General features: G+C 41.0%; 1 protein-coding gene and 1 long non-coding RNA gene across 3 annotated transcripts; one reads left to right on the top strand and one right to left on the bottom strand.

Annotated features, from left to right (window-relative positions):
* Positions 1 to 30528: 30528 nt before the first annotated feature.
* On the bottom strand, positions 30529 to 63815 carry YWHAZ (tyrosine 3-monooxygenase/tryptophan 5-monooxygenase activation protein zeta). Of its 2 annotated transcripts, none has more exons than XM_047725329.1 (6): positions 63420 to 63815; positions 60290 to 60594; positions 36882 to 37005; positions 36068 to 36231; positions 35893 to 35988; positions 30529 to 32680 (listed from the first exon to the last, which is right to left on the bottom strand). In XM_047725329.1, exons 2-6 carry the CDS (start codon positions 60581 to 60583, stop codon positions 32621 to 32623), a joined length of 738 nt encoding a protein of 245 aa, XP_047581285.1. In that variant the 5' UTR covers positions 60584 to 60594; positions 63420 to 63815; the 3' UTR covers positions 30529 to 32620. The 2 variants fall into 2 exon arrangements, with proteins under 2 accessions (XP_047581285.1, XP_047581286.1); XM_047725330.1 differs by lacking the exon at positions 63420 to 63815 and adding an exon at positions 62794 to 62806.
* LOC125097573 (uncharacterized) lies at positions 34286 to 47897 on the top strand. The gene is made up of 3 exons (XR_007126556.1): positions 34286 to 34406; positions 42808 to 42811; positions 47869 to 47897. It is a non-coding gene; the product is annotated as an uncharacterized LOC125097573 (long non-coding RNA).
* Positions 63816 to 72089: the final 8274 nt, after the last annotated feature.

The following is a 72089-nucleotide window of genomic DNA, read 5'->3' as shown; positions in this document are numbered from 1 at the left end:
CACTCCAGTAGCAATGGGCTTCCCTGGGACCCAGATCTTGGCTTCTAAATACCTTCCCCACTAAAAGGAAAGAGGTTGATTTCAAGGCTGGGGCAGGGGCGGTAAAACACAAGAGCCCCCAAAGGCCAAACCTGGGACAATTTAAGCCATCAGAATAATTCATGATAGTAATAGATTATTGATTCAAACAAGAATTAGTTAAAACCGATTTAAACAAGTAAATGGGGGGGCTCTCTCTTACAGTAGAATATTAATAAATGCAGAAGGAAAGATGAAAATTAGAAAGTCAACATTTGGCAATCATCACAATAATAACTGGTTCATCCACTGAATCATGAAACCATCATGATGGTTTGATGTCCATGGTAGCCATGGACACCAAAGCTAGTGGATCACAGTGTCATGAGAAACAGGATATTCACAAGGTCTCAACACACCCCTCTGTGAGATACTTATTAATGAGAAAGAAAACTATAGTAACTTTATATGGACAAAACCGTCAGACGCCATCATAATCCCGTTCAAATTTAATATCACCTGATCCCTTCTCTCATATCTTTGCCAAGAATGTATAGCCTGAAGGTAATGGGGAAAGGCCACATAAACCCAATTTGAGAGACATTCTACAAACTGGCCAATAAGTATTCTTGGAAAGTGTCAGTGTCATGAAAGACAAAGAAAGGCAGAGGCACTGCCTGCCACACTCCACTTCCCATACCGTCCACACCCACGGACTGGGCAGTAAGAACGCGTTTTGGGAATAAACAGCCTTGAGCACTGCCCCATACGTTTGTCTCTAATAAACTTGTGGATTCATTTCATCAGCCAAGACGGACTCAGATCTTGCCAGGTACCGGGCCTCATAAGAGACTCTGGGGTTACCACACCAAGCAAAACCTGACTCAGACCTTGTCCCCTGGAACCTCCAGGCCAGTTAGCTCATAAACGAGAGCAGAATCTCAGGCTGACATAGGTATGTTAAGGACACGTCAGCCATCAGCGGTTGCATTATTATCTGCACATCTCCTGTAGTAACACAGGGAACAGATACATCTTCTGGAGAACTTTGCTAAATTTAAATCTCACTTACCCAGAGAAGCCAGCTCCTCAGAAGATCTCTGCTCCCAGCCAGCCCCCACCTGGCCCCGCCCCCACCTGGCCCCACCCCCCAGGGCCCCGAGTGGGAGGGGTGGTGCTGAGGCACCAGGTCTGCCCTGCCTCTTGGCCTCACCCTGATTGGCTAGTGTTCCCTCCTCTTCTTAATATTGCTTTCACCTGTTGGGTGTGTTTGGCACGCAGCCTTCCTCCTCCCTCTTCTTACCAAAAGGTAAATACAGGGGCACCTGGGTGGCTCAGTGGGTTAAGTCTCTGCCTTTGGCTCAGGTCATCGTCTCAGGGTCCTGGGATTGAGCCCTACATCGGGCTCTCTGCTCAGCAGGGAGCCTGCTTCCCTCTCTCTGACTGCCTCTCTGCCTTCTTCTGATCTCTCTCTCTCTCTCAAATAAATAAAATCTTTAAAAAAAAAAAGGGGGGGGAGAGAGGAGTCAAGATGGCGGAGAAGTAGCAGGCTGAGACTACTTCAGGTAGTGGGAGATCAGCTAGATAGCTTATCTAAAGATTGCAAAACCCCTACAAATCCAACGGGAGATCGAAGACAAGAAGAACAGCAATTCTAGAAACAGAAAATCAACCACTTTCTGCAAGGTAGGACTGGCGGAGAAGTGAATCCAAAGCGACGGGAAGATAGACCACGGGGGGGGAGGGGCTGGCTCCTGGCAAGCGGCGGAGCAACGGAGCACAAAATCAGGACTTTTAAAAGTCTGTTCCGCTGAGGGACATCGCTCCAGAGGCTTAACCGGGGTGAAGCCAACGCAGGGTCAGTGTGGCCTCAGGTCCCGCAGGGTCACAGAAGGATCGGGGGTGTCTGAGTGTCACAGAGCTTGCAGGTATTAGAACGGGGAAGCCGGCTACAGAGACAGAGCTGAGGAGTGAGCTCTAAACTCGGGGTTACCTTGAACCAGTCACAGGCTCGGTCAGTTCGGAGCGCGGCCAGAGGCCAGGGTGACGGGAGTCATTGGGCGCTGTTCTCTGAGGGTGCACTGAGGAGTGGGGCCCCGGGCTCTCGGCTCCTCCGGGCCGGAGACCGGGAGGCCGCCATCTTCATTCCCGCCCTCTGGAACTCTACAGAAAGCGCTCAGGGAACAAAAGCTCCCGAAAGCAAACCCAAGCAGATTACTCAGCCCGGCCCCTGGTAAGGGCGGTGCAACTCCGCCTGGGGCAAAGACACTTGAGAATCACTACAACAGGCCCCTCCCCCAGAAGAGCAACAAGAAATCCAGCCAGGAACAAGTTCACCTACGAAGGAGTGCAGTTTCAATACCAAGGAGAGCAGCGGAATTCCAGAGGAGGAGAAAGCAAAGCACGGAACTCATGGCTTTCTCCCCATGATTCTTTAGCCTTGCAGTTAATTTTTTTTTTCCTTTTTCAATTTTTTTCCTCTTCTAATGCTAAATTTTTTAAACTTTTACCCTTTTCTTTTTTAACGTTTTTTAACTAGTTTATCTAATATATTTTTTCCTTTTTATATTTTTTCTTTATTCATTTTCTTCTTTTAATTGTTTCATTTTTTTTTCTTTCTAAACCTCTTTTTATCCCCTTTCTCCCCCTCATGATTTGGGATCTTTTCTGATTTGGTTAAAGCATATTTTCCTGGGGTTGTTGCCATCCTTCTAGTATTTTACTCGCTCCTTCATATAATCTTATCTGGACAAAATGACAAGGCGGAAAAATTCACAACAAAAAAAAGAACAAGAGGCAGTACCAAAGGCTAGGGACCTAATCAATACAGACATTGGTAATATGTCAGATCAAGAGTTCAGAATGACAATTCTCAAGGTTCTAGCCGGGCTTGAAAAAGGCATGGAAGATATTAGAGAAACCCTCTCGGGAGATATAAAAGCCCTTTCTGGAGAAATAAAAGAACTAAAATCTAACCAAGTTGAAATCAAAAAAGCTACTAATGAGGTGCAATCAAAAATGGAGGCTCTCACTGCTAGGATAAATGAGGCAGAAGAAAGAATTAGTGATATAGAAGACCAAATGACAGAGAATAAAGAAGCTGAGCAAAAGAGGGACAAACAGCTACTGGACCATGAGGGGAGAATTCGAGAGATAAGTGACTCCATAAGACGAAACAACATTAGAATAATTGGGATTCCAGAAGAAGAGGAAACAGAGGGGAGCAGAAGGTATATTGGAGAGAATTATTGGAGAGAATTTCCCCAATATGGCAAAGGGAACAAGTATCAAAATCCAGGAGGTTCAGAGACCACCCCCCCCAAAAATCAATAAGAATAGGCCCACACCCCGTCACCTAATAGTCAAATTTACAAGTCTTAGTGACAAAGAGAAAATCCTGAAAGCAGCCTGGGAAAAGAAGTCTGTAACGTACAATGGTAAAAATATTAGATTGGCAGCAGACTTATCCACAGAGACCTGGGAGGCCAGAAAGAGCTGGCATGATATATTCAGAGCACTAAACGAGAAAAACATGCAGCCAAGAATACTATATCCAGCTAGGCTATCATTGAAAATAGAAGGAGAGATTAAAAGCTTCCAGGACAAACAAAAACTGAAAGAATTTGCAAACACCAAACCAGCTCTACAGGAAATATTGAAAGGGGTCCTCTAAGCAAAGAGAGACCCTAAAAGAAGTAGATCAGAAAGAAACAGAGACAATATACAATAACAGTCACCTTACAGGCAATACAATGGCACTAAATTCATATCTCTCAATAGTTACCCTGAATGTTAATGGGCTAAATGCCCCAATCACAAGACCACAGGGTATCAGAATGGATAAAAAAACAAAACCCATCTATATGTTGCCTACAAGAAACTCATTTTAAACTCGAAGACACCTCGAGATTTAAAGTGAGGGGGTGGAAAAGAATTTACCATGCTAATGGACATCAGAAGAAAGCAGGAGTGGCAATCCTTATAGCAGATCAATTAGATTTTAAGCCAAAGACTATAATAAGAGATGAGGAAGGACACTATATCAAACTCAAAGGATCTGTCCAACAAGAAGATCTAACAATTTTAAATATCTATGCCCCTAACGTGGGAGCAGCCAACTATATAAACCAATTAATAACAAAATCAAAGAAACATATCAACAGTAATACAATAATAGTAGGGGATTTAACACTCCCCTCACTGAAATGGACAGATCATCCAAGCAAAAGATCAACAAGGAAATCAAGGCCTTAAATGACACACTGGACCAGATGGACATCACAGATATTCAGAACATTTCATCCCAAAGCAACAGAATACACATTCTTCTCTAGTGCTCATGGAACATTCTCCAGAATAGATCACATCCTTGGTCCTAAATCAGGTGTCAACTGGTATCAAAAGATTGGGATCATTCCCTGCATATTTTCAGACCACAATGCTCTGAAGCTAGAACTCAATCACAAGAGGAAATTTGGAAAGAACCCAAATACATGGAGACTAAACAGCATCCTTCTAAAGAATGAATGGGTCAACCAGGAAATTAAAGAAGAATTGAAAAAATTCATGGAAACAAATGATAATGAAAACACAATGGTTCAGAATTTGTGGGACACAACAAAGGCAGTCCTGAGAGGAAAATATATAGCAGTACAAGCCTTTCTCAAGAAACAAAAAAGGTCTCAGGTATACAACCTAACCCTACACCTAAAGGAGCTGGAGAAAGAACAAGAAAGAAACCCTAAACCCAGCAGGAGAAGAGAAATCATAAAGATCAGAGCAGAAATCAATGAAATAGAAACCAAAAAAACAATAGAACAAATCAACGAAACTAGGAGCTGGTTCTTTGAAAGAATTAATAAGATTGATAAACCCCTGGCCAGACTTATCAAAAAGAAAAGAGAAAGGACCCAAATAAATAAAATCATGAATGAAAGAGGAGAGATCACAACGAACACCAAAGAAATACAGACAATTATAAGAACATACTATGAGCAACTCTACGCCAACAAATTTGACAATCTGGAAGAAATGGATGCATTCCTAGAGACATATAAACTACCACAACTGAACCAGGAAGAAATAGAAAGCCTGAACAGACCCATAACCAGTAAGGAGATTGAAACAGTCACAAAAATCTCCAAACAAAAGCCCAGGGCCAGATGGCTTCCCAGGGGAATTCTACCAAACATTTAAAGAAGAACTAATTCCTATTCTCCTGAAACTGTTCCAAAAAATAGAAACAGAAGGAAAACTTCCAAACTCATTTGATGAGGCCAGCATCACCTTGATCCCAAAACCAGACAAGGATCCCATCAAAAAAGAGAATACAGACCAATATCCTTGATGAACACAGATGCAAAAATTCTCACCAAAATACTAGCCAATAGGATTCAACAATACATTAAAAGGATTATTCACCACAACCAAGTGGGATTTATTCCAGGGCTGCAAGACTGGTTCAACATCCGCAAATCAATCAATGTGATACAACACATTAATAAAAGAAAGAACAAGAACCATATGATACTCTCCATAGATGCTGAAAAAGCATTTGACAAAGTACAGCATCCCTTCCTGATCAAAACTCTTCAAAGTGTAGGGATAGAGGGCACATACCTCAATATTATCAAAGCCATCTATGAAAAACCCACCACAAATATCATTCTCAATGGAGAAAAACTGAAAGCTTTTCCACTAAGGTCAGGAACAGGGCAGGGATGTCCATTATCACCACTGCTATTCAACATAGTACTAGAAGTCCTAGCCTCAGCAATCAGACAACAAAAGGAAATTAAAGGCATCCATATAGAAGAAGTCAAACTATCACTCTTCGCAGATGATATGATACTCTATGTGGAAAACCCAAAAGACTCCACTCCAAAACTGCTAGAACTTGTACAGGAATTCAGTAAAGTGTCAGGATATAAAATCAATGCACAGAAATCAGTTGCATTTCTCTACACCAACAACAAGACAGAAGAAAGAGAAATTAAGGAGTCCATCCCATTTACAATTGCACCCAAAACTATAAGATACCTAGGAATAAACCTAACCAAAGAGACTAAGAATCTATACTCAGAAAACTATAAAGTACTCATGAAAGAAATTGAGGAAGACACAAAGAAATGGAAAAATGTTCCATGCTCCTGGATTGGAAGAATAAATATTGTGAAAATGTCTATGCTACCTAAAGCAATCTACACATTTAATGCAATTCCTATCAAAGTACCGTCCATTTTTTTCAAAGAAATGGAACAAATAATCCTAAAATTTATATGGAACCAGAAAAGACCTCGAATAGCCTAAGGAATATTGAAAAAGAAAGCCAAAGTTGGTGGCATCACAATTCCGGACTTCAAGCTCTAGTACAAAGCTGTCATCATCAAGACAGCATGGTACTGGCACAAAAACAGACACATAGATCAATGGAATAGAATAGAGAGCCCAAAAATAGACCCTCAACTCTATGGTCAACTCATCTTCGACAAAGCAGGAAAGAATGTCCAATGGAAAAAAGACAGCCTCTTCAATAAATGGTGTTGGGAAAATTGGACAGCCACATGCAGAAAAATGAAATTGGATCATTTCCTTACACCACACACGAAAATAGACTCAAAATGGATGAAGGATCTCAATGTGAGAAAGGAATCCATCAAAATCCTTGAGGAGAACACAGGCAGCAACCTCTTCGACCTCAGCCGCAGCAACATCTTCCTAGGAACATCGCCAAAGGCAAGGGAAGCAAGGGCAAAAATGAACTTTTGGGATTTTATCAAGATCAAAAGCTTTTGCACAGCAAAGGAAACAGTGAACAAAACCAAAAGACAACTGACAGAATGGGAGAAGATATTTGCAAATGACATATCAGATAAAGGGCTAGTGTCCAAAACCTATAAAGAACTTAGCAAACTCAACACCCAAAGAACAAATAATCCAATCAAGAAATGGGCAGAGGACATGAACAGACATTTCTGCAAAGAAGACATCCAGATGGCCAACAGACACATGAAAAAGTGCTCCATATCACTCGGCATCAGGGAAATACAAATCAAAACCACCATGAGATATCACCTCACACCAGTCAGAATGGCTAAAATTAACAAGTCAGGAAATGACAGATGCTGGCGAGGATGCAGAGAAAGGGGAACCCTCCTACACTGTTGGTGGGAATGCAAGCTGGTGCAACCACTCTGGAAAACAGCATGGAGGTTCCTCAAAATGTTGAAAATAGAACTACCCTATGACCCAGCAATTGTACTGCTGGGTATTTACCCTAAAGATACAAACGTAGTGATCCGAAGGGGCACGTGCACCCGAATGTTTATAGCAGCAATGTCTACAATAGCCAAACTATGAAAGAACCTAGATGTCCATCAACAGATGAATGGATAAAGAAGATGTGGTATATATATACAATGGAATACTATGCAGCCATCAAAAGAAATGAAATCTTGCCATTTGCGACGACGTGGATGGAACTAGAGGGTATCATGCTTAGCGAAATAAGTCAATCGGAGAAAGACAACTATCATATGATCTCCCTGATATGAGGGAGAGGAGATGCAACATGGGGGGTTAAGGGGGTAGGAGAAGAGTAAATGAAACAAGATGGGATTGGGAGGGAGACAAACCATAAGTGAATCTTAATCTCACAAAACAAACTGAGGGTTGATGGGGGGAGGGGGGTTGGGAGAGGGGCGGTGGGGTTATGGACATTGGGGAGGGTATGCGCTATGGTGAGTGCTGTGAAGTGTGTAAACCTGGCAATTCACAGACCTGTACCCCTTGGGATAAAAATATATGTTTTTAAAAAAATAATAAAATTTAAATTAAAAAAAAAGTAAATACAGAGATTAAGAGAAAATAAGTGGTTGCCTAATGATTAAGTAGCCTTTCCCAAGAGCACTGAAGACATTTTTATAATTGTACACAGCTCTGTCCCCATTAGGTCACGCAGGCTTGGCAACTAGTGAGGGGTTTTAAATCTCTCCAAAGGGAGGGAAGAGTGGAAATTGTACAATTTAAGCTGCAACAACCCCTCTTGCGTCCGAAGAACTTGAGGTGGTTGGAACGTGCCTTCCTCCCCACTGACATCCCTCCTAGGGAAAATTGAAGCGAGGCGAGAGTCAGAGCAGAAGCATGGAACACACGGACAATGCTTTTAGGAGCGTTTCTGGCCTTACATATTAGAGAACAGTGATCTGTTTGGGTTATTGCTGTCCTGGGGGATACCGTTGGAAGGGGTGAAAACATAGGGAAGCAAAACAAACATTGGAACACACTCTCTGAGTTGTTTGAAATCATTGCCTATTCATTTCACATGAACAGAATGTTTGCATTTTTTAATTTAATACTTGAGAGTCTCGACTCCTTAAACATAAACATGCACTATGGTCTGAATGTTTGTGTCACTGCAAAGTTCCTGTGTTGAAATGCTAACCCCCAACGTGATGGTGTTAGGAGGAAGTAACTGGTTGGAGAGGGTTCAACCTTCAGGAGTGGGATCCGTGTCCTTAGGAAAGAGACCAGAGAGCTTGCTCGCTCCATCTGCCCTGAGAGACTACAATGAGAAGACCACCATCTCTGAGGAAACCAACCCTCAACAGACACCGAATCTGTTGGTGCCTTAATCTCGGACTTCCCAGCTTCCAGAACAGTGAGAAATAAATTTCCATTGCTAGTTTGCCACCCAGTCTATGGCATTTTGTCATAGTAGCCTGCATGGACCAAGACAACATGGGAACTCCAAAATGTGCCAGAACTGAGAACTCACCAGTTAAAATTGTCTCCCCAAGGCTGGAGGCCAGGAGTTAGTCACTGAGTGTTGAGTGGCAATAACTAGCCTCCTAGAAGTCCCTTCTCAATGTGACTGCATGATTCCCAATGATGACTTGATTTCATTGAGTCCTCACATCACCCTCTGGAGGAACGAAGTGACAGAAGTGACATCCCCACTGTTCCCCAATATGCTGGGTTCGCCTATCTTTCTGGCAGGGAGGATTCTGCCTCATCGCCCCCTTGAAATAAGGTTGGGCACTTAACTTGCTTGGGCTGATAAAAATGTAAGTGAAAGGGACATGTTTCCCTTTTGTCTGGGAACATGCAAACTCTGTCTTCCCTTCTGCGGTTGATGTCTGCCGGTAATGATACAGAGTTGCCTTAAGACCAAAATGCCCTGGAAAAATGAACCAACCCATGGAAAACAGCTGTCCTGGAAGCTGACTGTATCCATAGTAGACTTTTCTGCATGAGTAAGAAACAAACTTGAGGGGTATTAAGCAACTGATTTGGGGGGCCTTGTTTTTGCAGCATAAAATAAACTTGGATCAATATGACAGAGTGGAAATGACCCAAATGCTGGTTCCTGTGACAGCCCTTGAATGGTCTGTCTTGTTCCACCTCCTGCCTCTTGGAAGCTAGTGGCCATGTAAGAAATGCAGTCTCCCTGAGACCACCATGTGGGAATGTCAGCTCCACACACTGGAGGCCTGGAGGACGAGATACTGCCTGGGAAGAGAAAGACGAAGAGACCCTAAATGTCAGACATTCGAGTAAAAAGCTCTTTTGGTAGTGGATCTCCCAGTTGCTCCAGATGACATCATGTAGAACAGAGATAAACCATTCAGCCAAGCCCTCCACAGATTCCTGACCTATAAAATCAGGATCCAAATAAATGGTTGTTTGAAACCATTCAGTGTCTGGACATTTTGTTTCCTAGCCGTAGATCACCAGAATACTGAATAATAAATATTTTACAGTGAGCAACATTTTTTTTTTTAATTGCCCTGTACTGGGTGCCTGGGTGGCTCAGTAAGTGTCTGCCTTCCGCTCAGGTCCTGATCCCAGGGTCCTGGTCCAGCCCCGCATCGGGCTCCCTACTCTGCGGAAAGCCTGCTTCTCCCTCTCACTCTGTGTTTCCGCTCTGGCTGTATCTCTCTCTGTCAAAAAATAAATAAAAATTTTTTAAAAATAAATAAAAATAAAAATAAAGTGCCTTATATTTAGGATATAAGTCATGCTGTAGGCTTCTATAGGCTATGAGTTCCAAGTCAGATTAATATCAATGTCAAAGTACAGTAGCTCTGAGCCCCCCAGCCCCTGGACTACAGCCCCATAGATGATGCCATCCCCCTTCCTCTGTTCAGTTCTCCCAGTTACTTCAAGGAGAGCCCCTCTGTGCCCTCAAACCAGTATCACCATGACGTATTCAAAGTTACTCCAATTGTCCTCCAAATACACTCACTCCTGTCTACTGCCCAACATGCCACCAAAAACTCTCACCATCGCTGCCGCCCACTGGTCTTGTCGCAGGAGCTGTCCCTGGGTGTCGTTTCTCCACCTCATAGCCCCGCCTCCCATTCACTCCTTGCACGCTATCAGCAGCTCAGGGGCAACTAGTGGGTGCAAAGGAGCCGTCAGAAGGAATGCTGTGATCCTTCTCCCAGCTGCCCAGCCGAGACACCCTGTTGGAACAATTTGCAAGCATCTTGGGGAAAAAAAAAAAAAAAGCAACAAACAAACAAAACCTGTATGTGTTCCTACACACAAACCCTTTTTTTTTTTTAACACACGAACCCTTTTTAAGCATGGCAGAGAACTAAAAGAATTCTTAAACACACCTTTCATCTTAGACTTTTGCATCTCAGCCTGTGCTGGACAGCAAGCTAGAGAGGCAGAAACAGTAAAATCTGGAAGGTATCCACACCAGAGGACAGGAAGCAGCCTCAGAGAAAAGAGGAGAAAAAAGAAAATGAACATGGAGGGCAGAGGGACAGGGAGAAGGAGTGAATGGGGAAGGCATCCAGCCTGGAGCAGGGTTCTCCCGGCTCAGGGGCAAGGCTGTAAGTGCCCGCTTAATAATGAATGGAACCAGCCAGCTCCCCAGGGAATCCCTAGGGCCTCTATTTCTGAGATAAGTGAATTATTGATGGAAAATATGTGATGTTCTGGCCTGAGCTGACAGCTGGAAGACAAACCACCAGCAATTTAAATTGATTCTGCCCCCAATAAAGTGGAGGCCGCTTTCTGTCCCCATGGGCAGAGACGGGAGATCCTTTTCCAAGGAACCATGACTCTCCCTCAGGTCTGGAAGCTGCAGCAGACCTTGGCCAGAATTATGGGCTTGTCCAGTGCTGTTTCTTACTTATGTGTGAGTCCCTGGGGACCCCTGATTGTTCCTCCACATGTCTGAGCATTTCTCAACGGCTCCATGCCCCTCTCGGATCTGTGCGGTCTGGCTGACTTTCGATGGGGTCTGGGGCTTCCCTAACCCAGCACCACAACCTGAATGGCTCAGACAACAGAGCTCTATCGTCTCGGTTCTAGAGGCTGGAAATCTGAGATGGAGGAGTTAGTAGGGTTGGTTCTCTCCGAGGGAGGTTCTGTTCCAGGTCTTTCTCCTCGACACTAATGACTTGTTGGCGATCTTTGGTATTTTTTGAAGTGTTCATGCATGGTCCCCATCCATCCCTTCGTGACGCCCCCCCACCCCTGTCTCCATGTCTAAACTTCCCCCTTCTCATAAGAACACAGTCCTATTGGACTAGGGCCCTCTCCAGTGACCTCATCTTAACTTGGTCAAGTGTTCGATGATCCTATTTTCAAGTAATTGTCCAAATAAGGGTCCTAAGGATTTCTATTCATTTTGCAATAGATGTCGAGTCAACACATTGTACCCCTTAACATCACGCAGTGTTTAAGTCAATTATATCTCAATAAAGCTGTGGGGGTGTCAGGAGAAGCAGGAAAAAAAGGACCCTGTTACCAAATAAGGTCACATCTGTGGGTACTGGGGGTTAGGACTTCAACATCTTTTTGGGGGGACACAATTCAGCCTATAACCAAGCCGTTTATACCAGACCTGGCTTTCTTTTCCCTGTACATCCTCCTGACCCCCATCGATAAAGAAGACTGCAGTCTACCTTCCTCTGGAACTTTCTTCCCTCACCTATGAAACACATGCCCTAAACTAGGGATCTCTAAACTCTTCAGCATGAAGAATCAGGGCAGGCAGGCAGAAGCCAGGCAGGAAGTATGTGCGATATAAGGGGACATCTATTTTCCCATAAAGCAGGTTCTTTGGGGTAAACTTAGGGTCCAGCACCCTGCCTGGAGTATGAAGGGTGTTCAACGATATTTGTCGACTAAACAGAAGGATCAATGAATTACTGAACATCCTGGAAATGCAATGTTTTCCTAAGTTCCAGTGGTTTTGCCTGATCTGAGACAAGCTTGAGGAGTAGGATTTCCTACAGTCATGATGACTAGATGGACACGGCTGCAGCAAAGGTTGGGGGTGGGGGAGCCTGAGAGCAGGGGCCGCAGCAAGGAGACCACCGCTAAAGGCTCTTCCCCAACAAGTTTTGTTTTCCTGCTCCTCAGATACTGTTTTCCCAGCTACTGCTCACTTGTTCACATGCAGACACACCCACTCTCTCTGGCATTGACTCAATGGCTAAAGCTCGGGAAACTCTAGCATTTAACCATGGCCCCATCCCAGGAAAATTTCCCAAGAAAGGGGAAAAACGCAGGGAGTCAGGAAAACACCAGGACATGGAGTCACTGTGCTTGTTTGCAGGGGGCAGAATTCAAGAGAACAACAACAAAAAAAACCTCAATGATTTAAAAAAAAAAAGTAAGATTTTCTTTCTCCCTCTACAACTTCTCCTTATTGTCCTCCTCCCACCCTCCAGAAGCGGTCCCACCCCTTTACCCCACCCAGGGACTGGGAAATGAGAAGGTAGAATAAGAACAGGGGAGGTAAAAGAGGAGGGAAAGGAATGGCCTAAAGAATGATTAACAGTTCTGGAGAGTTTTTTCCCTCTTTACCAGAAAAGGGAGGAAATTGTGTTCTACGGGCATTTCTGCAAAAGAGAACTGGAACGCTCTAGCTTCTCCCGGCCCCGCAGAGCCCTTGCACAGCTACCCTTCAGACCCTCTACGTTTCGCAATGGCTTCACCCGGCCCTGGGTCCCAGGACCTCCCTCCTGGTCTGGATAACTGCCTTGGGGGCTGGCCAGGGATAGGGTACAGTGTCACTGGGGGGGCAGGTCAAGGGGCAGTGCCGTGCTGGGTATTAGGGATGCCAAGACGGGAAGGCAGGGTCTCTGCCTGTGGGCTCAGGCTGTAGCAGAGAACCTGAGACTTGGAGGATAAAGAGGTGTTTACAAGTACAAAAACAGGGAGGACCTTCCGCCAAAGGGAACAGCATGTGCGAAGGAGCCCTGAATGTTCTGTCCGCGGGAAGCAGTTAAGTGAGCTGTGTAATCCAGGGAGAGCACTACTCAAGAAGACTGCAACCAGGAAGCTGCAAACCTAGAGTTTGAGTGTTTGTGTCTCCCCACCCTATCCCCCCCCAGAGGCGTCTGTGAATCCTAATGCCCAACGTGATGGTATTAGGGGGTCCTTAGGGCATGAGGGTGGAGCCCTCACTATTACTTCAAAAGAGGCCCCACAGAGCACTCTCATCCCTTCCACCAAGTAACGATTCATGGAGAAATCTACAGCCCGGAAGAGGTCCCTCACCTGATCATGCTGGTTCCCTGATCTAGGACTTCCACCTTCCAGAACCGTGAAAAATAAATTTCTGCTGTTTATAAGTGACCCTGCCTACAGTATTTTATCATAGCAACCCAACTGGACTAAGACAGGAGCCAAGGAGAGAATGCAAATCTAGAAGCAGCCCGGGGAGGTGGAGGTCGGGGGTTGGCAGTCCTGGCCACTGGACAAATTCCTCAATCTCTCTGGGTCTTTCCTGTGAAATGGGCATAAAAGAATCTGCACTTCATGGTGCTGTGATGCTGAGACATGGTGCCGGTGCCTGGCTGAGAGGAGGCCCTCGAACTATCTCTGCACAGCATCCCCCCACCAAGAAAAAAGTGCAAGAGGAAAAAAGGATTTCGTTTTACCTATTGTGGTGTTGTAAGGAGGGCCACCAACTCTCTGACATGCCTCCCATTGGTAGGTGGGTTCCATGTCCCCTCCCGGGAGTTCGGGCAGGCTCTGTAGAACCACACAATGGAACAGCGTTCAGTCTCAAAGGGGTGAAGCATGGACAGATGCTCCCTGTGGATGAACCTTGAAAATCCCATGTGAAGCAAGAGAAGCCAGACATCAGGGGTCTCATGTTCTTTGATTCCAGGGACGTGTCATAACCAGAATAGGAAAATCCACAAAGTCAGAAAGTGGGTTGGTGGCTGCCAGGGGCTGGAGGGAGAGGGAAATGGAGAAAACTGCTTGATGGGTCCAAGATTTCCTTCTGAGGTGATGAAAATGCTGTGGACCTCCACGGAGGTGGTATTTGTACGTCACTGTAAATATACTAAAAGCCACTGTGGTGTTCACCATAAACACGGAGCAGTTCGTTCAAAAATGATTCATTTTATGTTACGTGAATTTCACATCAATGGAAAAAAATATGTAGCTGCTTTTGTGGAGTGTGACAAAGTATTTATCACAATCTGGGGATCTTTTGTTTCCCCCTCCTATAGGGCTTCCGAAAACATTTTGCATCTGTCAAAAATGACACATGACACACGACTGAGTGCAGAATATGAGAATAAGCCATTTTGACAAATTCAATAGCTTTCTAAGTTTTGTCAAAATGCTAAAATGATTTCTATCATATTAATTATTGGGATGTACCCAGAATATTGGGATGTACCCAGTAGTTTTAAATATCTTTTTTTTTTTTTAATATTTATTTGACAGAGAGATACAGCGAGAGAGGGAACACAAGTGGGGGGAGTGAGAGAGGGAGAAGCAGGCCTCCCACCAAGCCGGGAGCCCGATGCGGGGCTCGATCCCAGAACCCCAGGATCATGACCCGAGCTGAAGGCAGACGCTTAACGACTGAGCCACCCAAGTGCCCCTTAAATATCTTATATGTAGAAAAAAATATCCCTTAAAAGTAAACCCTTAGAATTTGGGGATTCCACTGAAAATCCTGCAGAGAACTGATCTCTTATTAGGAGCATATAGATTAAAGGAGAACATTTTGAGGAACAGACATCCCACACGTTAACACTTTCAGGGGGAAAGTGGTGAATGGGAGCAGGGAATGGGAGATGTTTGCTCCTGGAGCTTGTACATTGCATTCAGCCTTCTCAGCGGTGCTGAGAAATGATGCATTGGGAGGCAGTCGCCAGGAATGCTTTGGCAAAGAACTGGGTGAGTTGAGGGGGAATTTGGGGAATGGGGACACCGTGGAGATCTGAGGCCTGAATCTCATGGTTTTGTGAGGGGTTACAGACCCAGGAAAGCACCAAGGAGACAAGTGCTGGTGTAAAGCTTTGAGAGGACAGGGCTGCCCTAATTCCAGAGAGCCAATGTCCTTTAAAACCTTGCCCTAGATTCGCCAATCAGTCCCTAGAGTGAGGCTAGGGCTCTCAGAGGTGGGACTAAAAGATTTCTTTGAGGATTGCCTTGGTATTTTGGGGATCACACAACCTATTTCATAAAGGTGGAGGTAAATGCAAGGATACAGACTATGGGTACAGGAAGCTCCAGTTCAAGGGTCCGGGGTCCTGACTTACAGTCCCAGGTATGTCACCAACTGTGCACTGTCAAGCAAGTCACTGAACTTCTAAGAAACACACAGTTAGGTTTTTTGGGTCATCTGTAAGCTAGAAGCCTGGGAATGAGCATGTTTTATAAGCTATAAAGAGTATGCAAAGATAAGGAATTTTTACTGGAGCTTAAAAACACAGGCACATTTAATTCTCTTGGCCAATAATCATGTATGGGCAAGAGATCTTGAGTCAGCTCCATGCTGCATACTGAGGATACAAAGGAAGGAGGAGACGCCCCTCTTTGGAGGACTCTGGAACTGAGAGAGAGCCAGAGAGAGCGAGAGAGTGAGCGAGCCAAGTGCCATGACAGCTGGCGGCCATGTTGGAGTTGCACGTGTGCAAAGCTAGGGGGCAGAGGGGGACGGTCATCCATTCTGAGTCTCCAAGGAGAATATTCTAGCCAAGTTTCTTTTGGCTTCAAACAATAGCGATCTCTTCACTCTAGTTAAAGTGAAAAAGAAGCTTTTCCAGCAAGGATTGAGGAATGTCACGGAACCCCAAGCTCAGATGAGTTATGGAGCCCTGGGTTACTGAACTGGAACAGGACACTGGAAAGACTAGAGGCCCAGTGGTTCCCCAATCCCCTCTTTCCTCTCCTTCTTCTCCTCTCTCTCTCTCTCTCTCCTCTCTCTCTCATTTCTCATTCCCTCTGTGTCTCTTTGTTATTCTCTGTAGAGGCTTCTTCTGCCTGCTCCTCAGCTTGGAAATGACCCCGAAATGGCGGTCACAGACCTCAAGCCTAGAATCTAGATACACTTCTACATTTTTTTGTTCTGCTTTGTCTTTGTGTGTTTTATCACTACCTGGCCACAACTTACAGAATTAGTTCAAATGCTAGAAAGAAACAGCAATCTGATTGGTCCAGCTGAATTCTTCCATCCAGGACGCTGAAGTCACTAGCCAGCCAGTGGTTAGCTGTTCGGGGCTCTGGTAACCACTTCTAGTCCCATCGGTGGAGCAATACAGTCTTTGGGGTTCCCTTTTCCAAGGGCCATGGACCAGGCAAGTTCCCCAGGAGTAATGGGTTGGTTTGCTGTTTAATCTGGCAGAGGTGGGACAAGAAAAGATGTGGAAAGGGAGGGAGGGCATACCTGGCAAGGAAGTAGCACGTAGGAAAGCCTGGAGGCGGGACAGGTCATGGTGGCTGGAGGCTCCCAGAGAAGCTCAGTTAGGGCCACCTATGTCCCCAGGTGCTCTCTGCACTAACCACATGTGCCACCACTGGTGGGGTGGGGACACCAGTCAGTCAGAACAGGCAATGGGTGTGAACAGCTGGGATGGCAGAAATGCCGGAAGGTCAGACCAGCCTTTACCTGAAACCCTCCCTGTGTGCATTCGGACAGAAGGCTGTGGCCCCCTCTTAGCCTTCCGTGGCCTCACTTCCTCCCTTAGGAGAGGTACTGTCCCAAAACAGGGAAGGACGGTTGGCTCTGTTGGGCTCAGTCAGGGCTGTGGGTTCCCTGTGGAATGGGCAGGGCAGCTGGCCCTTCTGGGTGCCTCCTGGGTCCTAGGGGACTTGGTCTGCCCAAGGAAGTTTAGCAGCTGCTCTTCCCTTTCTAGCCTTTCTGAGAATTAAGAGAAGGAGGAAGCTGAGTGTTGCAGCCCCAATGAAGGCTACGGAGAGTTCTACGTAAGTACTTCAAGCGTGGGAAGTTTCCAGAAAGGCTTCTCAGCCTCTAGCCCGGGCTGGGGCTAGTCACCGCCATTCTGTGTGTCCAGATGACTCATCGAGCTCTTCTCTGCCTCGGTGGGGGAAGCCAGCCTAACTGCAGCTGTGTGAGGAGGGGTGGGGGTGAGGGGAGTGGACCTGATCCAGCATTTCCTAGGTTCCAGATGCTGTGCAAGAGGCCGTCCCAAATTCCCGGTGAGGACTCTGTCCCGACGCTCTGCCTCCACAGCCCGCATTTGGACCCACTGCATGAACGTACCCATCCCGAACATCCCCAGAGCCCATCTAATGCATAGGAAGATCTGGGTCCCGTCAGGAGAACAAACAAACAAAAAAACCACCATCCAATACTTGGAAATCAGGCAGGTGAGGTGGACGGCTGCCTTTCAATCCTTTGAGTATCAGAGCAGGTCAAAGACCATCTGAGGATTGTGTAGGATTGTGCGGTCCAGCACCATGGCCATTTGCCAGGTGTGAGGAGGGAGCTCCTCAAATGTGGCTGGTCTGAGCTGAGATGTGCTATTAGTGAAAAAACTCAACAACAGGTTTCAAAGACCTAGTTGGGAAAAAAAAATTGTAACATATTTGATTGCTAGTTTTATGTTGATTACATGTAGAAGTGATAATATTTTGAAGGTACTAGGTGAAATTAGATACATTATTCCAATTTGTTTCACCTGTTTCTTTTTTAGTTCTTTCTCGAAATGTGGCTACTAGAAAATTTAAAGTTAAATATGGCTTGTATGGGACACCTGGGTGGCTCAGTGGGTTAAAGCCTCTGCCTTTGACTCAGGTCATGATCTCAGGGTCCTGGGATCGAGCCCCACATTGGGCTCTCTGCTCAGCAAGAAGCCTGCTTCCCCACTCTCTCTGCCTGCCTCTCTGCCTACTTGTGATCTCTGTCTGTCAAATAAATAAATAAATAAAATTTTTTTTTAAAAATGTGGTTTGTATTATACCTCTTTTGGAAACATTGGTGCAGTGCAATGTAGTCCAGCTCATTGTTTCCTTCTAATCAGAAGTCCCAGACTTAAGAGTGAGGTCACCTGCTAATTTGTATATTTTTGTCCAGGAGAGATGCAGGTAATTTCTATTGACTAGAACAGAAAATGCCTACCTAAGCTGTATGGCCTGTTGGACATTAACCAGTTTTATATCTAACCAAGTAAATGTATCCTAATATTCTATTGTTAATTTGCCTATAAATAGCTTAGCTTTTCATATGTCCTTTTTGCTGGTCATAGTATCTTATTATAGGTTCCTTCATTAATTAATGAGCCTTCAAAAATTCTTGATACATGTTTATATTATATCTTTTGAGATTTGTGATTTTTTTATCTTTTAGAACAGCACCAATAGAAACAGAATGCAAGTCACACGTGTAATTTAGAATTTCTTAGCAGTCACGTTAAAAAGTAAAACTAATCTTAAAAGTGTATGTTATCTAACTCGATATGCCCCAAAGATTATCATTTCTATCTGTAATCAAGATTAAAACATTATCAATGAAATATTTTATATTCTTTCTCCATCCTTCAAAAATCTAGCCTGTCTCAGTTCAGACCAGCTACATTTCAAGTTCTCTCTCTTTTTTTTTAAATTTTTATTGTGTTACGTTAGTCACCATAAAATGCATCATTAGTTTTTGATGCAGTGTTCCAAGATTCATTGTTTACGTACAACAATCAGTGCTCCATGCAAATATTTGTGCCCTCCTTAATACCCACATTTCAAGTTCTTAATAGTCGCACATGGTGAGTGGCTGCCGCCATACTAAACAGGGCAGGTTGTGACTCTCTCCTTAGAAGTAAAAGAATATGGCCAACCAATGAAGGCAGCTCTGGACATTCAGGGTTCTTGTGTGAGTGGGAAGCAGTTCTCTCTGCGCAGACAACATAGGTCCACTGGGAGTGGGAATGTACCTGGAACTATATTCCTGTCCTCACGAAATCTTTATCTCACCTTTGGTTCCCCAGCTGCATGACCTTGAGCCAGTCACCTCTCTGTTTGTGTTTCCTCATTTGTAAAATGAAGGGGTCGAACTTGAAGATCCCCGAGGTCCCTTCTGGCATCCCCGTGAATATTCTCTGAAAGTGTTTGGGTAGCACATTCTGGGGAGGGAAGCTCTTGGAAGTTGTCAGGTACTTTTGAATCTTCTTCCTGGTCTTGGATTTGCATTCCACGATCTTTACAAAACACGGTGTTAGAGAGGCTGGAAACTGGATCAGGGGCTGCCTGCTCAACCAAGAAGGGGCTGCTCCCTTTGGGCAGGTGGGGAGATCAGAGTTACCATGTGCAGGGCTGGAGGTCTGCAGGCTGCTCGTGATCTTCCTCTGTGGCCTCAAAGTGTATTTTGTGGGGCGGGGGGTGGGGGATCTCTTGCTTCATGGAGTTCTACAGTTAATCTTAAGCAATAGAAGATAAAGGAAGTTAATTCCCTTCTGAGGATCCCCAAGAGAGTGTGCAGGAAATTAGAAGCGAGTGTGTAACAAAGAAGAAAGAAAAACTGCATAGTGATTGCTCCCTTAAGGAGCTGTAACTAAGTCTTGACTTGTGTAGGTGAAAGTCACTGGAGCCCTAGATTAAGACTGTGGATTAGTCTGCAGATGTTCCTTTTAAATAAATCACCGAGGGGAAACCACACTGGATATGCCTTCCCCAGCCTAACAAAGTGTGTGTCCCGTGGGGACTCCACAATGAAATAACGGACAGAGCTTCCCGGGGGTACTGGGAGCCTGGCCCCACACACGGATGCACAGATGGTAGAGAGATGCAGGAGAGGAGGCCGGCGTCCGCAGATGGGGCCATGGCAGGTCTGATAAGCAGCGGAACTTACCTTAGGCTTGTCTTGGGTGGGGGCCGATGAGTAAACCTCTGCACCAGCCGGCCAGATCTTCAACATCGATCTAGAGGACTTATCTGGGTTCACTCAGGGGTATCTGTGGGTGTTCTCACCATCACAGCGCTATCTTTTTTTTTTTTTTTTTTTTTAAAGATTTTATTTATTTATCAGACAGATCACAAGTAGGCAGAGAGGCAGGCAGAGAGAAAGGAAGGGAAGCAGGCTCCCCGCTGAGCAGAGAGCCCGACGCGGGGCTCGATCCCAGGACCCCGGGACCATGACCCGAGCCGAAGGCAGCGGCTTTAACCCACTGAGCCACCCAGGCGCCCCATCACAGCGCTATCTTAAGGCCATGTCCGTGCAGCAGCCTCTGGGAGCAGGACAGGTAGGAGGAGCCCACATTGCAAGGTCATGGGAGGGGGTGAGGAGCCTCTGCTGGTGGGGGTCCCGCTCACGGGTCAACCAGAGGTCGCGTCCTCTCCAGGACCCCTCACAACAGCAAGAGAAGTACAAAGTGAGTGGCGTGATCTGTGAGCTGCTGGGGGATCTCCTCTACCACTGCCTGAGAGCCCACCATTGGGGTTGGGGATGCATTCAGAACCCCTTTGTGTCTGGAAGGAGAGTCTCATTTTAGGAGTTCTCTATCACAGACATAAATCTGGGGGCACGGGCCCCCTTGGGCTTCTCAGCTTGTGCGTGGAGGCGGAGGGCAGTGGAAGCAGCTCACGAAGCCCGAAATAAACAACTGTCTTTCTGCCCTGAAAGTTCCAGAAAATGCTCCCTGGAGCTTAAGGGATATTTGTGACTCCCCATTGGAAAGTCCAATGCCCTACACATCTTCTGGGGTCCCAGCCTGCCTCTCCATGCCCATTGCCTGCCCTCTGCTTCCATGTAGGAACCCTGGTTTCTCCAGAGATGCCTCCCACATTCCCCTCTCTGACTGTCCCATCATCTGTTCCCCTTCACCTGCTCTCCCCCTTCAAACGCAGGCTCCAGCTCTGCTCAGCCAGCAGGGATATCTGGTTTGGAACAAGCCAGTTAATTATCTAAACAGTTTTTTTCAGTGTCAAGATGGGGAAACTATTATCAGCCCCATTAGGCTCATAAGGTGGTAGTGAGAAGTTCCCGACTGTCAAAATGGTTTCAAATTTCAAAGCCCCTCACAAGTGTAAAGGACCAGCAAGCACAGGCCCATCCGGTAATCCTGAATTTTTAAAGTCTGTTGTGAGGGCTTAGAAGGAATTTGATTTGTGGGATTGCTAATTCTGTGCTGGTGTAAGAGGCATCTGGTCGCTTTCTCACAAGGCAGGTGTGTTAAATGTGAGAAGGTGTGAAGGGCCTTTGGTACTTTTTCCCTGTTCCATTTTTATCGTGTAAATCTAATACTAGTTCCTCTGGATTTTGGAGGATAAATCCACAGTGGGTTGTTTTTCTCTTTCTTCCAGCCTAAGAGTCTTTGATGTGGAAAACATCACACTCTGCAGTTCTAGAGAGATGACGTGAATAAGCAATGACTTTTTTTTCTCTTTTTATTTATGTCTTTAGCTCCTACACCTGAAGGACAACAGAGGCTCCAAACAGCTGTTCTGGAAGCCATCAGCTGCCTGAGCCCCCCAGCCATGTCTGTGTGATCCCAGCTTCTTACAAATCCCCTTCCTCTTCTGGGATTTTAACAGATGAGGAGACTGAGCTCAGAAGCGAGGAAGTTGTCACGCACAGGCAAGCAGTGGGAGGTGGGCTGAGGCCTGATCTCCCCAGTGGCCCAGGATGAATGTTCAAAATCAGATAGCAGATTCTTTCCAAAGGCTGTTTGATACACATGGGAGCTTAAAAGAATGATACCTAGGTCCTACCCCAGATACTGATAAGTAGTAGGTCTTGGGTGCTACTGGGATGATTCTAATGGGCAGCCAAGTTTAGGAACCACCGTTCTAGAGTGTTTATTCCTTAAGACTCTAAGACTTATTGCCAGTGTGGGAACAGTTGGATATTGCTTTTCTCCACACATGAAACTGCTTTTTCCAAATCAGAGCTGGCAAACTTCTGCTGGGTCTAGCTTCTCCTTCCCTCTGTCTGTCTCTGTCTCACATACACATACACACGCACGCGCACACACACACACACACACACACACACACGGGCCCTAGAAGTTTCATTTGTATTTCTGCATGTCACCAGGTAAATGTGGCTCTGGTCCCAGCCTGACTCGGTCTTATCTAGAGATGAGCTCTACATTCTCAAAGAGGACTAAGTCCCAACAGAATCCTGCGACCACAAATGAGAGTCAGAACTACTGCAAGCATGTGAAGGTAGATATAACACGCTGGTTGTAGGTTAAAAAGAGCAAAACAGATGCTGGTGGAGGACAGGGAGCAGAAAAGGCCACAATTCCATGACTCCATGTGAACAAGAGCGGCGGCCCCCCACCAATCCCGAGGATGGACATGTATAGTAAAACTGACCTTGGACTAGAAGCCAAGTGCATTTATCTCTGAAGTCCTCTTCAAATTAACCAATAACTCAAAGGGATGCTACCATTATCAATATCCTTGTGACATTTTTTTTAAATATTAAAAACGAAGTAGCTGTTAGAATACAAAGCAAACTTGATTCTGGAAATAAGGTTTTGGGAACAGATTACCACACATGAGATTCCTTCTCTCTAATCCAACATTTTTTTTTTTTTTTTTTTTTAGCACCTATTCTGAGTAAGTCACTATGTGAGCTATTTACAAATTCAGAAAGGGAAATCTTTGTTAGCACAGGTGTTAGAAGGGAGTCAGGGCTTAGGTATACACGTTTGCTAGCTTATCTGTTCTGGGCCAGGTTGTATGCGGAGAGCTGACAGCAGAATGATCAGAAGGGCACAGTGGCTGCTCTCTAGAAGCTTTGACGGCTGTCTGTAGTACGTATAGGATTTGGCTGGAGGGTCTCCAGAATGCCTCCCCGCAGTAGGCACAGCGTACTTCATCCCCGTGTCCTCTTGTGTGTGCAGGTTCTGGCTGAGGACGGTTTTTGCCATCAGGAGTTCCTGCTGGAGATCAGGATAGTTGCTGCTGGTGGAAGAGGTCTGTTAACAAGGGGAGTGTGGTGGTTTAGCAGTGTGTGTTACCTGTATAATTTTAAACCAATGAAAATGTTGCATAATATGTCCTCCATTTTTTTTTAAGATTTTATTTATTTATTTGAGAGAGAGAGAAGACGAGAGGGGAGAGGTCAGAGGGAGAAGCAGACTCCCTGCAGAGCAGGGAGCCTAATGTGGGACTCGATCCCAGGACTCCAGGATCATGACCTGAGCCGAAGGCAGTTGCTCAACCAACTGAGCCACCCAGGTGCCCCAGTGTCCTCCATTTTCTTGAGAAGCTATTTTTTTTTTTTAGTAACATCAGTTACAGGACAAAGAGATGTCATGTGCCTCCTTTTGCAAGGGCCTAAGGACGTGACGTCACGTCAGGAGGATTCCTGGAAGAAGGGTACAACCCGAAACTAATGGGAAGACATCAGGATAAAACAAAACAAAACAAAACAAAAGAGAGGGGCATTCTACAGAGTCTACAAATTAATGAAAGTCAAAACTGAGAAATTGTTCCAGATTAATGGAGACTGAGGAGACATTACAACTATATGCAGCCAAAGATCCCGGACTAGACCTTAGACCCATGAGAAGTTTTCTTTCTTCTGCCACAAACGGCACTAGTAGGACAATCCCCGGGTTGAATAAGGTCTGTAGATTAGATACTAGAATCCCATCAGTGTAAATTTTCTGGTTTTGAAAATTATATAGTTTTATATGAAACTATCTTTTTAAGAAACACCGAAATACACACAGGTAAAGAGGACTCATAGCTGCAATTTACTCTCAAATGATTCTGGAAAAGATACTTGTATATAAACAGTAATAGGGGGTGTATATATTAGGAAATCTGGATAAATTTGGGAATTTATCCAGATTTGGATATCTGGATAAATTTGGAAAATCTGAGTAAAATGGTATATATAATTCTTTGTACTATTTCTGCAACTTCTCTGTAGGTCTAAAAAAATTTTTTTTTAAAGATTTTACTTATTTATTTATTTGACAGAGAGAGAGATCACAAGTAGGCAGAGAGACAGGGAAGCAGGCTCCCTGCTGAGCAGAGAGCCCGATGTGGGGCTCTGTTCCAGGACCTGGGATCATGACCTGAGCCCAAGGCAGAGGCTTTAGCCCACTGAGCCACCCAGGCGCCCCAGGCCTAAAATTTTTTAAAATAAAAAAGCTTACTGTTTGCTGCCATAGTTTAGAATATGCAACCAAAGAAGACCTTTAACTGCAAATCACCTGAAATTCCATGACGTTGAACAGCCTTCTTTTGAAAAGAAGCCGTTCTCAAGTATTTGCTATATGATCCAATCAAGTTATTTAAAATAAGACACACAGGGGCGCGTGGGTGGCTCAGTGGGTTAAGCCACTGCCTTCAGCTCAGGTCATGATCCCAGGGTCCTGGGATCGAGTCCTGCGTCGGGCTCTCTGCTTGGCGGGGAGCCTGCTTCCCTCTCTCTCCCTCTGCCTGCCTCTCTGCCTACTTGTGATCTCTGTCAAATAAATAAATGGAATCTTTAAAAAAAAAAATAAGACACACAGATTATATTAGATCTTAAAATATGAATTTTTATTTCTTAATTAGAGAATGATGAGGCTGTATTCTCAGGATAAAGCTGTTTTGTATCATGTCCCTGGGACAGGTAGACTTCCGCATGGTTAGGGCTTTGCCATAGAGCGCCTTGAAAGAAAAACCAACCAACCAAAAAGTAGGGAGTAGGAATAGGTTTTCTTAGTTTACAGAACTGGGTTTCAGTTCTAAATTGGATTACCTGCCGGATTATTCAATTACCTCGTGTCACCTTGTTTTTGTTTTTGTTTTTCAGTGTCTTATTTTTTTCATTTTGGCTTCCATTCTTTCTTTCAGGCTCTTCATCCTATCAGACATCTCTGTGTTACGGTTTCTCTGAGTGGCTCTTTCACTCGAGTTCGCAGTGTGTTACTCCTTCGGTTTATCACCTCCGGACCAGCTGCGGTCACTTTCCACTGGGAGCTGAGATTGTTGACAAGTGAGCAGGGCTTCCTGTGACCACCTCTCCTTTCCGTGGTCCAGGGGCTGGGTGCCTGTGGTCAGCCTCCTTCTCCACTGCCTCACCTTCTTCAGTGGCTGACGGCATGGTTCCGCCCGAGTTGCATTCTGTGGGGGCTGGAAAGGTCTAACTTGACTGGAAGGGAACTGGGCCATTGTTCTCTCTGCCCCGGACAGATGTTAAAACCAACTTTCTTAGTCACTCACTGATCCTTGGAGGCCAGTCACCAATTCTGTCTCTGCCAGCTGCTGCTTGACTGCCCCGTAGACTCCAGTGTCCAGGCAGCCCTTTGAAGCCAAGTTTCTGGTCTTGCCCCTTGCTGGCTAGAAACATGTCTACATTCTTTGCCTCCACAAACCTTGAGAGGGCAGGCCATTTCTAATGGAGTTACTTCTCCCTGCTCTGCTGTCAGCAAAGTCAGCTAGACAACAGCTTTTGACTGGAGAATGTCCAATGAGCCTAACTAGTGTCCCTCTGGGCCACATAGGTTAGATTCTGGAATAATCTGTGAAGTGTCCCCATTGGAACACTGTCCCCTCCTTCCCTGAGCAGTCAGGTGATGGTGCAGAGGAACCCCAAAGCCCAGCACTCCAAAGCTTTCTCCAAATTCTTCCACTTCTAAATTTTGGGGCTCACTTTGACCCTTTATTAAGTTCTCTAAGAATGGACTAAGGTCTCTAAAAATGACTTTCTGAACAGCTCCCTTGCAAATCCTGGGAAAGGAAAAAAAAAAAAAGAACTAACAACCATCTTTATATTTTATCTAGTACTATTTAAGGATTATGAATAGATTCTGTACTTTCAACTCTCATCGTCAGTAGACTTTTCCTACAGAAACCAGTTAAACTCTTGAAGAATCCCAGAGGAATGGGAGAAAAAATAGTGAGAATCTTGACTTGGTTATTCAGGAGGTGGGATAGTTATCTCAGTGATTCAGGACTGAATGCAGTGCATTTCCTCTAAAGGTTTTCCTCCAAAAGTTGAGAAGCACGGAAATCTTCAGTCTGAATTCGCTGACGTGTTTTGGCTGCTGGACATAAATTCTTTAGGCCCTACAAAGATAGGCTATGTGCTACCCGAAGTTCTTACAGACTCTCTGCTCCTTCACTTTGGAGACCTGTACTTTTTTCACTTGTTTCAGTGTTTCCTGATAAAGCCTTCCCGGCTGTCCTCCTCTGACCAAATCTCCAGTTCTTGCTCCCTGCTTCTCCAGAGTCAAATGGAAGGGACAGTAGGACAATTTTAGGGTGTAATGAATAGGACAGCAATTAACCATCTTGTGTGCTCTTTTACCAAACTTGGTGACTACTTTTCATATTTTCTCTCCTGATCTTATTACCATCAAGCAAGCCTTTGACTACTGAACTTATTGGCCCACTGTACTGTTCCCCTTTAGTTCTTTTCCTTTCTTTGTGACCTCTAGTGCCCAGAGCTGGATTAAACATAATCCTTGTATTATCCCTGTGCTTGAAAGGATTGCTTTCTAGTATTTGTGAACTCACCATCCCATTCCCACAATGGTCACATTACCTAAAAACTACATTTACTGATGTCATCCTGCCCTAGCTTGTCTCCCTGCTTCTCCATAGGTAACCTCTGTTCTAAATTTTCTCAGAAATATCCATGGGAAAGAGAAAATTTTATCATGTATATGTATGCCTAAGCTTCTTGTTCATTTTTTAACCTAGTAAGGATATCATACTGTATTTTCACTAAATATTGATTCATTTTCACTAATGAAGATTATGTCATTGGGTAAGTAACTATCTGTTCTTTCAGTGGACATTTGGATTGTTTCCTTTTTTGCTTATTTAAATAAAACAGCTGTAAATTTCCTGGAGTACAGCGGCAAGTGTTCCAGGAGATACATCCAGGAGAGAATTGCTCAACTATAGGGATGTGAATGTCAACTTTATGAGATAATGCCAAATTATTTCCCAAAGGGATGTAGTAATTAAACTCCCATCAGTACTGGGGGTCTCAAACCACATCTCCCAACATTTGGGTAAGACCAGACTTTCAAACAAGATTATGTGGGGGTAAAATGGTGATATCTAACTGTGGTCCTGGTTTGCATTTCCCTGGTTAGACCTCTCTTCACATATCTACTGGCCATATATTTCCTCCTCCCCAAAAATGCCTGTTCAAAACCTTTGCCCACTTTCCTATTTTTTGTTTACGTATGTATACCAATTTTTTAAGTTATGTACTTTTCCACTCCCAGTTATCTAAGTTTTTATGTAGTTGAATTTATATTGAGGTTCATATATGGAGTCTGAGTTTACATATAATTTTCCTAGTTAGGCTATGTCCATTTTGAGAGATGTTTTCTCACATCTCACATCACATAGGAGAGATCCTATCACCTACATCTTCTGAACATTCTGAAGTTTTATCTCATTCTTCTGGATTTGATTTTTGTGCATGGCACGATTTAGAAGTGCAAATAGCATTTTCTTAAAGCACACAAAAACTTGTTGCTTTCTCCTCTTGACACAGGTGAAGTTATATGGTACCTGCTTCCAAACTAAATCAGTCATTAACATGAAGAACCTGTTAGGACAGGTAAACTTTATCCTTAATTTCCTCGCTTTGGGAATCATCTGCTGAGCAGAACCACGAACTTGTCTTGCAGACCAACAGTTTTAGAAATAGCCTTTTTTGACTCAAAATGTAATGTTACACTACTTCGTTTTGCCAAATATTGCCCCCCCCCCCCAGATTTTGGCAGCAAGGACACTCAATCTTATAGCACATGGGAGCCTATTTCTTCTTTCTAGAGTCCCTCACTTGTGAGTGCAAGTTGTCAAGTTCTCATAACTTGATGCCTTTGCACATGCTGGAACCTCTGTCTGGATCCCATTCAGTCTTGACTCAAAACATAAATCTGAGAAGCCCTTCTTAAACATTGAGAAAAGCGGCTGGCCCAAACCAACATTCATTAACAAAAAATGTCAAGCACCTACTTAAAATACTGATGGCTCTAAGGTCTGGAAATTCATACTTAAGTCTTTTAAGAACATTTGACAGGTTAAGCTTGGGCTTTCAGAAATTTCATAGAATGAGCTCAAATATGGAAAAAAGGTATTATCTGGAAATTCATACTTAAGTCTTAAGTAAGGTTAACCTGTCAAATGTTCGTTCACCTTGGGCTTTCAGAAATTTCATAGAATGAGCTCAAATACAGAAAAAAGGTATTATTAACTGAATCTCTGGCATTACCTAGGGTTGGTAATAGCTGTGCCTAAATATACCCACTTTCAATTTGGTTTCTATATCCAAAAGACACATACGCTTGCTTGTCCAGGATGACAGTTAGACATCCTTATAAGCTGAGTAATTATGGTAATGATACAGAGCAGGTGCAGATGTCTTCCAGAAAGTTAGCATATCAAGTCTTGCTATTTCAGGGACTTTCAAGTTCTGAAACACTTGGGGGTGGACAATCATATATAAAGAAGACTTAAAAGAATCCAGGTTGAGCAGCATGATTAGAGTTTGATGTACTCAGCAACATTTTTATTTTTCAAGTTTTCGAAGTCGATCTATTGTGGTGAGATCTTGAATACCATTTTGTCAAGAGTACCGTTTTCCTAGAGGCCTGTTAAGTTTCTTAAAAGTACCTACGCAGGGACACCTGGGTGGCTCAGTTGGTTGGGCGGCTGCCTTCGGCTCAGGTCATGATCCCAGCGTCTTGGGATCGAGTCCCGCATCGGGCTCCTTGCTCTGCAAGGATCCTGCTTCTCCCTCTGACACTCTGTCTGCCTGTGCTCTCTCTCTCTCTGACAAATAAATAAATTAAATCTTTAAAAAAAAAAAAAAGTACCTACGCAGACCCAACAATATCTTTGTTTTTAGGCCTTTAGTCTAAAAGAAGAGCTACAATTAACCAGTAAGACTGTGACTGCTGTTAAGCCACACTACAGAGAATGGAAGAGTTTATTGACATTAATTTCACATTCAGAAAAAGACCCAAGTCTAGCCATCTTCCAAGTGCTGTTTCAGTGACCACCTTAAAACTATAGATGTTTCAATTCCACCGCTTATTTTCCCACAGACAAGAAAATAAAGCCATTTGTGGTTCCTTGATCTTTCTCTGTAGGAATGGGTAAGATTCTGAGCACACAGCACCAGTTAGGAAGTTCCTAACACACTGTAGGCTCTCATGCAGTGATGATATACTTGCATCCAAATGAAGTGCCATTCTCCCCTAATGTAGACCTGAAACTGTTTCAATGATACTGCCACTGCTGGGAAGTCTCCAAAATTCTTGGATTTGCACCCCATGGCTTTTCATTGTTGGTCAGAGATCCTCAATTACCCAATCAAGGTTTCACTCTCAAACTGAGGTTTAACCACAAATAATCCAAGACTACAGATTCCAAATAGGCCATTATTAGTTCCAAATATGTTTTGGGCCATGGCAGGATTACTATTTTGTAGGGAAGACAGGAAAGAAGAAAAATTAAGCTACTTGACATTCTTTTTAATTTTCTTATACTCCCCCATCACCTCCACCCGTATCTATGATCTTTATGGCGTGAAGTAGTAGCAAAATAATGAAATGGAAAAGCTAGGACCGTAAGTCAGAGCTGCAGCCAAGTCCATACTTTCAACTGACCTCAACGGCGGCTCCTCTCTCAAAGGACAACTGTGAAGTGGACTTTTTTTTTTTTTTTTAAACAATCCCAATACTCCACACACAGAAAATACATTATTATATTCTCCAAATTCCTGGAAATACCGTTATATTGACAAAAACATACATGAAGCCTGGATTTGGGACAATTAAAGAAATGTTATAAAAATTTATTATTCAAATCCCAAGGCAAGAATCTTCCTTCAGTCTATTGGGCACTAGTATGTAGAAACATTAACAGCTAATATTAATGAAGTATTGTCACAATTTATTTCAGAATCAAACTATTAGACTAATGCACATAAACAGGCAAATATGACAAGCTTTAGATTTTATTTATAATTTATACTTGAATGAGATCCATCTCCTCAAGTTTAGCTTAATGCGCCTAAGCAATAAATGATTACTTCATGTCCTTGGCCTGGGGGTCAGGAGAAATGAGTAAAAAAAGAGCCAAGAAGAGGATTATTTTGCCCTAATGCATTTAAGAGATTTTTTTCCTCCTTGAAAGAAAGACCCCAAGGCCTCCATTGCACTTCTATTTGAATCTAGTTATCTGGGGGACAACTGTGCCAAAGGCCTGATATTTCCCAATTTAATCTGAGGTCATAATAAAATAAGCAACAAAAGAGTTATTTGGGATTTCCGTTTCTCACCCTTATCATCAAGACTCACTGCCTCCCATCATCAATATTTATTGAGCATTTACAGTGTACTAGGCACAATAGAACATACAGAAAACATTGTCCCTGCTCTTGAGGAGCTTACATTCTAAAAGAAAAAAAAAAAATACACCTCTTTTAAAATGGTATTTTTGTTTGGTGTTTTCTGCAAGGTACTGAGGAAATAGTTTGGGGGTGAGCTTTGGGTGTAACTTAGCCCCATCATTATTTAAAGAGAGGAAGAGGAAGGATTTTAAAGGCAGACAATGACAGACCATTCAGGTAGGTAGGGTTTACAAGGAGATAAACACAATCTCATCAACTAAGGAGAGATTTGCTGCAGTAAATAGGATGAGGGAAATAGTTTGTGGGATGCAAGCAAAGGAAGCAAGGTATCCTTAGACATTGAGTGGAGCCAGAAAGATCATGCGGCCCTTTTTCCAAGTACACACGGCCACCAAGTAGGAATGGTTGGTGACAAGACAGAAGGCTAAAAAAGGTAATCCTGTGCACCTGACAAATAGAATAAAGGATCAAAATTGAAGGCAGGCTATAACAATATCAAGAAATTCTTTAAAAACAAAAGTGATTTGGAAGCACAAAACTTAGTTAATGCTACCCAATATCATGATGGGTCAAGAACATTGTGGCTTCCTAAGTTAGAAAATGCCATATACCAAAACTTTAAATGGAACATATTACTTTTTCCCAATCAATCCCGTCTCTGAAAAAAACAAACAAACAAAGACAAAAACAAAACAAAACTATTTTTTTTTTTAGAGGAGAGGAAGAATATGGGACATGGTTGGGAACAGTAGTAGTTCTATTAGTAGCATTTTGTTATGATAAACTTTGTATTTAAACTTGGTAAAAGCCCATTAGCTGCCAAGAGGGAATAAGGAATAAATTTCCCAAAATGTACAATTTCCTTTAGAGAAGTTTCAGAACCAAAAGACTAATTTACATGAAAAGCTGTAGAGAAAGTAGTTGAAAAGTCCATTCATAAAACTTTTATTCCACTTACATGAACTTAATACATGTGTTCTTAACAATTATGCTTGGATTGTTCATGAAAATTTCATAAGACATTAAACAAAGCTAGCCATCATCTGAAGTTATTTCCCTGTTAACTATTTTTTACAGCACATGCATGTTATTAGGCAAGTATCAAAAAAACAAAAAAAATCACAAAAGCAAAACCAAAAAATACCCCAAAACAAAAAAACAAAAACCACCCAAACAAAAAAATCCCAAACCAAACCAAAAAACCCTAAAAAAAAAAAAAAAAAAAAAAAAAAAAAAGAAAGAAAGAAAAAGAAAAGTTAAATACATGGGATTTTTATTTTGCTGCTGTGCTTGATACACATAAAGTAATGGATATCAAGCAATTCATTTTTACTGCATCTTTACTTGTACATTTGTTCTTAGGTTGCCTAAAACATTTAAATACAAATAAAAGGAGTGTAGCAAAAATAATGAAAGCAAACAGCAGGTAACTTTACAAATAATGGAATGTGAACCGTTTCTGCCCTTATCCAGAGTAAATTGGGTCACAACTAAAGGAACACTTCTGCAACTGTAATCAAAGGTGTGCACACTGAGAGTTGAGTATTCCACGGATTCTCATGGTTCCATACACGGTATCTACAGAATACCCATTTCTACTACAGCCTTGTAAGTGCTCCAAACCTTAAAGTACCCACAAAAACTACACCTGTATCTGGAACCAAGTATCCCTTTTATTCCCCACCAGGACAAACCAATATGTAGGCAGTTTTCTTTGCTTAGACATGGAAGCAGTTTTAACACTGGCCCTTGTGAAGCCACAATGTACCAAAAGTACTATGCCAAACATTTATAACTAGTATAAAAATTCCACATCCCCATATTGGCCACCTCAAGATGAAAACAGATAATTCCCTAAATGTTAACTGGCTCTACTCCCCTAATATTCAACATAAAAACCACATGGGAAATATAGAAATTCAAATAGAAGTAACATAAACCTGTCATAAATCGTAAACAAAAAACTATTTGTGGGACAGCATGGATGACAAATGGTCTACTGTGTAAATTTTAGAATGAGGCAGACAAAAGTTGGAAGGCCGGTTAATTTTCCCCTCCTTCTCCTGCTTCAGCTTCGTCTCCTTGGGTGTCCGATGTCCACAACTGGTAAAAGAAGGAAAGATTTTTCAGCATGTTTCAGTTTGAAAAAAATCTTAATAAATTTGTCATGGTACCAGACTGTAAACACAGCTTTTGCTGAAAGCTTTCTTTAAAAGATTACAGCAATGAAGACAGCTTCAAGATACAGAACACCCTCATTTTTCTCCCTAACCTTTGTATGGTAAACACTGTTAAGTACTAAACAAGTTGTTTTCAACCAAGTCGGATACAAGAAACTTGGTTACCATAGAAAAGAAAACAAAATAAAAAATACGGAAGTGCTACAAAATACTAAGTATTAATAAGCTATGGGAATATCAAATTGCTCTGAATAGCCCCAACACGAGAGATGGATGTGTATGTTTAGTGTACCCAAACTAGAATCTTAATTCAACCCAAGTTCAAGCTCAAGATGACTATTTTCCTTTCATAAAACATTAAGACTCCTCCAAAGACAATCTCATTCCATGAAATTTGGGAGTGAGGATATCAATCCTGAATTAAATTACAAACTTAGCTTTTCTAATGTTTTTAGCTTAGGAAAACATATCTTTGTGAAACTGTAGGACAGATGGAACAGAAAACAGTATGGTCAGAACCCAATCTTATAAGAGGTAAAAACTGAACTGTCCAACAGTGGTAAGACTACGGATTCTATTAATTTTTTTCACTAATGTTAATTTATTGGCAGTAAAAAAACCCCAAAAAAACAAAAACAACCTCAAAATTATTTCAGCTTCTTATTTTTTACAAGTCTTTTAACATAGTCCATTAATGACTTTCAGATGTAATTATAAAAGGACTACTGCTTATATAATGAAAAAGGAAGGGGAAAAAAAAAAAAACGCAGTAATATTTTTCTAACTCCCAAATCACCCATTAGCTTTATTAACCAAAGAGATCTCTGCCCTGGAAGCGAGACTTCATCCAAGGTCATACATTTAAGCTAAATGACCTTTGCAAGTCTGTGTGTTCCTGTTAAACAGGGGTTTTGTAAGATGAAACTGTCTTTTAACATTTCTTCCCAATTTTAACCTTCAAGGATTCTTGAATTTTTCATAAATACCTGAAAATACTTGACACATTTTTCTACTAGAGTTGTATGTTGGCAATATTAGTCAACCAGATTCAATCTCAAATACTAGGTAGTTATGACAAAATTTCTTAACAGATAAATGATCCGGGGCACCTGAGTGACTCAGTGGGTTAAGCCTCTGCCTTCCGCTCAGGTCATGGTCTCAGGGTTCTGGGATCGAACCCCGCATTGGGCTCTATGCTCAACGGGGAGCCTGCTTCTCCTTCTCTCTCTGCCTACTTGTGATCTCTGTCAAATAAATAAATAAAATCTTTTTAAAAAAAACCCAGATAAATGATCCAATCCACCTATATTGATAACAGGTGATATTACCAAGGCTTAGAGAAGACACACAGTAACTAGTGATAGAATCAGAATGCAATCCTTGGTTTTCTTTTCACCCAGTTGTTGGGAGTATGCTTTTTCATGCTATACTAACCAAAATCAGCTCTAAGTATTTATTTCAGGTCAGGCCCTCTCAAAAAGTGATGACAATGTTAACAGTAAGCAGGCCTCAACTTCTACCTTTTAGGAATGACAACTATCTCATCACTTCAAACCAGAAAATATGAAAATTCTTTATATTAAAAACAGCTAACAAAGTGAAGTGCTTCTTTCATTCGACATAAAAATTCATTCTTTAAGAAACTACAAGTTACTACTCTCTTGACTAAAATAAAAATCCCCCAAGGTTGTAAGTAGCCTCCAGTTACACGTCCTAAAATAATTTTAGGTGTTTAATAATAACCAAGTACACAATGTGGTTCAGAAAACTCTTTGATGATAACTCAACACTAGAATACAGACCTGGTTCAGAAAATTGGCAGTGAACTAGAATAAATCTGGAAGCGAAATGTATAAAATGATTTACAGTTCTCCAGCTTTACACCACAAGTCTTCACTCCTAGCTCATTACCTGGCATAGCAGGCACTTGATAATTTTTACACCTAAGACTCAAAACTTCAATTATTTATCTGAAGGAGAATGGGAAAACCTATGGGATTAAAGAGACACAACAACCACTTTGCAAGGTGTAGACTTTATTTGGATCCCAATTCATATAAAAAAACTTTAAAAAAAATTTTTGAAGATTTTAATTTTTGACAGAGAGAGAGATCACAAGTAGGCAGAGAGGCAGGCAGAGACAGAGGGGGAAGCAGGCTCCCCGCTGAGTAGAGAGCCTGATGTGGGGTTCAATCCCAGGACTCTGGGATCATGACCTGAGCCGAAGGCAGAGGCTTTAACCCACTGAGCCACCCAGGCGCCCCAAATAAAAAAAAAAACTTTAAAAAAAAATAGACAATTAAAAAAAAACTGGGGTTTGAGTACTATTTAGATATTAAACATTATTAAAAATTACTGCCAATTTTTTCCATGTGTTAATGGCATTGTGGTTCTTTTTCTTGGTCTGGAGAATGTTAAGGATAAGCATGAGATTCCATAACAAGCCTTTTTTTTACTAACTAACTAGGCAAAACGTTTCCATTTGAATTCCATAGAGTATCTGAAATCTTGTAACTGAAGTTACTGATGGGAGTACTACAGCTGTCTAAATATGGAAGCAACTTTATGATCAAGAAAATCACTTTTTAAAAAAGGCTTTTATTTATTTGAGACAGAAAATGAGCAAGAGACAGCATGAGCTGGGAGGAATGGGAGGAGAAGTAGGCTATCCGCTGAGAAGGAACGTGACATGGACTTGACCCAGGATCACCACCTGAGTGAGCCAAAGGCAGATGCTTAACTGACTGAGCCACCCACGTGCCCCAAGAAAACCATTTTTAATGGAAATTAAACATGAAGAGAACTTGCATAGTTTTGATAGTAAAAACTATTCTGTGACTAAAATGGAACAAGCGGAAAAACCAAATTGAAATGGGAAATGAAACAGCCTATGTGATTGGAAGTCCAAAACCATAGCTTACAAAATTATTTTAAGAACTAAAACTCTAACAACAGATATGCAACTAATTAAAGTACAGATTTTTGGTCCTTTCTATAAGGCGTTTTTTCTTCATAGTTTTAATAGCAAATACGATTTCATATTCAACACAGAGTCCAGAAATATTCTTAGTAATAATTTATAAAAGAACGTAATTTCAACCACACTGGCCATTCATGATGCTGTTATGTACTTACTGTCAAGTTATCTCTCAGTAATTGCATTATTAGCGTGCTGTCTTTGTATGACTCTTCACTTAATGTATCAAGTTCAGCAATGGCTTCATCAAAAGCCTATGATACAAAAAAAGGACATGTCAGTGCTCAAATAATAAGGATTACTAAATTTCCAGAAAACAGGTAAAATACGTACTGTCTTTGCAAGAGAGCAAGCTTTCTCCGGGGAGTTCAGAATTTCGTAATAGAACACAGAGAAGTTAAGGGCCAGACCCAATCTGATAGGATGTGTCGGTTGCATTTCCTTTTTGCTGATTTCAAAAGCTTCTTGGTATGCTTGTTGTGACTGATCTACAATCCCTGGAAAATAAAATGTGCCAAAACGTATTGACAATCTGCACTTCATCTTCACTCCTCAAGCCAGACCTTTAATATCCAATGCATGCTGTGAAATATTAAGCTGTAGCCACCTTGACTGAATGAAGATCTTAAAGATAAAAAACCTTCTCAAAGGAACACCACACTAACCATTAGTCAATGTCAATACAAAAACAACTCTTACGATCATCTCAGAATTATATTTTTAATAACTAGTTCACACTGCTCTACAGTTATGCTGTGATCATGATCTCTTAAAATTGTGAGGAAACATTCCTATGCCCAAAATTGGTTTTTCAGCAAGCAAGCTTTTTAGAATACCAGTATTAGGCAGCAGATATACATTCGCAGGACTTAATTACTGGAGCATGTGGGTGACTCTGGCTCAGGTCATGATCTCAGAGTTGTTAAGATCAAGCCCAGAATGGAGCCTGCTTAGGATTCTCTCTCCCTTGCCTTCTGCCCCTACCTTTATAGTAAAGAGAAAAGTTAATTACTGCCCTTCTTAGAACTAGTGTTCTAAGCAATTAAACAACAAAAAAAAACCCTACAACTGTTTACATTTCAGAGAGACTACTTCCATACTATGTTATTTTATAGAAGTTCAACAAACATGTTGAAAACCAGGTTACCTTTCTTGTCATCACCAGCAGCAACCTCTGCCAAGTAACGGTAGTAGTCTCCTTTCATTTTCAAATAGAAGACTTTGCTCTCTGCTTGTGAAGCATTGGGGATCAAAAACTTTTCCAAAAGAGACTTTGGAAAGAAAAGAAACAGTCACAGTAAGAAGAAAATACTTACAAGACTGAAAAAAAAAAAAAAAATCCTCATTTCTTAACAGCATATTATAATATAGCCTAAGTTATAAAATTCTAATACCCAATTATTGCCAGTACTACAATAGTTGACTGCAGTAGGCTCATGAATTTGTGGTTTAAAAGCAGAATGCTTTGGATAGCAATACTTAAAAAGTGAAGCTAAGGTTGAGTTCACTACTTAAGGACACATTTTGAGTATGTGACTACCCTGCACAGTGCTATCGATCTACATCCTGATAACGACCATATGCTTCAGTGAATGTGAAACAATGACAGCTCCTAACAAGCTTTTTCTAACAAGATGACAAACTTTCCATTTTCAAGGTAGTCATTAGAATGGAAAGCACACAAGAGATGAAACTTCTGGGACTCTGGAGGATTATGCCTCAAGCAAAAACCAATAATGTAAGAGATACTACCAGAGCCCCAAACCGAGAAAGCAGAATAAAATTAACTTTATTTAGAAGAACACAATTTAAGCAAAACCTCAAGAGGTAAAAAGTTGTTTGAAGTTCCAGTGTTCCTATTTAAAGTAAGACGGTGGTATGGGGCACCTGGGTGACTCAGCTGGTTAAGCACTGCACTCCTGGTTTTGGCTTAGGTCCTGATCTCAGGATTGTGAGATTCAGCCTTACACCAGGCTCCCCACTTAGCAGGGGGCCTGCTGGAGATTTTCTCCCTCACCCTATCCCTGCTCGCTCTCTCCCTCTCTCTCAAATAAGTAAATCGGGGGGGGGGGGGGGGGGGGGGGAGGAAAGACAGTGGTAGATAGGTTTATGAGAATTACAGATCTGAAGAGTGAACCCTTAATTTCCTTAAAGTGATTTTTAGCTAATAAAATGCATATTTACAGATCACACCAGCTAAAATTTCATCCTGTATAATTTTCTTTGAAACTATTAACAATCTAAACTAATTTAAATCCTAACATGCTAGTTAATAATAATTACATTCTACAATTGATTTAAAGCAAAAAAATCAGATCATTGTATTAAGGGGAGAAAGTACAATAAACTAGTGGTTTTTTTTTTTTAAGAGGGAAAAAGAATTCCAGTAGTACAATTAGGCAAATGTTAATAAAAATACTCAAATAACAAAACCATTCTCACCACCCCAAGTTTTCCTCCTAGCTAAATACACCCCAGGAATCAAGGTGAAAATCAGTTTTCAACTGGGCTTAGTCCCAAACTAGTCCATTTTTACAAGAAGAGTTTTCGAATTCTTGGTTTCTATCCTTCTGGCAGTTATGCAGCAGTTTTAGTCTACTTTTATGCAGAACAGTGTGAAGCTACAGATACCACATGAAATGGGTAGGGGCCAACATGGCAGTAAGGCCAAGCTGCACTGCATTACTGGAAGGGGTTCAAGGTAAGAAGTCAAAGTACTATGTTTCCTGTGGTTACTAACCAATATCTGAAACTAGTAGCCTAAAATCAGATGAACACTTTGGTTAGGATAACAAAAACTTCGTATTACACCACACCCATACCTTCTTATTCAAAGACCTATCAGCTGCAAGTGTTTTGTCCTTTGAACACCACGCTCTTTAGGACATAAGCACTTTGAACACTGACTATGGCGGCTCTTTTGGGATCTGCCTCAAAAACAAAACACAGTGGGGCACCTGGGTGGCTCAGTCGTTAAGCACCTGCTTTTAGCTCAAGTCATGATCCTAGGGTCCTTGGATTGAGCCCCACATCGGGATCCCTGCTCAGCAGGAAGTCTGATTCTCCCTCTCCCACTCCCCCTGCTCTTGTTCCCTCTTGCTGTCTCTCTGTCAAATAAATAATTAAAAGTCTTAAAAAATAGTAATAATAAAAAAGAGAACATAGTTCCATTTAATATAATAAGTGGATTTTTCACTTGAGTATCAATTTTTCACTTAAGAAACAAATGAGTAGGCCTTTTCAAGTTTTATATCCTAATACAAATACATTATTCATTCAACTATGGAAAAATAGTATAGCCTAATGGCTTTGGAGTCAGTCTAGGTTTAAATGGTGGCATTCCATAAGTAAAAGGGTAAATTCTATTTCTGACTAGCTAAGGTAAAGGTTAGACTACAAAGTCTAACTAAAGAAAAAGTATATGTGATTAACCAGAATTCACAAATAACTTCAAACAGCAAGAGAATAATACATAAACTTAAAGAAGGCTCCATATACAAGTCTCTGGCTCATTCACATATGTAAGATTATATACTAAAATATCTTCAAATAAAACAACTAACAATAACTAAGCCCAACCATGAAAGTTATTTTTCACTTATCATTTCTATTTCATATTTTACTACTTCAATGTATTTTTCACATTCACTTAATTCTCTAAATACTTAAATGCCTATGCCAGACACTGAGAATATAATGGTGGATAAGATCATCTCTAACTTTGTCCCTAAGTGGTCTAGCAAGAAGAAAAATGAGACTGAGAGTAACATTGCCTACTCACGTCCTTCACTTTTCAATGACTAACCCATTTTATGTCAAGAGGAAGACCACAAACATGTGCAGTCAAGAGTGAATCACTTAAGATGTAAAACTTTACAGTACATCAACTTGTAGAAGTTACTAAGGCAAGGTGACAAGAAATGTTACAACCCATCCTTTGTAACCCATCTTTTTTTTTTTTTTAGTAACCCATCTTTTATGAGAACTAATTCTGTATCCCCAGTAACACTGTTTTACACTACAGTAACTCACAAGGAAAATTTTTTAAACAGTAGTTAAGCACCTCACCCCCCTAAAGTGAACACTGCGCAAGCCATAACACCGAAAACAAGAACAAAAACAACTTTAAAAAATATTAACCAGAAACTACAATAGGAAGGCAAGACAACAGTAACCAAGCAGCTTACTGCCCCAACAATAGACCAAAAGGACCAAGAATTAAGTATCAACAGTGGCAAACAAATGTTTCTAGTGAATGCTGACTACAAGATGAGAAAGCAAGCTCATTAAACTGTAACACAAAATATACCTCAAAAATATACCTCAAAATAAAGCTGTTCAAGTAAAGAGCTGAGAACAGGATAAATGGCATACTTTTGTCTATCACCTCTTCTGATGACATACTACTAAGAACCATTAAAACTTAAACACAAGAAGACAAACTAGATATTAAAAATTAAATAAAGGGTTAACACTTGGTTCAATAGGCTAAGAAAAAAACAGTCTCAAAGATAGGCTTCACTAATTCCCTGGCCATCCCTGTCCACGTATGCCATTCCTCCTCCTGTCAAGATATGGAATTTACTTCCTTTCTCCTGAGTTGGGGCTAACTTTGATGACTTCCTTTGACCAAGAGAATGCAGTGGAAGGGACCGAGTTCCATTTCTGAGCCTAAACCTTAAGAGGACAGGCAGCCTCGCCTTTTGCCTTTGGAACTCTAGGCCAGCATATCAAAAGTCAAACTACCCTGCGGAGAGAAAGGCCAAGCCAGCCCAGGAATGTGACAAGCCAGGCAACACCATTAGGATATTTCAGCCCCCGCCAAATGCAGCCACTAGTGACTCCAGCCAGTACCATGTGTAGAGCTGCAGTTGAGGCAAACCACAGGATCATAAAAAAGAATCAATCATTGTTTTAAGTTACTATGTTTTGAATGGTCATGCAGCAACAGACAAAAGCTATTTCAATAATAAAGATGACACTTCCAATTTTTAAATTATTTAATTTGATCCTTTCATAATCCCACCCATGAGATAAACTAAATTATGCTACAGAAGAAAATGGGGACCAGCTACATTATGCAATGCGCTCAAAACCGCAACTAATGTGTGAAGGGACAACTTCAACTAGGCAATTTAACCTGTACTACTATAATTATGCAGCATTTTTTCCTGCCCCAATAGGGTACTATGCCTACTAAAAAGGATAATGTGATTCTAAGACATTACTAATACAATTAAGAATCAAAATTAAGGAAAATGATTCAGTTCTATAATGTACTAATGAGACCAAATCTACAGTATATTGCTTCTTTAAAAAAAATGTACCAAGACAGGCATCACAAATTGGAAAAGATCCAGGAAAGCAAGCAAGAATGGTAGAGAAACTAGAAACCTGTCATGATGATTTAAAGGATGGCTCTAGACAAGACTAGTTAAGTTTACCAAAAGGCAGATTTCTGCTCAATAAGAAGAGATTTGTATGAGTGGTCCAAACTTGGAATAAGCCACCTAGTCAAATAGTTCCATCTACTCTTACAGAGATTTTAAGGAAAAATAAGGTGATCACTTGGGGTATTTTATAGATTCACACATCAGATGCCATTTCATTCAACTCTAACATAAGATATGGAAGAGATAGAGTTTATTCAATTTAGTTAGTTTTAGTACTAAAGAGGTGATTAAGTATGTTAATTTGTCAAACTGACCAAAGAGGATTAAAAGCTACATTTTCCAGATTTAGAAGCCACAGGAAAGACCCAAATGTAGGGAAAAGACCAAGATGGAAAGAATAAGAACAAAATGAAAAAAGGAAGCAGTACTTACCAGAAAGCAGCAGTGACAAGGAAAAAAGTGGAGGTGAACAAACTTAAGTCAAATGGAAGACAGGACCAGTAGTAGCTATTTTCAAAACATACAGAAGCTTAAGAGAATATCCTTCTAAATACATAATGCAACCTTCTAATAAGTTTCATTCATCTATTATAGTATAATGAAAGTGATGATTACTCTGGGCAACATAGCATTATGTAAGTGATAGATGAGACATTACAACTTCCAACCATGAAAGAAAGGGTAAGCTCACCACTGATGTACTTCCACTTACAAAATTCTTCATATAACACAGTACATTAACTTTCTAATACAAATTTAATTAAAATGGAAAAGGATATTTAAGTCAAACACAAAATTAAAGAACATCTTACACTCAAACACGGAGGCTACATAATCTGTATGAATCTTGCTAAAATATAATTTGATTTAAAAATTCAGTATTGCCTCAGCAATTTAAAAAATCTGCTTTTGATGACAACCACTGTATTTTAAAGATGCCAGGGCCAACATCTGCAAAAATATCTATGATTAATTTGCAGAATTAGAGTTAACATATATTCTGACTTTATATAGTAGTCAACCTAATAAGGTAAAGTGGGACAGGAAGCAGAAAGATGCTACTAGAAGCCCACATCCAACATCTTTCTGTAAATGGTTCATAATCCAATGCTAAATGATACGTTCTTGAGAAGGCACTGAAATTTAATCTAATCAACGAATAAATTATGTGACCCTTGAGATCTTAAGAGATAAGAGTTTTCTCTTTACAGATACAATTAACCTCTTAGGTTGTAAAAACACTTAAGATATATGGGGTCAAGTAATGATCCCCCCTCAACCTGTCAATTTACCAAAGCAGAATATATAAGCAAGTTTCTAACACATGCTTTCATCAAAGGATGAGCTACATACCATCAATGCTTTGACTGTGGAATAGGACTGCCCTTCCTGGGGTAGGTTTAACCTGCCTTCATTAACAAGAACTTAAATACTCAATCCTGACTGTGGTCAGATATTTCTAATAAAAGGTTTATAAACTGAAAAACCTATCTCTATTCTACTGATACACCATTATTACTGGTCCTTTAGTATGATTACAATCTGAAATTAAGAGGAAGAGTAAAACATCAAAACTTCAGGCAACAATTGGCCTAGAAGCCACCCAGATCATCAAAACTACTACCTAAACTGGTACAAGACCCTAACCTCTGGGTATCCAAGCACTTCCTAGAACATCAGTTTGGTGTAATAAAGCATAAACTCTAAAATCAGACAGATTCTGAATGCCTTGCTCATCATTAATTTTGAGATACTGGGCAAATTTATATCTCAGAGCTAATCTATAAAACTAAATGAAAATTTATATAAAATGATCTACATGAAAATCTACTTCAAAAGGCTGCTATGAGGTTTAAATGACAGTGTAAACAGAAAAGCACCAATCACAGTTCCTGAGAGCAGGCACTCTATTCAGATATAACATGAGATTTTGACATTCAAATAATCTCATTTTTAACACTCTGAGTTCAATAATCTAAATTTGTGTAACTATTAAGGGGGTGAAATAACATGCAAAAAGCTTTCAGTTTAAAACAGTACTATCATATCAAATGAAAGGTATGGGGAGCCTGGGTGGCTCAATGAGTTAAAGCCTCTGCGTTCAGTTTGGGTAATGGTCCTGGGGTCCTGGGATCGTGCCCGGCATCAGGCTCTCTGCTCAGCGGGGAGTCTGCTTCCCTTTCTGTCTCTGCCTGCCTCTTTACCTATTTGTGGTCTCTATCAACTAAATAAATAAAATCTTTTTTTTTTAAAGGAAAGGGATCATTTTCCTTAATTATTCTTTTTATAAAAGCAGACTTGTAAACTATGGAGACAGACTGCCTACTGCCTAAAGTCAAATCCCAGTTCACTGCTATTATACTAGCTGCATCACCTTGACAAAGTTCTGAAATGTCCCTGGGCCTCAGATTTCTCAACTGTAAAACTATTAGTAGATATAATATACAAATGTGTTGAGAGGATTAAATGAATTAATATATAGAAAGCATTTAGAACAGAGCAAGAAGGGATACCCTTTGGAGGACAGAACAGTATAATCTGATCCAGCATTCTCCAACCAAATATTTTCTTTTACGTACTGTCTAAACTAATCAAGTATAAGTTATCAAAGGAAATACTTGGACTATAGATAATTAACTTTAAAATGACACCTTAGTGCTCGCTTCGGCAGCACATATATTAAAATGACACCTTAACCAGCCAACCCACCAACATCCCAGAAACCCACCTTAGTTCCAGACTGCCCTCCTCTCAGGTGCTCTAATTTCCTTATGTTTCAAAAATGCTAACTTATTCCACCCAACCACAGTACTTATTACTGCGCTCTAAACTTACACGTTCGGGGTACCTGGGTAGCTCAGTCGGTTAAGCATCTGCCTTCAGCTCAAGTCACGATCCCAGGCTCCTGGGACTGAGTTCTGCATTGGGCTCTCCGCTCCTCCCTCTCCCTCTGCCTGCTGCTCCCCCTGCTTGGGCTTTCTCTCTCGAAATAAATAAAATCTTTTTTTTTTTTTTTAAAGATTTTATTTATTTATTTGACAGAGAGAAATCACAAGTAGGCAGAGAGGCAGACAGAGAGAGAGGAGGAAGCAGGCTCCCTGCTGAGCAGAAAGCCCGATGTGGGGCTCGAACCCAGGACCTGGGATCATGACCTGAGCTGAAGGCAGCGGCTTAACCCACTGAGCCACCCAGGTGCCCCGAAATAAATAAAATCTTTAAAAAATTTTTAAAAATAGATACATGTTCTAGGAAAAAAACTAAGTAATAACAATAAATGCCCCCTAATTTAAGGTTTAAAGACTTTTGGTTTTAGGACTGCTTTATACTCATTAAGAAAATTTGGAAAGCTGTCAAGATCATGAAAGTGGAGAGGAGTTTTTCAAAATTCTTATTTATGCTTCAAACCTTAACTTTTATCACTGGTCACAAATACCATTTGTTTTCATTAAAGTGACAAGCTCACTCCTTCATTTTCAAGATGTCTGCCAAATACTCAAGTATGAATAACCAGCTTGCCTGTCTGTCGTTCTTTGAAGAGTGTTCTGTGGGGGAAAATAAGGGAGCAGCTAGTTTAGCTCATGATTCAAATAATCACAAAAACTTTTCCTTGCGGCACCTGGGTGGCTCGGTGGGTTGAGGCCTCTGCCTTCAGCTCAGGTCATGATCCTGGGGTCCTGGGGTCCAGCCCCACATTGGGTTCTCTGCTCAGCAGGGAGCCTGCTTCCCCCCTCTCTCTCTGCCTGCCTCTCTGCCTACTTGTGATCTCTGTCAAATAAATAAATAAAATCTTAAAAAAAAAAAAAAATCCAACTTTTCCTGGAAATTACTGCTAGACTTCCCATTATGCCTCAGAATATTAAAAAGATATCTACATAAGGGCTAGCAATGATTTTATAGCTTCAAGAACAGTAAGTAAAGCCAGTATCTACCCCCCCCAAACTAGATGGGTGGTGGTGAGGGATATATAAATTATTAATACAGTATGGTGCCACTATCTTTATTAGTATTGGGACTGGCAGTTTTTCCATCAGTCCTAATGTCCACACAGTGGAATCAATGGTGACTCAGTATTATCATGAAGATGATTGTGACCTCACAGACCCCCTCTACAAGGAGCCTACGCATCACTCTTAAGAACTATTGATTTAAAGTTATCTGTGTTAAAATACCATCCACCTTTCAATATCCAGCTCTAATTCAATGTTCTCCCTAAAGCTAATTCTCAAAACTATCCAGTTAAGGCCTATGTTTTCTATACCTCTAGTGTTTAGTGAATTTTTTTTTTAAAGATTTTATTTAAAGATAGAGCAAGCAAGCAAATGAGCAAGTGAGTACAAGCAGAGAGACTGGAGCAGAGGGAGAGGGACAAGGAGAGACTGCACTGAGCAGAGCCCCACATGGAGCTTAATCCCACAACCCTAAGATCATGATCTGAGCTGAAATTCAGAGTTTGATGCTTAACCAAATGAGCCACCTAGGCTCATTTGGTTAACCCAAGAGCTTTTAATTAAGGAAAAAAAAGGAAATATCCTACTTCTGTCAATAATAGACTAGTTAAATAAATTATATGACACCCACATATAACACTATAAAACATTAAAAAACGAGGTGTGTGTCAGTATGGAATGAAGCATAAGACACACACCGAAGTGCATGTATGTGTGCAAGTCTGTGTATGCACAACTTACAGAATTATTTTTTTTTGGGGGGGGGGGATTCCTTGGTTTTGCTTGTTTCTTATTTTTAAGCAATCCCTACACCCAACGTGGGGCTTGAGTTTACAACTCTAAAATCAAGAGTCCTATACTCCACTGAGTTAGCCAGGTGCCCTCAGAATACTTTGTATATAAATACTAACTCATGAGTCTTCTTCAAGGATAGACTGTTTGCATAGGAACGATAAATTCCCAGAAAGATAAAAATAGGACTAGGACTAATATAGATTACCTCTGAGCAGGCAGGACAAAAATCAGAAAATCTTTATTTTTTAACTTCGTATCCTATGTGCTCTTTAACACCTAAATTATTATCCAGAGTAATTATAATTTAAAATAAAAAAAATTTAACTTTATACCTTCAACTTTTCACATACGTATCTATTCTTAACCTACTTATAGGCTCTTTAAAGACTCAAGTTTTATACATATTAGGCATTTAAATATTAAATCCCCAGGCTGAATTACATATGCATAGTTCAAACAGCTTCACTTGGATAAAACAGAAGAAACCTAGAATAATCTTGAGTAAAAGAGGAAATAAACTTAGTTTAGCAACCTGAAAACTATCAAGAGTTCATCATCTTACTGAACTTCTAGTTAAAATATGAAAGATATATTTTGTATGTCTATCATTGGTATAATATGAATTCTTAAGGTTGGTATTATACATTAGATAATGATTACTCTGAAAAAAAAAAACTATATTGTTCTCTCTAAAGACTTAAGACATTGCTCAAAAATGACGTTTCTGGGGCTACTGGATGGCTCAGTGGGTTAAGCCCCTGCCTTCAGCACACGTCATGATCTTAGGGTCCTGGGAGTGAGCCCCACACTGGGTTTTCTGCTCAGCAGGAAGCCTGCTCCCCCTGCCCCCCGCTGCTCTGCCTACTTGTGATCTCTCTGCCAAATAAATAAAATCTTTTAAAAAAAAATGACGTTTCTCTTTCTTATGATTTTCTTAATAACACTGTATTTTCTCTAGTTTAAGAATACATTGTACGGGGGCGCTTGGGTGGCTCAGTGGGTTAAGCCGCTGCCTTCGGCTCAGGTCATGATCTCAGAGTCCTGGGATCGAGCCCCGCATCGGGCTCTCTGCTCAGCAGGGAGCCTGCTTCCTCCTCTCTGCCTGCCTCTCTGCCTGCTTGTGATCTCTCTGTCAAATAAATAAATAAAATCTTAAAAAAAAAAAAAAAAAAAAGAATACATTGTACAAAACATATAGCATACTAAATATGTGTTAAAAGACTGTTTATGTTACTGGTAAAGCTTCCAATCAACAGCAGGCTGTTAAGTTTTGGGGGAGTCAATAGTTACACAATTTTCAACTGCACTGGGGGGTGGTCTGCACCTCAACCCCCACATCATTCAAGCAAGGGCCAACTATATTCAGAAACAGCAGCCAAGGGGCAGGCTAGGTACATATATATCCTAATATGCTTGCAGGACCCCTGGACCCCTTCCAGGGTTCTATGTAATAACCCTGAAGGACACTAAGGGGGACAAAAATCCAGAGAGAAAGTCTTCCTGCTTTTCATTCCAACATTAATTTCAAAACCAATTTTATTCCAGGGAAACTTCTCTAATGCACTTCCTATCCCACCGCTATTCCTTAGTTTTTCTTTAAATTCAAGTTTACTTTTTCTTCCTTTCTTTCCTAAATGAGAATCAGAATTTATAGACAAAGGGTCCTTAGACTAAACTCTAAAATCAACGAACGGGGGCGCCTGGGTGGCTCAGTGGGTTAAGCCTCTGCCTTCGACTCAGGTCGTGGTCTCAGGGTCCTGGGATCGAGCCCCGCATCCGGCTCTCTGCTCGGCGGTGAGCCTGCTTCCTCCTCTCTCTGCCTACCTCTCTGCCTACTTGTGATCTCTCTCTCTCTCTGTCAAATAAATAAATAAAATTAAAAAAAATAATAAAATAAAAAATAAAAATAAAATCAACGAACGTCCGTTATCAAGTATTTATACGTTTATTCAGCCCTAAAGAACACTGACTATGCACTTCAATTAAATCACTGGCCTAGGGGCACCTGGGTGGCTCAGTGGGTTAAAGCCTCTGCCTTCGGCTCAGGTCATGATCTCAGGGTCCTGGGATCGAGCCCCACATCGGGCTCTCTGCTCAGTGGAGAGCCTGCTTCCTCCTCTCTCTCTCTCTCTGCCTGCCTCTCTGCCTACATGTGATCTCTGTCAAATAAATAAATAAAATCCTTAAAAAAAATAAAAAATAAATCACTGGCCTATGTGCTGTGATCTGGGCTTGCCAATTAGAATACATGAAGCCAGCTAGCTAATGAACTATGTATTTCAAAGTAAAATTACAAGTTATAGAACAGAGATATCTTCCCCTCTTCAAAGAGGAATCCATCAGAAAATGACATAATCCATTCAGAAAGTACTTTGTCAAAATACATTGTTCATAACCTTTGACAGAACAATCATACAACAGGGCATATATCTTTAAAAAACTCAACTGATTTCTACAAGTCCTCAGTGGTTTAAATTAGTATCCTATCTAGATACACTGGTTAACTAACAGGAGAGTATCATATGTCTCCTAGAGGGCACAATATCACTTCTAGGAAATGGAATTCTTCCTCAAATGCACAATCTGAATTATAAGAACTCACCAGAGAAATCCAAATTTAGGGGCAGTCAACAAAATTAAGACCAGTACAGTGAATTAGGAGGTTATAAGTGGTTTTATCTGTGAGTAAATTGTATAGGTTGCAGTTTATTTCATCAGTTATTTTACAAAATGCTAATTTTGACAATTATACTGTGGTTATATAGGACATGCTAATATTTAGGGAGTCAGGTAAAGGGTATTATTTTTTTTTCCCTAAGTTTGAAATTATTTCAAAATCGAAAGTTCAAAATAGGGTAACTGGTTACAAAGAATTTAACTACCACAGGTTTAAAAAAAGTTATTTTTCCTTTTGGTTATTTAATAGTATATAAAAATAAGTTTAAAAAAATTCTTTTTAAGAGTGACTACTTTTAAAACATTGACAATACCAGTGAGTTTGCTCTCTACTTTTATATCCTTTTCTGCTAAATCGTATTTTTCAAACTTCCTTATTGGATTGGTAAAAAGTTGTATTTAGGAGAGAAAAAGCTCGAAAACAAGTGCTGATACATTTGTAAACAAAAATATGAGCGATAGAAAGCAGGCTCCCACTTTTTCTTAAAAAGTATTCCCCTAATAATCCTAAATTTAATTTCTACTAAAATAAAAATACATAAAATGTCTTTAGCAAATAGTAAGTAGCCCCTGAATATCAAAGCAAAAGAACCCCTAGTGAGACATTTATAGACTGCAATTTGAAAATATACGTAGAGCATGTCTTCTTTGACTTAACCTCACCAAATATGTGAATGGGAAACATCAAGCTTCCATAACCCATTCCTGTTTTAGACTGTACTACCATGGCCCTCTTCCATGAAAACAAAGAGAAGTTAGGATATAGATATTCTACTTCATACAAATCATGCATGAAAAATGCCAGTGGTTAGAAGAAAAAAAAGGGGGCAGGAAGCTGAGGCACAAAGGCTTTCACAAATGAGATTCTCATTACTCTCATTTAGGTACAAAATCCTAAAATACAGCCTAAAACTGAAGTCATTGTTTTTAATGAAACTGAAGTTGTTAATTTTATCCAGTTATTCGCACAATCCTCAATCCCTCCTAAAAACTTACACATTTACCCAGAGTAAACATCATGTTTCAATCTGCAACTAAGGGGATACAGGAAAAGACAAAATACTATGTTTATGGTATGACCTAATGTAAGTCACTGAACCTCTGAGCTTCAGTTTCTTACCTGTGAAAATAAAAAATCTAGAATGGATGCAGCATCAAGCCTAAAATTCAGTGATTCTATAAAGCTCAACTTCCAATTTATTTTATTAATTACAAAACTTGTAACACCCTAAAGTCATTTTTAATAACACCCTCAGTAAGAAATTTAATTCCAATTTTAAGCACATCGTGTAAGTTCAAATTTCTAGTCTTGCACAATTTCCTTGTGCAGAGAATTTTACCAGAATTTTCACTTTATTGTGCAGAGCCACTGAGCCTTTTATCATTCCTACATCTAAAATTCTAAAAAGCAGGGGCGCTTGGGTGGCTCAGTGGGTTAAAGCCTCTGCCTTCAGCTCAGGTCATGGTCCCAGGGTCCGGGGATCGAGCCCCACATGGGGCTCTCTGCTCGGCAGGGAGCCTGCTTCCTCCTCTCTCTCTGCCTGCCTCTCTGCCTACTTGTGATCTCTATCTGTCAAATAAATAAATAAAATCTTTAAAAAAATAAAATAAAATAAAATAAAATTCTAAAAAGCAAGCAGGCTTTTTGTTGCATTTGGGGCCCGCCAACTTGGAAATTAGTCTCTTGCTCCCCCTCGTGGCTGGAATGGCCTTTTTCGACTGCAGTTGCTTCCAAACAACCAATGAGAAAAATGCTCCACCAGAAATGCTAATGAATCAGGCCACTGCCAAAAATTAATTTGCATACATTTTGACTTAAACTCATCCTTCTAGGCAATGTTGGCCTACAAGAGTAAAATTTTAGGTGTCCTATGAATACGGGTCATCTAGAATGAGAAGACAGAGCCACTTAACTTCAAGGATGGGATCACAGAGGAGTGTAACCACTTAGCTGAATGCATTTTCCATTAATAAATAAATGGCAATCTTCACCATTTAGTCTCTAAAAAAAAAATCAACACCGAATTTGAGAAAACCAAGATATATTAACCCTGGTGTTAAGGAATGTTAAAGCAAGCCTAAAATATTCATCCTAATTCCTGTTGAAAGCTAGAGCAGCTGCTCCTTAAATTTTCCCTAAAATGAATCAAAAGGTATCTGCAGAAAACTTAAAGCTGATAAAAAGCCTGCTGTTCTAAAACATTTTGTATGTATGTCTCTAAAAAAAAACAACTGGGTGAAAGGACTCACAGTAAGTGGGATGAAAAACTGCTAAATTAAATCAGGTTCTGAGAACTGTCTACCTTTGGATCCTTAATACTAGGCAAAATAATCCCAGGGTAATCTATATTTTACCTCACATTCAAAATGCAGCTCCTAATGATAAAATGGTAAATTGTAGAAAGTACCAAAAAGAATTTAGAGCACCAAAGGATAACTGTTCAAACTGTTCTACCATTCTCGGGGGCTTTCCTCCTCCTTCCCTGACACAGAACCCTTTTTATAGTTGGCATCAACCTTGATCTGGGCTGACCACCAACCAAGGCCCCATTTCTCAGTATTTCCACCACAGAACTTTTGTTTAAAACACATAATTTTTACTGTTTTTTAATGTGCATATGCACACTATTATTATAAACTTTCTAGTGGGACTAGATTTTATCAGTTGCTTTTTTTTTTTTAAGATTTTATTTATTTATTTGACAGAGAGAGATCATAAGTAGGCAGAGAGGCAGGCAGAGAGATAGGGGGAAGCAGGCTCCCTGCTGAGCAGAGAGCCCAATGTGGGGCTCGATCCCAGGACTCTGGGATCATGACCCGAGCCGAAAGCAGAGGCTTTAACCCACTGAGCCACCCAGGCGCCCCTATCAGTTGCTTTTTAAAAAAAGGTGAAGACCAGCTCTTTCATAGTCAACCAAACATGAAGTCTTTCTGTTACATTATTTGTGTATGTGCCCATTTCCCTAAGTTATCAAGATTTTTTTTAAGAGCAGGGGCTTTTATTAAAATTTTACTAAATATGTATTTCTTTTATTTCTATATATGTATATTACATATCACATATATTTCTTTTTCAAAAGCACAGGGAGCTTATGAAATAAATATTAATATAAGGAATTTAAGCAGTTAATTTAAAGTCTTATGTTTAACCTCAAAATTAATAAATCAAACAATGAAACAATTACAAAAAAAGGTAAGCCGTGTATTTGCTATTTAATATCACCATGGGTGTGTGTTAACTCAATAATTTCCAAAACGTCCTTGAGGTAGGGACACCTGGGTAGCTCAGTGGGTTAAGCCTCTGCCTTTGGCTGGGGTCATGATCTTGTGGTCCTGGGATCAAGCCCCACATTGGGCTCTCTGCTCAGTGGGGAGCCTGCCTTCCCCCCACCCCCCCGCCTGCCTCTCTGCCTACTTGTGATCTCTGTCAAAGAAATAAAATCTTAAAACAAAAACAAAAACAAAAAAACATCCTTGAGGTAGATACTATCATCATTCCCATTTTGAAGATGTGGGAACAGTCACAGAGATGGAATAACTTGCCCCAAGTCATAAAATGAATAAAAATTTCAAACCCCGAAAGTTTGCATAGCCTGTGCTAGATTTAGATTCTATCATCCCTTTAAAGGTAGTACACACTTTAGGTTCCTTTATTTTTAGAAAAATTACACAAGATTATTCTTTAAGTCTTATCCCTGTGATCTTATAAGTTTGTCCGATGAAAAGCCCCTCTATCAGATGAAAACAACCAAAGGGGAAACTGGAGGGAAAATTCATTACTCATAAGAACAGGATCACTTTAGGAAGTCCTATTTCTGAACATTTTTCCAAACACAGTAGTAAAATACTGCTGTCAAAAACAGTAGTAAAACAGTAGTAAAATACTGCTGTCAATTTCACAGAGTCACATTTTACAAATAAATCATTTGGGGTAGGATTTCATCAAATGTTCCTGGGTTAAATATTAAAATGTGGTCCAATTTTATGTCTATGTCCTCCCTAAACTCTGGGCAATGGTGTTTATTATATGTTTAAAGCAGCAAAAAAGTTATAAGCAGACAGTTCATGAGTATTGGATCAACAAGTAGGTTTTTCTCCGAAAAGCATTTGTAATTAATCCATTAAGATGAGACCCACTCAACTCAGACTAGGTTCCTTGGTAATACTGCTAATTAAAAACAAACAAAATCCTCTTAGATCCCAAAACTTGTTTTCTAAGATAGGAATTAACCTCCACTAAAAAACATTTTTAACTATTTATATTAAACAATTCAAGTAAATGAAATCCCAATAAAACAAAATTGAGTACTCCTTGCAAATTAAATGCAATAGGGTCTTTCCTACATTTAAAAGAAATGAACAGGCATACAGGTCAACCCACTGAACAAAGTCTTATTTTTGGTTTATTCAACTCTACATATTAACATCTGACAGACTGTCCTTACAGTCCTACCTTGCCATCCTACCTGTGGCTAACACCACTGTAAGCATATTTTTATTTGGGGGAGAAGGGAAAAATGCTCATAACAATTTCTATCAAAAGAAAGTTGCACGGGGCGCCTGGGTGGCTCAGTGGGTTGGGCCGCTGCCTTCGGCTCAGGTCATGATCTCAGGGTCCTGGGATCGAGTCCCGCATTGGGCTCTCTGCTCAGCAGGGAGCCTGCTTCCTCCTCTCTCTCTCTGCCTGCCTCTATGTCTACTTGTGATCTCTCTCTGTCAAATAAATAAATAAAATCTTTAAAAAAAAAAAAAAGAAAGTTGCAGAAGTTTATATGCTGAAACCTTTTAGTATAATCTATTCAAGTGTAAACAAATGTGCATGTCCATATCATAGGATCATACTGATACCAAATCAGCTATATATCCATGCTTTGTTGACTCAGGAGCCAAACTGTAGCAATAAATAAATAAGCCAACAGAAAACAAAAGTGAACTGTGGCAAGATATAAGACTATTCTATAGAACGCCTGAGTGGTTCAGTTGGTTAACAACTGCATCTGGCTCAGGTCATGATCCCAGGGTCCTGGGAATGAGCCCCTGAGCAGGGAGCCTGTTTCTCCCTCTCCCTCTGTCTGCAGCTCCCCTTGCTTGTATTCTGTCAAATACATAAATAAAATATTTTCTTAAAAAGACTATTCTATAACATGTTACTACTTATGTCACATCAAATGCAAAACTAAATCAATGACAAATGACAACTGGTACTACATTTTTGCAGATACACGTTTCTGATTCAGAAAGAACAAATTAAGAATGACCTGTTGCACAGAAATGTGCTAATACCATGGAAATTGCTGTGATACAGTGGCTAAACACTCCATTCCTCCCAAGCCAAATTAAAATCTGTGCTACCTAAAAAATACGAGTATGCTTAATATCAAATTAAATACCACAAACATCAAAGTTCCCTTCTGTTTTCAAGGAGGATGAAGAGATGGAGTCAATCCCCTGAAGCTGGGGGCCGGGGGATGAACAAGATTAAAGTAAATTCTAAATCAGAGTAATGAAGCAGAAACCCTTAGGCCATAAAGACGGGAATTAGCAGTTGCTAGTCTCGGACAGCGGTAAGACCAAACTACAGTGAAAGGCTCTATATATGGGATTCTGGCAAAGATCGAACAGAAGGACAAGGGAATCCATGCTTTACAGAAATAATTAAGAGCTGTAAGCAGCACAGAACTGCCAAAATTAAGTCGACAGAAAGAAGAGGTAACTTCAAAAGAAAGATGAACTCTGGCTTTTGGCATACTGAAACCTACAGCAATTCTAAATCCCCTAAAGTGCACTGTTTATTCTCAATGTGAAACTATCATACTAAAGAAAGTACAAGAACCAGGATGAAATCACAACAGGGACCTTAGTAATTCTAGGAGGAAAAAATTCTAATATCTATTGTAATTTCAATAGACAAGTTTTTTTAATGTGGCTGACATTAGAACATCTATAATTTTAACTTTTAGAAGAGAATTTCTCATATCCATATGCATTCTTCACTATGAATGTGCCAAAGATTACTTACTTTAGGATCAAAAATGTATAGTCAAATGAATCTCAATAGCCCAATAACATTTAACTCAATATTGTAATGGCAAAACTATGTCATATACTGGGCTCCCTTTATATGCTAGAACCCCTCACCAGATATGAAAAGATACTATATATTCATGGGGGGGAACCCTAAGTCTTTCAAGGGTTAAACCCCAAGTAAAAAAAACAAGATTAGTATATAAATGATTAATATATATATCTATTATACAGGCACTGAGAATCTATTCTGATATTAGTAAAAGACATGAGTCCAAAGAACCAGATCAAATCTTTAAAAAATTTGTAAAATTCTAAAAGCAGATTTTCCTTATAAAAACAACTCTCTTTGCATGTCTACCAATCACCTTCTAAGAGGCAAAATTTGGTGTCACCTTCCAGGGCCTGAAGTTTTTCCATGGCCTCTAGACCACCACTCCTTAGTTGCTATACCATTATACAAGGTATGTAGAACAGTATAGTATAATCTAGCCAGTACCCAGCTCTCCTAGTCCCATCTCTTGCGAAAATTATTGAGAAAAAGCTACGGGAAGCAATACCCTCCCCCCCCCCACCAATGATCACACAGAATGATCTGGAATGCCACAACTCTTCTACAAAACCCTTAATATGCTAGATTAACCAAATTTCACTTAATTGATAACCTGGATTACATTATATTCTTCACTCCTAGGTAAGCAAACCCAACAATACCCATGACTTAGACTAAATGCTTGAGGATATACTTTTCAGCTACTCTCTGGAATCCCCCTCAGCTTCTAACAGCAGTTACTGATTATTTATTAAGATACCCGATTAAGAGTCGATATTTATTTCCCAAACCATGCCACTATATTGGCTATAATTACTTAAAGTGTTATGTTAAATGTTAGAATATACAAGGGTGAAAAGATATGTTACTATGAAAACTAAATGGAGTGCTTTGGAAAAACTAGGGTTTTCTGGGGGGGGGGCAGCTAGTTTTTAAAGGGAGTTACATACAGAAAAACAGCTTGGGTTGAACAAAGAAAAAAATTACACATTTCTAGAAGGATTCTGAAGCAAATGCTTACCACACATTTAAGTTCTCACTCTACTATGCAGACTCAAACTGTATTTTGTAAAGGATACGTTGATAAGGGTAGTTAAGCAAATTATTTGAAAAGGCTTGGTCTCACATTAGAAATGGACAAATGAACATATACATGAATTTTTTTTTAATTTAAAGCAAACATTTAAAACAAGTATGATCATATAAACTACTTTTCAATTAGCCAATTAGGATGCTTCTATTATACCACTACTGAGGTGTTACCACTAGGATTTCTTTACTAGTAAACTTGAGTGTTCTTAAAAGAAAAAAATGAAAAGCAAAATTATTCTTGGTGAGCTACTATAACTCAACAATAGCTTATTTTCCACCTTTCTAATTCAAAATGCCTCTGTGGGGGCCACATACAATTTCTTCCTTTTTCTCCAGTAGATTAGGAGTTGAATCATTATTTTCTATGTGTGTCTGTACTTCCTATTCTTGAGATTTTAATTCGGGTTTTTCACTCTAATTCTAATTTCAAATCCTTTCAACTTTTCCTTAGTTCACTTTTAACACATTAATCCCATTTTCATCATCATCACCATCACAGCTCATCACTAAAACTAAACATCTCCTATCATCTGTATCTCTTACTCTAACAGGCAGAAAGAGATTCTTAGTGAAGTACTGCTATACTGAAAAGGGATAGGGTAGCCTGTTGCTCTTCAGTTGTTGGTTATTCTTCCCCTTCACACCAAAGAGCAAACACCTACCTTTCTATTTTCAATCCTCTATTTCCTTTCATTTCCACATCATAGACCTTAGACTTTCTAACTGTATAAAACTGCTCACCAGGTGCAATATTTATTGCTTATCATGACAACTCCTCAAAAATAATGAATTTTATTATCAAAAAGACTCTGTCCAATGTATTCCTCCCTGGAAGGCTGGAGGTATCTACTATGCAACAAAAGGACTTTGTATTTTCAAACATACCAAAATCCATTTGACAAAAACATGTAAATATATTAAGTAGTAAAGATGAGTATAACACTGTAGAATTCTTTTTGAGAAACCCAATTCCAATAAATAAACTGTCTAGTGACTGTCAGCTTACAATTCCATACAGCGGTTTTTAAAGCCCAAGGCACGTAATATACCCAGGCCAGCAAAGCCCCCAAAGCTACCTGGTTTCCTAGCTTGTTCCTGCTTAACAGCAGTTCTGTAGGCTACAGATAAAGTGAGTGCCCAGCAACCACACCTTAAAACTGCCTTGGGCAAATAAAAATGTAGAGAAGCATATAAAATGGGACTCAGGTTAACTAAGTAAGTATTACTATTATTACTCAACTACTGCTGCCAACTGTTAGATGCTAGATACAAGATTTTACTGCTTCACCTCTTGTAAGCTGTTTTTTTGCCTTATACCAGTGGCTTTCAAATTTTTTAATGACACTCTGGAAAATTCACTGGTCAGTATGGACCCTCTGCCCCACAAAAATAGTATTTAAGGCTTCCTAGATCTTTTAAATCCCATTCCTGGACTCGAGTTAAGAGACTCCTCATTTTCATTCTCTGGTAACAATCCTATGGGGTAGACATTACTGTCATTTAATTGAACTCAAGTTTTCTCAGAGAACTGAGTAATTTCCTTAGGCCTTGCAATTAATTATTAGATGGTAAAAGCTGGTCTGATTTAGAACGTGGTGTTCTTTTTACACCACTACATTCTTCTTTGAGCTGGAATTGGGTTTTCTAGTATGTATTTTGTCATTTCACATTCAAGACAAAACTATCCAGTTTTTGGCTGCTTCTTGTCTATTTATGCAGAGGAAGTAGTAGAGATCACTACTATTTAGTCCTACCCCACTACCAGGAGAGGTTTTGGTTCACATATGGCAAACTTCAAATTAACAACATAAGGAAGAACCAAGTTCTCTTGCAAAAAGAGAAGTCCATGTTGTGAATGCCTATGACCATTTCCCACAGTAATGTTCTACTACTCTTGCACAAAGTAACATGATCACCCTTTCTGTTTAGTAAATGATATTAATTAAACACTTGATAAATGCTTATAACTAGAATGGCAGTAACCACTTAATAAAAGACGAAAGAGCTCTTCAGAAAAACTGAGCTCCTTTTAATGGAAATAGGTCTTTGGCCAGTATGATACAGATACTCAAAAACTCAACAGAATAATTAAGTCTGGTTCATCACTGATGCAACTGATCAATAACTTTAATTCCGAAAAGGGACTACCTCCTTATTTTTCTCAAATGGCCAGTGGGGGGATATCAAAGCTTAGGAAAAAACTATACTAAAAATTGTATTTTTCTTTTTTTTTTTTTTAAACCATGTAAGACCTTAAAATATTAAGGCAGACTTTCACTAATCATCAAGTACATCAAAAAGATTTTTCTCTAGGAGAAATATCAGTTCTGCTGTATTTTATTCTTTCATTTTCCTCAAAGGGGGAAAAGGGATTTTACATGGTATTTTTCCAGAGCCAACATGACCTGTTTGAAAAAAGATGATAGGTCTACTTGAAAAACCACAGTATCTGTAAATACCGAATTTTCCCAAGATGAAACAGAAAAGGCCTTAGAAAATTAGCAGTGCTGCTAGACCAGTTCTATTATCCTCTTTTCCAAAAGAAGACTTTTTGTTCATTTACTCAGCAAATACTTGAGTAGATACTTTATGTCAGGAAGCATGAACTAGGCAAAGATCACTAACAGGGCAGAACTAAAAGATTAGCTTTTAGATCACTAAAAGACCAAAGCTGGAAGCAAAAATCTGTTTAACTTTGGTATGGCAAAGGAATTAAACTTTCATTTATCGATATGCTCAAGGTGGAAATTTCATTTAGACTTAGCAAGAGGCCAGTACTATTCTGAAGAACATGGGAAGTCACCAATATCAAATCCCCTTAATAATCATATCAACAAAGAAGCTATTTAGAGATTATCTAGTTATTACCATCCACTCATTTTATGCAGTAATTTTTTTTTTTTTTTTTTTTTTTTTGGATAAGGAAATCAAATGGAAGCAAAGTAAAAACTGCTACAGTCTTTGTATTTTGTGTAGGAAAAACATGCAAATACCTACCTGGAATAGCAAAGAAGCTTGTTAGTAAAGAATAAATGTTACTCATCCCCTTTTATTCCTAAGGTTGGCTTTTGTCTTAAATTGTAACTCAAAACAAACTCTTTAAACCAAAATAAAAATTATCTGACCTATCAGGTGTAATAACTGGAGGAAAAACACCAGAGTGAACAAAATTCAGTAACATGTACACAGGTATTACTCCGTAAAGAGAGCAAAAGAGAAAAATCCAACACATTTTATTATAGAAAGACATTATTTTTGAATTTTAAATATTCTTATTACCTTAGCAAATCACAAGATAAACATTTGTTATTTAGCTTTAATAAAGACACAGAAAATCCTTTCCCACCTTCGAAATGACTCCTATTCATGTAAAAAAAAAAACAAAAAAACAAAAACCAAAACAAAAAAAAACAAAAAAAAAAAAAACCACAAACAGACCCCACCCAAGACAGAAACTACAAGAGATTTTGTAAGCCCATGTAAAGATAAAAAATATTTTTCTTTAAAATACAGCTTAAAGAAATTATCATTTAAGGATAATTCAGGACTTAAAGCTATCCCATTAGTAATTAAAAACTTGTGTAAAGGAATCTTATTACCAGCATAACTTAAACAAAAGCCCTAAACCTAAAACCACATCAGAAATAATCCTGTATTGCTCATTAGAGTAGCCCTTCCATGAACAAGTTTCAAGTAAATGTGCACCTGGACTTCTATTCTGAAGCCCAGAATCAGTAACCTGTCCAGAGAAAATAAGATACTCAATACTGCCATACTGAGACCCAATGTATAACTTGGAAGTCCTACCGGTAATCATTTAGTAAAATCATTCCTGCATCATTAAAAAGGAAAAGTATTAACGTATCTATGTTATATCTAAATGATTGGATCTCCTACCAACTTATCCTAAGATTTAAACTTTTCCGAATAAGAAAGCTATCATTTAAAGAAGGTTGATTACAATTAGCTAAAATGCAATGTTGTTCTTTTAAGCTTTTTAGAAAAGCAGGGCTTCAATGCAGTAGGTACTAACTTCTTAAAATACTGCTTGATTGAACCTAGAAAAATCAAGTTTGGTATTTTCATAATCTTTGTGTACAAAGTTAACTTCTAACATTTAATGCAGTAAGAGGCAAAAAGCAACTCTGAAGCCATAGTCTTCTGCATAGCTAAGTGGCTAAACCAGGGAGGATATTATGTCTATAATGAGTCTCCTATTACATCTTTCTTACATAAAACAAGGTACCTGTATCCACAAATGTACGCTTAAGAAAATGAGCTCTATAACTACTATAAATACCTTAACCACAACTGAAACTGTAATAGTTTTTTAATTAGTACAAAATACACTACCAGTCTTTCTTAGTCTACCTGAACTGATAATCAGTACTGCAGTTATTTTATACCAATTTAACTACAACTGTTTAATACCTTTTAGGAATGACACCCTGAAGACTTCAAAATTTAGAACATTCAATTTTTTAAAGGGAAAAAAAACCAAAGTAGTTGAAAGTAACACTTGATATTCATTATAGGAGCCTTATTTTATAATAAAGCTAGACTGAATGATTCTCACCAGTACATCATTGCAGATATCTCTTAGCTCGGTCTCAATTTTCTCTCTGTATTCTCGAGCCATCTGCTGTTTTTTCTCAGCACCTTCCGTCTTTTGCTCAATACTCGAGACGACCCTCCAAGATGACCTACGGGCTCCTACAACATTTTTATAAGCAACTGAGAGAAGATTCCTCTCCTCATTGGATAATTCAGCTCCTTGCTCAGTTACAGACTTCATGCAGGCTGCCATGTCATCATATCGCTCAGCCTGCTCGGCCAGTTTGGCCTTCTGCACCAGCTCATTTTTATCCATGACTGGATGTTCTGCAGGGAAAAAAAGCAGCATTTAGATTTTTCCATCGAAATAAATAGACTCAAAATTATACCTTTTGTAAGTAAGTGATATTAACACCTCAAACTTAAACGCCCAAGGAAGCATCTTCACATGAGAACTGACTGCAGCCTCACAAAAGGATGGCCAGAATGTGGGGGGAAAAGGGGGGCGGGGGGAGGGCATACTCAGCATTCAGGGGACAAATTTAAATACATTAATATAAAACAAATGAGAAGCAAAACTAAAATTGCACTGCACCATCTTTGTTCAGACGATCCTAGTTTCACATAAAGCGAAAGCACATTTGGTAACGAGGCTACCTTAAAATCCAACCCTTACCTTACTTGGCCAAAATCTCAATTCCAGTATCATATCAAAATTTTCCAGTATCAAAATTAAGCAGTTTTTTTTTTGGTTTTGTTTTACTGAGAAAGCACTGTCGGCGAACAACATTACAACCTCTACCATACTTCCAGAATTATGATTCAGGTCAGTTTAATGTGATTCAGGTCAGTTTAATGTAATTTATGTATTTTTACTTTAATAATACCTGCTATTCTTGTCAGAAGTGTTTTAAGTTTAAATTTTATTGGTATTACCCCCACCCCAAACACTCATACATGCTTAATACATACCTGAGTCCTATGATTTACCATCATAAACACTAAAATGTATAATATATGAAGTGCACCTCGTGTGATCAGTGTTTTCTGTCACTGCTCCAATTTAAATATAGAATTACACTGTTTTTAGCAGTCAAAATTTAATTATCACTCAAGCTGCCTTTACCGTTAACTTCTCACCTAATCCTTTCTCTCATTTTTAAGCTCCCTAGACCTTTCTAATTTAAACGTTATACTTTTCCTTAAAGATACGCTTTTGGATGGTGCTAAAACAGCACAGAAAGATACTAAGCCATACACTGATCCAACAGAATAAGTGATTTTAAAGGTAAATATACAGTTTGAAGTGCTCTAATAAAAGGTTAACAGAAGAGCCACTGCCACTGTCTAAGAATTGACTCCCCAGTATCACATCCTTTACCTTCCTAGGGAAATCCCACAACACTTTTTTTAAAAGCCAAATCGAACAGGGTAAAGACGTAATCAGCTAGCTTATTTGTGAGGTAGACCGTGTCAATGCAAAACTATTTAAAATTTATGATCTCATATCCTCCCCCCACACACCCCTGAAATGACTGATCTTTCCCTTAGGAACTCAAAACGCTCTCAGGTTAATGCTGCTTCTAATGAAAAATTATCAAACCCCAGTATAAAGGTTTCTCTCCCCAACCCTTCGGGTACAAAGGGAAGTGCATTTCTCACAGAGTAGTACTCCAAGGCCTCGCCTCTGTATTGCGGAGAGGACTCGCCGCACCCATTTTAACCCTTAACGGACGAGAGACGTAGACTGAGGTGAAACCAACAAGAACAGACCTTGACTTTTAAAGTGCAAATCCTAGCATGCGCGCTATCCGCAACCACCCCTCCTTGGCTCCGCCCAAGTCCCCGATTCTCCCTCTTTGTCATGGCGGATCTGTGTCAAGGAGCCCAACCTACTGCCGAGTGTTAATTCCCCCCACCAGAGCAAGAGGGAGGAGCAGCGCGCCCCCGCCCGAGCCGGGGGAAGCGGGGGGGAGCCGCTCGCCCGCCCCGGGGGCAGAGACGCCAGCGCCGCCCGCAGAAGCGGAACCACGACCCGCGGGGCGGCGGACACACCCCACTCTCCCACCCGCGTCTCCTCCGCCACCGGACACCACTGGTGCTCATTTAGGCTGTAAGGACCCGACAGCTGCAGCAGGTGGGGGAGGGGACAAGAGCCACACCCAGGCGAGCTGGGCCACCGCCGGCTGTTACGCTCAGCCTCACCCGCCCCGTGAGGGGGACACCGTCTAAAAAGCCAGCACGGCGACCCTCCCGTTCAAGCCCACCGGGCAGGCGAGCCAGACGCCGGTCCACCGCCTTCCCCCATTCTCTTCTCTATCCCGACCAGGACTCGGAGCCCCCCACTCACCATGAGGTGAGGGGGAAAAAAAAAAAAAAAAAGAAAGAAAGAAAGAAAGAAAAAAACCTGAGCCCCATCCCCCACCCCGCCAAGGAACCCAGGAAATTCGGCCCCAGGTCCCAGGCCAGCCCCACCCCAGAGCCGGCTCCCCCTCGTGCCAGAAACGAGGCCTCGCCCTAGAGTACCTGGCGGGCGCCTCCGGGCCGGCCTCGGCTCGCGGCCCGGTCCCCAGGCCCGGCCCTGCTAACGCGCCGCCGCCCGGGTGGGGGAGGGCTGGGTGCCGTCGCCGCAGCGCGGGGCGCGGAGGCTGCGCGGAGCAGCGAGCGGGAGAGGCAGGGGGAGGGGAGGGCCGCGAGGGGAGGGGGCGGCCTCACCTGCGCCACTGCAATGCCCGCAGTCGCCAAGTCATTATCTCGGGCGGGAGCGGGGCGGCGACGAGGAGGGGGCGCGGGTGGGAACCGAACGCGCCCAGAGGAGCCTCGGTCACCCCCGGGAGCCGGCGACCGGGCGGGTCCCCGGGGATCTCGCGTGTGGGCGCCCTTTCCAGCCGGGGTCCGGGAACCGGCGCTTATCGGGGCCAAGACATCGGTCCGGAAGCAAGTAGCCCTAGGCAGCCGCGAGCCGCCCGCCCGAACCCAGCGGAAAAGCCGCCGCCCGTCTCCGCCTGAGGAGACTCCGCCTCAGCCCAGCGCCGCTACCGCCGGGCGAGCGGGGCTGAGGGGCTGTGGAGCGGGGACGGCCCTCAGGCTTTTGGAAGGTTGGTCTGGGAAAGGAAGGAATGGGACTAGGTGGCGGCGGCCGGGTCCCTTACCTGTGTCCCGAGAGGGTGGCGGCGGACGGACGGGGGCTCAGCAGTCTCTGGGCGGCAGCGGCGAGGCTGAGACTCTGTCCGTAGATCTCGCTGCTCACAGGCTACAGCGGCTCCGCAGACACGGGGTTTCCTCCAATCACCAGCCCCGACAGCAGGGGCACCACACGCACGATGACGTCAAACGCTGCTATGGCAACCGTTGATTGGTGCCCACAGCTCTGGGGGCCCAGTGCAACCGCCGCTCCCTAGCGCGCGCGTCCTGCCCGCCCGCGCTAGAGGGCGAGCGGAGGAGCGTACCACTTCTCCCGCTACCAACGCTACTCCCCACCCCGCTCAGCTCCCAACTTCTCTGCTCTTGGGAGAATGAGCCTGGGCAGGAAGCGCCTTCCCTTTTTTTTTTTTTCTCCTTCCTACCAGTGCCTTCCTACCTCGCCTTCTCGAATCCCCCGCAACCTCTACAGGCTCACTCTTCCTCTAAACCAGCAAGGAAATTCCTCCCCACCCCCACCTTAGCTTTCCGTGCGGCCCTCCTGCGCCTGCGCCAGTCACTCCCAGTAGAAGGGGCTCCGGTTCAGCAACATCCGGGACCTTTCACATCTCCCCCACCCCCTCCCCGCGCCCTGGCCCGCCCCGCCCTCCGGGCTTCGCGGTGGTAACTGCCTCCTGGGCCGTCCCGGGGCTGCATTACGCGAGTGGCTCCGCCGCTCTGGCATTGTGATCAGGAATTGGGGGTGGCGGGGGAGGGCGCGGTCAGACGGTCGAGGAGGGGCGGTGTGGCGCGCTACTCCCAGTTCGCCGCACCCCGTCGCCAGGCGGGGCCTACCTGAGCGCGCGGCCCCTCCCTTCCTCCCTTCCGCGGCGGCTTTACCTGCGGGCTGGAGGAAAGCGGCCTTAGACCTTTTAAGGCTCGGAATAGAGTGTGAGGAGTCTGGCCCCGGAGTATATGGGCTGAGTGACGGGAAAGTTTTCCAATCGGGGACTCCGGATCCGTGCGCAGTGACAGCTGCGAAGGGGACAATGGGGGCGCGAAGTGGGGGTGAGGTGGGTCGGCTGGGGCGGAGCTGGTGGGAGGTGAGGCCTGGAAGGAGAGGCCGCCGCTTTCAGCTCCCACGGGGAAACGGCAGCCTTCTTAGACGGAGGGCTCCGGGGATGGTGGAGGCCAGAGCAAAGAACAGGTTGAACCGTACCGACTCGTTTCTCGTAGATGAGATTTTTCTATCCAAATAAAGCATCCACTGGAAGAGTTCATGTTGCAGTGATTTAAAACATAAAGATCATTACCTGTTTTCTCCTGAAGCAGGGTTTGAGGGGTGTGGTATTTCCCAGGGCCCCCGCTGACCCAGCTGGCAGTGGAGCCAGGAAGAGAGGGAAAGAGGAGCGGAAATTGCAGGTGCCTACCAACGGGCCAGCCTAAAACGGTAGAGCCTCCACCCAGTCAACTTAAGGAAGTTCAGAGAGATACATGCACAGTGTAAAATGCCTCTGCCTCTTCTCCCTTTGAACGTTAGAGCTATGAAAAGATTAGTGCTACGAAAAGATTAGTGACCTGCAAAATCAGTTGCAAAAGTCATCTAGAGTTTATATAGTTAGCAATGAAAAGTCAGAACTGTTCCTACTACCTCTCTGCAAACGCCATTTTGGCCTGAGTTTTCCAACAAATCCTTTTTGAAAATCATTTCCCCCGTACCTCGGTAAGTGTACTCTTTAATGGCCATTCCCTATTTCCCCCATCTCCCCACCTACCTCCCCTGTGGTATCTATCAGTTTGTTGTTCTCCGTAGTCAAGAGTATGTTTCTTGGTTTGTCTATTTCTCCCAACATACCTTTATTGAGCACCTACTAGGGGGCCTGCCTAAAGAACAGCTGACAAAGGAGTCTCACTAAAGAGTTCAGCCTCAAGTTGTGCAGAGGACTGAGTTTATCAGTAGCGGACATATAAAATCCGTCCTCACTCTTCCAGCACTTTGTCTGTTCTGTGTGTTCTGTTCTGTTGGATACAGTATTTCTGCCCCAGACCATTCTGCAAATTACGTTTTGCCTGAGGTTCCAGCTGGCATTTAGATAGTAAAGTATAAACCAGGAAGAGAGTTTCCCAGTGACCAGTTCAGTTTCAGAGTGTTTTATTTTTTTCCCAACTTCACATCAGAACAGATTCATACTAGACTTAATTGATCGGGGTTTTATTTCTGAGATGTTAAAGTCCCCAAGTAAAGTCTTACTCCCAAGTAAAGTCTTTTCATTTAAAATAATATTTCAAACCCCCCTCCCTTTTTTTTAAATTGTCTTTGGTTTTGTGCTAGGCATGGCACCTGAAATTTGACAGAAGATACTAAGTTAGGTCTGGCTCAGTTGGAAGAGCCTATAGCTCTTGATCTCGGAGTCTGAGTTCAAGCCCCACATGGGGTGTACCGATTACTTAAATAAATAAAATAAAAAAGATACTAAGTTAAATCTCACTTAAAATGGAAATCGATGTTTCTCTAATCTCAACTATGTGTCTAGATAGAATATATTCCCTTTTGTTTTAGAGGAAGTGTAGGGATTTCTCTGCATCAATAAACTGTGGATTTACTTTAGGACACAGCTAAATTAGGTGTTCACCTCGTGTTTTAAATAGGCATGTGTGTGTGAAACAATAGGAATTATTAGGTTTACATACTCAAGGAATTTGAGCTCATGAAATAAGGGTGTAATGCAGTTGCCAGGAAGCAAGAATAGAGAGAGTCACGAAAGCCTCAAGTGGTAAGTATTTTGAGGAATAGGAATATATATGGCAAGGATAATGACAAAAAATAAAGAACTATGAACTTGAACTTGGGAAAAATTACTGGGAGAATTTCATGTAGCCTGACCTGTTTTATTTTCTTCACTGCTGAACTTTGTTGCCTGAGTCAATTTACTCAACTTTCTATGCCTTAACTGCCACATCAATAAAATACTGGTAATAAAAACACTTAACTTATTAAGTGGTATTGAGGATTAAATGAAGTTTTATATATATATATATATATATATAATATATATAAGACGTAAGTATCTTATATAATAACTTTTATATATAAGATACGTCTTTCATAATTATAAGAGATGTAAGTGATAATCATATATTGCTTAGCATCATTCGTTGCACAAAGTAATAGAACTATTATTCACTAATAAGTGGACATATCTGATGTCTCTACTGTTCAAAAGGTTATGAACATTAAATGAATGATATATTTAAGTTATCTTTAAAAAGTGAGATAAGGGGCACCTGGATGGTGCTGTCAGTTAAGCACCTGATTCTTAGTTTTGGCTCGGGTCGTGATTTCAGTGTCCTGAGACTGAGCCCCATACTGGGCTCTGCTTAGCATGCAGCCTGCTTGAGATTCTCTCTTCCTCTCCCTCTGCCCCTCCTGGTTGTGCTTTCTCTCTCTCTCTCTCTCTCTCTCTCTCTCAAATAAATAAAAATCTCTAAAAAGAAAAAATGAGGTATAAGGATGTTCCCTCTGGAAATAAATCTGTGTTAGTTCGTTAGCACTAATGAGAATTAAGGGATGAGACAGTGAATAGGCTCCACTCATGTACAAGGGACTCCGTGACCTCCTCATATCTAAGCTATATATTAAAATAAGGGTTCAGGGGAATTTGCACAGGTGCATTATTCAAATTGGAAAAACCGCAAAAGATGGACTGTACTGATGAAGCAACAGTTAGGTGATCTTTTAAGTTTAATTGCCAATCAGTCAGGTTATAGTCTTACTTTTTAACATTATGATTTAATTGGAGAAATGCAGCATAGGGCAGTGGGCTTTGGAATCAGAATTGGGTACAAATCTTGGTTTGTCTATCAGAGCTATGTGACCTTAGGCTACTAAACTGCACAAACTAATACTCAATTCCATCAGATTATTGCAAGCATTAAGTAAGAAAGGAGAGAGCTGCACATAGTGCTCTAGATTATGATTATCTATTGTTGGGATAATCTGGAGTTTGTGCCAGAGGCAGACTCATCAGCTCTTGACCAAACCCATTGTGCTCTCTCAGAGCCACAGCTGGACTCCATTGCCCAGGTCTCTCTGGCTGTTTGGTGTGGCCATGTGAGTGAGCACTAACTAATGGCACTTGACCAAAGCGACACACTGCACTTGTGGGCCTGGCCCATAAAATCTTCCCATTTGAACCTCTGTTCAGTCCCTGAATAGACCTTTCTGCCAACTGAATGGAGAGGATTGCAAGGCTTTAGAGGAGAGTGGGAACATACATATATATATAGATAGATCATTTTAGACTTTATTGAGGGATAACACTTTATCTTTTTAATTAAATTTTTTTAGTAATCTCTATGCCTACTGTGGGAATCAAACTCATGATCCTGAGATTAAGAGTTGTGTGCCCCTACTGACTGAGCCAGCTGGGTGCCCCGAGAGTACACTTATCTTAATGAGCACTAGTACTATATAGAATTGCTCAATCACTATATTGTACACCCAAAACTAATTTAATACCACATGTTAATTATACTGGAATGAAAATAAAATTTAAAACAATTTACTCTTGATGCCATCATCATTCCTTTGTCTGTTACTTTAGCTTTGTTTTTCTTAAAAAAAAAAAAAATTTGTTTTTTTTTCAGCCCATACCTTTTAAATTCTAGCCTCACAGCCCAGACTCTGGCCCTATGTTCTACTTTGGTCATAGATGGGGTTTTTTGCACAATGATTTAAAAGTCAAAGACATAAGCAAAACCAAGCCAACTGTGAGCTCTCATTTCGTAAAATTCATTAAGCACTTAAAGAGGTCCCACTGGGGGCGCCTGGGTGGCTCAGTGGGTTAAAGCCTCTGCCTTGGGCTCGGGTCATGATCCCCGGGTCCTGGGATCGAGCCCCGTGGCGGGCTCTCTGCTCAGCGGGGAGCTTGCTACCCCTTCTCTCTCTGCCTGCCTCTCTGCCTACTTGTGATCTCTGTCTGTCAAATAAATAAATAAAATCTTTAAGAAAAAAAAAGAGGTCCCACTGGTTAGGGGTTATGTTGCTCACTGGGGATAAGAATGTGTAGGTCATGGTCCCTCCCTGAAAGAGCTCACAGTCTTGGACAGACACAGACACTAAATGCAATTACAGTGAAGGATGGTGAAGTAACAGCTATGTGTGTGTGGGGAAATCTGAGCTGTAAGCACTAACTGTCCATAGAAAGGTGAGGAAGATTCCCTGAAAAAACTCACGCTAATTCCTATGAATTACTGACTTGATTATCAACAGAGTCTATTTTGCTTTCTGGCCTCCAATGAAATTTTTAATTCCCCAGTGAAATTTTTAGTTTCCTTGCATTCTTAATTGATGGATCACTATTTGATAGATATCATGGCTCCTCGCATTCTATTAAGGACACAGACAGTTTCTAGAGTATTCTTTACCTACAGCAAGTCATTTTCATATATGTGCCCTTCATTGGAATCTTCAGATAGCATTCTGTTTCCTTGAAGTGTAGAATTTTTGGTCGTTCTTATGTTGTGGTGATGATTGTTTTCCTATTACATGATAAGGAGGGAAGTGCCTTCCAGTCTGAGTTGGCCAACAGATAAATGAAATTTCCTCTGCTTCTCTTTACCATGCTCTTGAAAACTGTTGGGTCTGAAGCTGTAGGAACGTGCCAGTACATGCTTCCTTGGCCAAATTCTGGAATCCAGCAGGCGTTTACATTTATCTCCTGCTGAGCAGCCACTGTGACAAGATCTTGTCCTGACTCACTGTCCAGTTGTCCGCGATGAGAATTTGCATTGTCAAGAATCAGAGCCTCTCCATGGTTCTTTTTTAATCAGCTGTGATAAATGTAAAAACAGCAAGGATGAATACTGTGGGCTCTCAGTGTGCTTCCACAGGCTGCTTTATCTGCAGCTCCTTATTTCTGGGGCCTAGCCATCACATTCTGTAACCTGCCTCCCCTGCCTCCCTAGCCCTCTGTCCTTTCTTGGCGCCACCTTTGGGGGGTTGTAGACTCCGACAGAGTAACAGTTTGAAGGCTTAACTTCAAAAAATTTTTTTGAATTTAAGTAAGCTTCACACCCAATGTGGGGCATGAACTCACAACCCTGAGATGAAGCACCCCATGCTCTACCTATTGAGTCAGCCAAGAACCCTTTCTCTTCTTTTTCAAAGGATAAATGATCCATGATAAAGTTTCTAGATTTAGCCTCCTCCAAACTGTAAGTGGAAACTCCTCTTATAAATAGTCGACTCTTATTTTTCAGAAACTCCTTCATGGTATTTTAATGGGAAGATGAATTTAGCTTGACACCATTTTTACTATCTTAACCCTCATGTCTCCAGTCAATTGTGTGTATACATGCACACACACACACACACACACACACACACACACACACACACACACACTTTTATATATATATATTTTAAAAAGAGACAACAGGCCCCAAATGGAGTCACTTGTACTAAGCCCACGTCGCTAAACCAAGACTTAATCCCTAATGTAATTGCATTTTCAGCTTTTCTCAGGAATGCAATCTTAACCAGTGAGTCTGGAATTTCCTGTTCAGTACTCCAGAGGCAATCCACCTGATAGACCCCTGCCGTCCCCAAAAAGAAGGTGACCTTGCCCGAAACAACCCACTCTTTGCTTCTAACCCCCTTTTGTTTTGTCCTGCCCCCTCTGCCTATAAAAGTCTTCCATTTTGTAGGGTTCTTTCTATATGCCAGATAGGATGCTACCCAATTCATGAATTATTGAATAAAGCCAATTGGATCTTTAAAATTTATTCAGTTAAATTGTGTTTATAAACATATGTATATATTTTTTAACATATATTTTATAGAACTTACTTTTTATTGCAGTTTTACATTCACAGCACTATTGAGACGAAGGTACAGAGATTTCCCATATACTCACCCATAGCCCAACTCGTGCACAGCCTCCCCGGTTTTCATTTTGCACCAGAGTAGTATATCTGTTAAAATTCCTAGAATTGATCTGTTAAAATTGAATGGTTTATTTTGTCAAAATAAATTCACAAATCATTATGAACCTGAAGTCCAAATTTTACGTTAAGTTTCACTTTTGGCGTTGTACTTTCTATGGGTTTGGACAAAGGTATGATGACATGTATCCACCATTACAGTATCGTGCAAATCATCTCATACATACATACACACATACCGTATAGTGTCATACAAAAATCTTCTGTTGCACCTGTTCATCTCTCCTTTGTATCCATGTCAACCACTGATCTTTATATTGTCTCCATAGTTTTGTCTTTTCCAGGATGTCATGGAGTTGCAGTCATGGAGTATCTAACCTTTTCTCATTGACTTCTTCACTTAGTAATATGCATTTAATATTCCTCCATGTCTTTTCATAGCTTTCCTTCATAGCTTTTTATTTTGTTTTAGTGCTGAATAGTGTTCCGTTGTCTGGATTACCAGTTTATTTATTTGTTTCTAGGTTTTGCCAATTATAAATAAAGCTCATCTGCTTTGGAGAAATACTAAGGAACACCATTGCTGGATCGTATAATGAAAGTATGTTTTGGTTTCATATGAAACTGCCAAACTGCCCTCCACAGAGACTGTACTATCTTGCATTCCCACCAGCAGTGAATGAGAGTCCCTCTTGCTCCACATCCTTGTCAGCTTTTGGTGTTGTCAGGGTTCTGGATTTTGGCCATTCTAATAGGTATGTAGTGGTAGCTCCTCGTTGTTATTGGTGTTATTTTTCTCACCGTTTGAATTTGCATTTCCCCGATGAGATATGATATGGAACATCTTATATGCTATTTGTCATCTGTAGATCTTCTTTCGTGAGGTGTCTGTGAAGTCTTTGGTCCACTTTTCAATCTGGTTTTTTGTTTTCTCGTTGTTGAGTTTTAAGAGCTCTTTGTATATTTTTGGATAACAGTCCTTTATCATCATATATGTCTTTTGTAAATATTTTCTCTTGTATGTAGCTTGTCTTCTAATTCTCTTGACCTGTTAAATTTTTTAAGGTATCATAGTTTTATATTTTGTAAAAGCAAAGGTAAAGACTTTAATTTGATGTTAAGTACTAGAACAGCTTTTGGAAGTCACCACTGAGATTAGTGGTAATCTGAGATGAAAGTATTGGTTTATAATACATACCAGGAATTTTGTCTAAATTCAGGAGTCATTTCATATGAAAGGTACTTATATGTACAAAAAAAAAAAAAAAAAGAAAGAAAAGAAAAAAGAAAAAAGACATGTACTACCATACCTGCTTGTTTAGTTGAGTTTGTCACCAGGTGACAATGGCTTGAGGAAGGTAAAGGCAGCTGGGAGCTCACAGTTTCAAATGTGCATAATTTACAGTTCAGAAGTGATCAGTGGCAATCATGGAGTAAGAGGTCAGAAAAAGAATTTGTTCCTTTCTGGCATGTATTTCAGTCTCAGAGTACCCAAGAATAAGCAAAGGGAACATTTGGAATTCATTAAGGATTTAAAATACAATAAGAATGCATACATATCAAAAGGCACTTAAAAAAAAAAATCCCCCCTCTAGTAAAACAGGCATCTGGAAAAGGAATCAAGGGCAAAGTGAATTTCTGGCAGTTTTCCCAGGCCCTGATATAAAATTTTTCCTGGACCTAAGAGCAGAATTTCTGTTTTCTAGTTTTCCTGGTCTTCCTCTGGGCAATTGCTCTCAACTTGAAATAATTTTTAG

This window comes from Lutra lutra, chromosome 4 (genome assembly GCF_902655055.1).
Source record: "Lutra lutra chromosome 4, mLutLut1.2, whole genome shotgun sequence".
In the NCBI taxonomy this organism is placed as follows: Eukaryota; Metazoa; Chordata; class Mammalia; order Carnivora; family Mustelidae; genus Lutra; species Lutra lutra.
This window is presented reverse-complemented; position numbering and strand designations above follow the sequence as displayed.

Coding starts and splice junctions, on each gene's coding strand:
- YWHAZ (XM_047725329.1), bottom strand. CDS start 60,583: ATGGATAAAAATGAGCTGGTGCAGAAGGCCAAACTGGCCGAGCAGGCT. Junction 35,989..36,067: donor CTTGCTCTCTTGCAAAGACA/GTACGTATTTTA, acceptor TTTGTATCATAG/GCTTTTGATGAAGCCATTGC. Junction 32,681..35,892: donor TACTGAGAGATAACTTGACA/GTAAGTACATAA, acceptor TTCTTTTACCAG/TTGTGGACATCGGACACCCA.